General features: G+C 38.8%; 4 protein-coding genes across 8 annotated transcripts in view; 3 read left to right on the plus strand and 1 right to left on the minus strand.

Annotated features, from left to right (window-relative positions):
* otud3 (OTU deubiquitinase 3) overlaps positions 1 to 4,686 on the plus strand; it is an 11,966-nt gene extending 7,280 nt beyond the window's left edge. Inside the window, exons 4-8 of the mRNA XM_023264555.3 lie at positions 921 to 1,033; positions 1,156 to 1,278; positions 1,891 to 2,023; positions 2,239 to 2,426; positions 4,036 to 4,686. Coding sequence (XP_023120323.2) covers positions 921 to 1,033; positions 1,156 to 1,278; positions 1,891 to 2,023; positions 2,239 to 2,426; positions 4,036 to 4,200 — 722 coding nt within the window. The 3' untranslated portion in view covers positions 4,201 to 4,686. The remainder of the gene's footprint in view (positions 1 to 920; positions 1,034 to 1,155; positions 1,279 to 1,890; positions 2,024 to 2,238; positions 2,427 to 4,035) is intronic.
* A 1,808-nt stretch (positions 4,687 to 6,494) lies between these two features.
* bcas2 (BCAS2 pre-mRNA processing factor) lies at positions 6,495 to 15,154 on the minus strand. Its single transcript, XM_023264541.3, has 7 exons — positions 14,976 to 15,154; positions 10,278 to 10,370; positions 10,122 to 10,192; positions 7,686 to 7,847; positions 7,543 to 7,593; positions 7,384 to 7,464; positions 6,495 to 7,279 (listed from the first exon to the last, which is right to left on the minus strand). The coding sequence occupies exons 1-7, from the start codon at positions 15,066 to 15,068 to the stop codon at positions 7,153 to 7,155; spliced, it is 678 nt and encodes a 225-aa protein (XP_023120309.1). The 5' UTR covers positions 15,069 to 15,154; the 3' UTR covers positions 6,495 to 7,152.
* A 2,666-nt stretch (positions 15,155 to 17,820) lies between these two features.
* Positions 17,821 to 43,517, plus strand: trim33 (tripartite motif containing 33). 4 transcript variants are annotated; one of them, XM_023264543.3, is made up of 21 exons: positions 17,821 to 18,428; positions 22,629 to 22,747; positions 24,694 to 24,847; positions 25,263 to 25,395; positions 26,515 to 26,631; positions 26,753 to 26,867; positions 27,178 to 27,324; positions 30,495 to 30,612; positions 30,856 to 31,139; positions 31,836 to 32,030; positions 34,204 to 34,260; positions 34,515 to 34,715; positions 35,609 to 35,741; positions 35,985 to 36,048; positions 36,747 to 36,900; positions 37,797 to 38,227; positions 38,636 to 38,747; positions 38,845 to 38,919; positions 39,549 to 39,701; positions 41,652 to 41,702; positions 42,753 to 43,517. In XM_023264543.3, the coding sequence occupies exons 1-21, from the start codon at positions 17,849 to 17,851 to the stop codon at positions 42,978 to 42,980; spliced, it is 3,621 nt and encodes a 1,206-aa protein (XP_023120311.3). In that variant the 5' UTR covers positions 17,821 to 17,848; the 3' UTR covers positions 42,981 to 43,517. The 4 variants fall into 4 exon arrangements, with proteins under 4 accessions (XP_023120311.3, XP_023120312.3, XP_023120313.2 ...); XM_023264544.3 differs by lacking the exon at positions 41,652 to 41,702; XM_023264545.3 differs by lacking the exon at positions 34,204 to 34,260.
* A 990-nt stretch (positions 43,518 to 44,507) lies between these two features.
* Positions 44,508 to 58,709, plus strand: slc66a1 (solute carrier family 66 member 1). Of its 2 annotated transcripts, none has more exons than XM_055012912.1 (8): positions 44,508 to 44,653; positions 50,249 to 50,442; positions 50,535 to 50,664; positions 51,127 to 51,214; positions 51,655 to 51,809; positions 51,906 to 51,998; positions 55,207 to 55,392; positions 57,827 to 58,709. In XM_055012912.1, exons 2-8 carry the CDS (start codon positions 50,252 to 50,254, stop codon positions 57,911 to 57,913), a joined length of 930 nt encoding a protein of 309 aa, XP_054868887.1. In that variant the 5' UTR covers positions 44,508 to 44,653; positions 50,249 to 50,251; the 3' UTR covers positions 57,914 to 58,709. The 2 variants fall into 2 exon arrangements, with proteins under 2 accessions (XP_054868887.1, XP_023132234.1); XM_023276466.3 differs by lacking the exon at positions 44,508 to 44,653 and adding an exon at positions 49,058 to 49,172.
* Positions 58,710 to 62,658: the final 3,949 nt, after the last annotated feature.

The raw sequence follows: 62,658 nt of genomic DNA on the forward strand, positions 1-62,658 counted from the left end.
GGAATTATGTTGTAAACAAAAAAACGTTAAACAAAACAAAATGTTTTCTATTATAGATTCTTAAAGGAAGCCCTCTTTTGCTTTGATGACATCTTGGCACACTCGTGGCATTCTCTCAATCAGCTTAATGAAGTAGTCAACTGGAATGGTGTTGAATTAACATGTGTGTCTCATCAAGAATCAATTTGTGGAATTAGTTGCCTTCTTAATATGTTTGACTCCATCAGTTGTGTTGTGCCGATGTAGGGTTAGTAGACAGTGGATAGCCCTATTTGACTACTGTTGTAATCCATATTATGGCAAGAACCACTCAACCCAGTAAAGAGAAATGACAGTCCATCATTACTTTAAGTCATGAAAGTCATCCATCCGGAAAATTTTAAAAAACTTTGAATGTATCTTCAGGTGCAGTCGCAAAAACCATCAAACGCTACTACGAAACCATTTTTATAGCAACACACTACTTTCTGCAGTACAATACTGTTCAAATAATGCTCTTGAGGGTTTGGTGCCATGGTGTGTTCCAACACTACTATTACGCAGACAGAGGACATTGTAAGTAATCAAGAAAAGTTGGTACACCTGCAGGATTTGGTAGCACCAACTTTCAAGACTTGATCAACCTCCATTGCTGCAAAACAGCTTTAAGTTGTTTACCCATTTCTTGTTCCCTGAAAAAGGCCTTTTTGTATTATTCTGAAATGTATATTATTTTTCAGTTTTGGGGAACCTTACCTTATTTTTTAACCTCTTGCAGTTACCTTTGTACCATTTCAACCTATTCATTAGACTTGAACTACGTGAATTTCAATAAACACCTGGAAAAATGGGAGCGTTCTGAAACTTTTGACTGTCAGTGTAGTCTATGATTAAACCCTAGAAAGTGATGGTCGTAATCAATTTTGTTTTTTCTTATCCAGTGTCCAACCTTTCTCAACCTGGTACATTTGCTGGAAATGATGCTATTGTGGCTTTTGCTCGCAGTCAACAGGTGAAAGTGGTCATCCATCAGCTGAACACACCACTGTGGGAGGTAGGGACAGAGGCAGAGGCTGTCAAATGACATTATGTAATCTAATATGTTTTACCATGTGATATCCTTACACCCTGTGGTACGCCACAGTTTTTATATGTTTGTATATGTTGTCATTGCAGATAAATGGTGTAGAGAAGCAGGTGTGCAGAGAGCTACACATTGCCTATCGCTATGGAGACCATTACGACAGTGTGAGGCGGATCGGAGACAACTCTGAGAGTCCTGCCCACCTCCGCATAGAGGTATATAATATACAATAGTATCCAATAGAACAGCGTTTAGGAACAGCTCTCGCTCTCATCTGACATTAGCTGAAAACAATTGTAAATTCCAAGCCTGCTTATTTCAATGTCAAGAATGAATCATGTCATGTCCATCCATCCATCCATTATCTATACACCGCTTAATCCTCATTAGGGTCGCGGGGGGTCCTGGAGTCTATCCCAGCTGACTCGGGCGAAGGCAGGGGACACCCTAGACAGGTCGCCAGTCTGTCGCAGGGCTACATATATAGACAAACAAGCACTCTCACATTCACATCTACGGGCAATTTAGAATAATCAATTAACCTCAGCATATTTTTGGACTGTGGGAGGAAGCCGGAGTACCCGGAGAGAACCCACGCATGCACAGGGAGAACATGCAAACTCCATGCAGAAAGATCCTGGGAAAGCCGGGACGCGAACCAGGGATCTTCTCGCTGCAAGGCGAAAGTGCTAACCACTACGCCACTGTGCAGCCCCTCATGTCATGTCTAACTTTTTAATTTTTTAATATATGTTATTAATATTTACTAATGCACCTACTGAGGCATCTTCTAATGATGTGGTTCTGATGTTTCCTCATCATTGCAGAATCTGCAGAATTCACATGGCCAGCAGCGTGAGTTCGGGGACGGGCAGAGGGACAGACAGAAAAACCCTTCTTCTACAGCATCAGAGGAGGACACCGTCATCCTGAGCTCCATCAAGAATCGAGGAATCCAGGGTCAGAGGCTACACTTGACTCATTAACTGCTGGGAGAATTGGACTGCCTGGAGTCAGTGTAATTAATGACTTCACAAGCCTCATGACTTCCAGCTTGTCTATTCAGCTAAATTTTCTATTGATCACATGAACACATCGGTGTGTACGTACGTGGCCTGTCTGCATGGCGTTAACTGATTCTGTTCATATGTTTATTATGTGTATTTGCTGCCTAGGTGATGAAGAGAACCTGCTCCAACTGAGTGCGGCGACAATTAACGCTGAATGGCTCGTTGGTTCTGTGCTGGGCCAGTCCTGCCAGGGCCAGTGTGCCTCAGGATCCTGCTCAGCCTGCAGAGCCGCAACGGCAGACTGCAGTGAGCACAAGCAGCCAGCAGACGGCAGCAACGTTCAAAAACCTAAGGTGCGCTCAAAGGAGAGATTCTCCAAAGCTCCTTTCAGGCATGCACCCTGTTCTGTTTAGTGTGTCCACTTCATGTCTGAATGTGCACGCCGGTCAAATTTCTGTAAAATTCACAGTCTTACTAGGAACTGGACCTAGTAACATTTCTGTATCACTTTCACCACAGCACAACTCTGAACTGAAGTAGAAAAACAAGCGTCAGTGACTTCATTGAATTTTTTGAACTGTAAATTACCCTCGAGAGAACGCGCAGAGTGGATCAGTCCAGGCCAGGATCTGATAGCAAGTCATAATGTTTGTTGGTAGTTTAGTGCATACCTGCATGATCAGACAGCAGCAGTGTTTCCATGTATGCACGTAGCAACAGCAGCAACTTCATGAATTACTTTTAATTCAAAATTATCCTTGACATGAGGGAAGGATGGATCAGGACCACTGAGGTCACACTGGGTACTTTTCTTCACCTCATACAGGTGAACCGTCACATAGTCATAGTTTATCAGCGGCACTTAATTATTTTGTTACTTTGTGATACTGTTCTCCATCCTGAGCTTTCAGTTTCAGTTTAAGAAATCAGAATTAATCTGGGCTGTCAGTTATTTGGACACTTTGATGAGATGCTTTTAATTCACATTTTGTCTGTTATTGCATTATGAAGTGTTATACATCACTTGGTGTATTATCTAATCTCACTTGAATGACTAACATCATGTGCATATCACAGCTCTCTCTAGCAATGTGGGGGTATGTCTGCATGAAACCGCAAGAAACATTGGTAGAAAAGTGACTTATGTCTGAATGACTAGAATGCTGTCTCCTGAACGGATTGATGAAGCCAGCAATGTTCTATGTCCCATGTCTAAAAAGGACTTAACTGACACATAAGTTTTCTTGCTTCTTATCCTGTCCAGAAAAAAACATTGCTATCCAAGTTCATTTTCATTATACAACGTCTCCCTAAAGTCTGGACACAGGAAATCTCATTAACTATAATTTTTTTGCCTCCACAGATTAAATAGGGCTTTGTCGAAAGAAGAAAGAGTTGAACTGGTATTTCTCAGTGGATGTGAAGGATGGACATATCCAAAGATAGCAGATGAATTTAATGCATGTCATCCAAGGAGGATTCCACTTGACTTTTCCACGGTGGCGAAGATGGTTAAAAAGTTTAAAGAAACGGGCAGTGTCATGGAAAAACCCTGTTCTGGACGACCAAATGTAACAGCCAAAACTAAAGAATTGGTCATGGCTAAAATTCCTGGTAGCCCCAAAAAATTACTTCCTTAACCCTAACTCTATCTTTCCATATGTCTATCCTTACCGTCCACTGTGGTACCAGTTCAACTCTTTCTTCTTTCGACAAAGCTATATTTAATCTGTGGAGGCAAAAAATGATAGTTAATAAGATATCCTATGTGTCCTGACTGCAGTGACACCCTGTAGAATTGTCTTTACTCTTAAAATTGACCTACAGTAATTGTGCAGACTGCAGCAATTTAACTTTTTCAATGGATTTGAATAACAGTGTAGGGAAACGAGCTTAATGTCAGGACATGCTGCCGTTAGTGTAATTACTCAAAGCATACATTATTGTTTCCGTTATTCCCAGGTATCCAACAAGCAGAGGAAAGAGCAGCAGCGGCAAGAGAAGAAGAAGCGTCAGGAGGAGAGGCATCGGCAGAAGTTTATCCAGAGTAAAGGGAGCCAGGACCAGAACCAGAACCTGCCAGAGGCCGTTACTTTAGTACCGGCTCTCAACACTCTCAGTATATAGACTGGAGCATGGCCATAAATACCTACTGCTATTCTAGCTACCAGTGGCTGTCCACAAACTTTTGCACATAGTTCAATTTGATTCAGTCACAGTGGATAACTTTTCCTAAAGAAAGCCCTATAGTTTCTTTGCAAACAGTATATCGGTGCCTGCAAACTTGTATGAGTGAGATGTGTGAAAGTTATAAAGGGAGAGTGACAGAGCATGACTATCAGTGTTTTTGTTGAATTTTGATTTACTTCAATCCCTGGTTGGTGTTGGTGTAGAAGCTCCTCTGGTCTACCTACTACGCTACCTAGCCCTCTTTCTATGCTTGGACATCTGGCTTACCATGACAACCATGCAGAGAATCTTGGATTTGGATTGAATTAACTTGTGTTCAGATTATTCTGTTCGTGATCAGAGAATGAGGTAAAGGAAGATTGGCAGATAAATGATTGTTATGCACATGGCATAAGAAATGTGGCAATAAATAATAATAAATGATCATTTCCATTTTTTTGTGTATATCAGATAATATAGATTATTCATGGTGACATATTTAAGTACATTATTCAAGTTAGTAATTTACATTTTCGTCTTGTGACAGGATATTAGTAAATTTATTGTTACTGTTATTTTTACTAATGTCCTCATAGCAAAGTATAACAAATTTAACATTAGCAGACGTAAGGACAGAATACTAAGATTTCAGTGTGTATAAAAAAAAATCCTCTAAATTAGTTTCCTGGGATTTTGTCCATCCTGTCACTATTAAAGTTGAATGATATTTACAGCAACACAAATCATGGATCCCACAAATTGAGGCATTTTACTGCGATTTATAGAAACACACAACTGATTATGAATACAGTGATGCCTTCAAATGGTAGCATCTTAATTTCTGTATATGATGTTACTATAACTGTGTCATTGATTTTGTGGACATCTAAGGGTAATGGATTACCTCACAGTCAGGAAAACTTGCCAGTAAACCAATCAATCAGGTTGGATATTCACAGGGTGAAGTGCTACGCTTTTAATAACTGGAATCATGGTCTTGTTCTGTAATTTTCCATAAACTCTCTATGCTTTACATATTTGCAATCATGCAGCCAGATGTTGTGTATGATATATGATAATTTGTTATGCTAACATCTAGGACTTCAGGTAGTGTAGCGGTGTCAAACTCATTTTAGTTCAGGGCCCACATGTAGCCCAATTTGATCTCAAGTGACCAGTAAAATCAGAGCGTAACTTATAAATAACTACATCTCTGAATTTTTCCCTTTTATTGCAAAAAAGTACATTCTGAAAATGTTCACATTTAATGAACTATCTTTTTTACAAAACATAAACAACCTAAAATTTCTTTGAAAAAATAAGTGAAATTTCAACATTATGCCTCAGTTTATCGTTTACACGTTACAACTTAGAGATCACAGAGTGTCTACAAAAGCACAAAACATTCAGTCACAGGTATCTGAGGTCAACAATATAGTATTTTACTTTATGATCAAACCAACTTGTCAAGATCTAGAAATGATTTTAAATTTACATTCATTTCCATATCTATGTAGTAATCCTGAGGGCCACAGCACACAAACTGAAGTGGAAACTATTAAGGAAGAAGGTTTAGTTATCCCCCTGCCTTGTAAATGTCTAAAATGTATATGAGCCGGTTTTGCCGCATCTTTGACACTCCTGATTTAGTGTAAAAAAAAAAAAAATGAAAGGGGTGGGGGCGGGGGGTGTATAATTGTTAAACCAAGGTAGATGCAGAAAGCCTTATCATTGGAAGTACTACCAGTGTAAACCTGTGTGCTAGCTCTGTCTTATATGCATGATTATTCTTCAGCACATAGCACGATGTTTAATCGTGTTTTGAGAATTTGATGAATGGGATTTCAGAATTGAGCTATATCCGACCAGTCCTTTAGCTGAATGTGCTGCAGGGCCACAGCCAATACTGCCAGCGGTAATGAGAACTCTGTGCAACACATGCACAAAGCTAACTCAAGATATTGGCTGCTGACTCAGAGGCCGTCTGTGTATTATAGTGGAATTGGGACATCAGTTTGAATATACTGCACATTCATGTCATACAAAAACAGAGCTATTGCCTGAAGATGTAGTAAACTGAGCATCAGCAAAATAAGAACTCAACAGAAATAAAAAATTAACGCTACAAACCACTGATTTCAAACTGAGCTTTAAATTTTGAAATTCCATATCTTGATTTAAAAATATGTACAGCAATGATCACTAGCAGAACTACAGCAGGAAGCATCAAAAAATAAATGGACACTAAGAAATGCAAGAAAAGTTTTTATTAAAAGTGTAGCAAATCACAAGGTCGGGTTTACAAAGATCATCGTCCTCAACAGACTTGACAAACTACAATATGTACACTTATTCATACACAGTCCTCTGTTGGAAGGCAACTTTAAAGACTAACTTACAGGTGTGTTCACTACATTTTAAACCAAGACTGTGAAACTTTGAACAAGATACTGAAGCATTTATGGAATGATGTTCAAAGCTAATGCTGGAATAGCAGTGGCAGGAGAGGGACAGAACCTTGAAGAGAGCAGACTGACTCAATAATGTCAAGGACACTGCAAAATCCGTAGAAAGTCGCTAACATAAGTTAGCATAACCAAACAAGCTACCAGTCATCAGACTGGAGTCTACAGCAGTAAACCCCTTGGCCTGACTTAAGTGTAATGAATGTGTTCTATACTGGCGCAAAATCTACATAGTCTGTGAAAAGGTTCACAGAGAAACACTATATTCCACCACTGCCTTTACAGTCGGTATAAAGTCTGGTAAAAATGTGCGTTGATACCTGAGGTTCAAGGGCAACTCCTTCTGTCACTGCATGATATCATTAAATGTTCTCCATACAGGGAAGTTTGCCTTCTTGGGCTGCTTCAGTTTGAGGACCAGTGCTGTGATGTGGAAGCTGCTGCTCTAGAAGTCTTGTCGGATGTTCTCTTTGTTCTCGTCCCCCTGCTGTTGTCTGAGCTGAGTGACTTCGTTTTCCAGCTGGACGATAGCCCGTTCTATCTCATAGTTCTTACTTACCAGAGACACCCAGCTGTTGCAGGACAAATACAGATGTTAAGACACAGGGGAATCTAACTGACACATTAACTATGTACACTGACATAAAACATGTTTAATGCTTTTAAAACAACATACTTAGACTCCAGCTCTCGCAGTTTGGATCCTGCTGCCAGCTGATCATTCTTACGCTGCCAGTTCAAATCTTGAATTTGCTTTCTGTGCGAGAATAAATATACTGGTAAATGTGAGAATAGATTTAATAGCACTTTGATTGCGCAAAGAGTGATTTTTTACCTGAATTTGTGAAGTTCCTTTTGTGCCATCTCAATCATGAAGGCTAAGTTACTGAAGAAGGAAACCAAGATAACATGTTAGCGGCCTTAAGACTAATTATACAGCAAGCTGATATCAGCAAAGAAAAGGCTGCTGTCACATACTCGTTGTAGACTTTCCACGCATTGGTTCCATATTGCGACATGAGCTCCAGGTTTTCAATTCGGACTGCCTGATGCTCCAGCTGGGCCATGGAGTTGTTCACACACTCCTGCCAGGCAGTGATGTCGTTCTTCTGTCCTGATGAGGGCGCTGGCAGCTCATATCTACACAGGAAAAAAACACAACAGATGAAATGTTCAAAATTGGAGCTAAGGAGAGTTTAAAAAAAAAAAAAAAAAAAAAGATGATTTTACTAAAACACCCATACCATAATTTTAGGAAAACAAAAACATCAACCTTCTCAGTTTCAAATTCAGTATAAACGAATGACAGCCACTGCTGGCTTTGTTGTCTCTGCTAGCAGCTTTTTAGCAGCTAAGAAAATCTCTTTGATTCACAGCTACAATGCAAGTTCAACATAGTCAGATTTACTTTATGTTAGGTGTCTCAACAAATCTGAAAACCTCAGTCAGAGATGATGTGTACCATGACAGTGGTACACACAGTGCACAAAACAGACTGATGGCATGCTGCCTACTTCCGTCAAGAGGAATGGGTTGTTATCATGGAGAGCTATGAAGAATACTTAAAAAAAAATAGTTCAGTCAAAAGTGCTGTTACTGCAAATGCAAGAGAGGAATGCCAACAGCAAACTGATAGTCTTATGAGTTTTAGCAGCCACTTATTACTCTATGTTTGTCTGTCAATCTGTCTGTACACAACATTACTCAAAAACAGAGTAACGGATTTGGATGAAATTTCAAGGAAGGTCAGAAATGGCACAAGGTCCAAGTGATTAGATTTTGGCAGTGATGCGGCTTAATGTCTGGATCCACAGATTTGTTAAAGATTTCTGTATCATTGCGAGATAGCGGCACTGCATCACTGCAACTATGACAACAAGTGAACGCTACGTCAACTTCCTGCTGACGATCACATGATTGCGATCCTAAATCGACCGGTGCGGGCTTATCGTGACTTATCCGTCAGAAATCATACAACGACTGAGCAGCCTTGGCGGAGTATTTTTTTCTAGTGTGACAGCTGCACATTAGAGTTCTTAAACTTCAAATTTCCTTTAAAAATGATACGAAGAGTTGGTTCAATCACAAACTTTGAACAGAACCTCCTCCAGAGCCAGCTACCAGCAGCATCAGTTACCATGGTAATCCAGCAGGTTAAAAACAGAGCCACCTTCATGATACTGAAAACTCAGGCTCAACATCGACCCACTGTTCATTTCTCTAGTTTAACTTTTCACCGCTGCTTTTGAATCAACCCTTCCCTTCCTGTCTACAGCCGCAAAGTGGACATGAACGGTCAAGTGATGTGAATTTTAAGGTGTGCTAGTATGTACAGAGGCCATCTATGAAATGGTGTGAAAACAACTGTCTGGTTGGAATTCATTTTAAAATGAAAAGGTTTGTGGAAATGTAGCGTCAGAGACTTTTCCACAGGAAGGGCGGGAGGTAAAATATGGATGAGACTGTCACGACATGCCAAAAATAAGTCTCTAAATATGTCAATCAACACTGGCCAAACAAAATTGAGGCTTCACACTCAGAGAGGCAGATCCTTTAACTCAATAAAAAAAATAACAACAGGACATGAAACCACTTCATGACCTTTTAAGATATCTTTGCTGCAGAGTAGGAGAGGAGATGGAGAAGGATGGAACAACGGTAAAAACCTTCACCTCTCTTTTCTCTTTCCCTCTATGTGGCCTCTGCAGCTACTCTCACAGGACCTGTTCAAGTCAAGGTGAATTGTGGGTGCAAAAGCCAGTTTCTCCGTCCGTCATCTACGCCCAGATGCACCAGTAGATTTACAGCTACGACTGTCATGGTTCTACAGGGTGTCCCTAAAGTCTGGACGTATAGGAAATCTCATGAACTATTTTTTTGCCTCCACAGATTAAATATGGCTTTGTCGAAAGAAGAAAGAGTTGAACTGGTATTTCTCAGTGGATGTGAAGGATGGACATATCCAAAGATAGCAGATAAATTTAATGCATGTCATCCAAGGAGGATTCCACTTGACTTTTCCACAGTGGCAAAGGTGGTTAAAAAGTTTAAAGAAATGGGCAGTGTCATAGACAAACCCCGTTCCGGATGACTAAATGTACCAGCTGAAACTAAAGAATTGGTCATGGCTAAAATTCATGGAAGTCCAAAAAAATTACTTCCCTAAACCTAACCCTAACTCTATCTTTCCATATGCCTATCCTTACCGTCCACTGTAGTACCAGTTCAACTCTTTCTTCTTTCGACAAAGCTATATTTAATCTGTGGAGGCAAAAAATTATACTTAATAACTAACCCCCCCCCCTTCCCTAACCCTATCTTTCGATACGTCCATCCTTCATGTCCAAAGGTGGTGCCCCAGTTTTCTTTAGGCACATGCTTAAAGTCTAGTGTAGTTGTGCTGCAAAGGTATACCTCTTCATACTCAGGAGATCCATGGGCTGCCGAGCTGCCAACCGCTCAAACTCATTCCTCATAATTTCTGTCTGAATGGTGAAAAGAAAAAAAAAAGTGATATTATTTCTGTGTCACTGGTTGAAAATATAGTCAAAGGTCAGATGAGTTCATTACCTCAAAAGTAGAGAAGTCAGGAGTGGGCAGGTAGCTCAGGTAGTTCTTCGTAGGTCGATACCTTCTGGTCTCCTCTTCAACAAGAGCTGCAGCCTAAAGGATAAAAACAGGATTTTTATTTTGCACATCAAAAGCACCTGCATCTACTGGAAAATTCTAATTTTCTCCCTTTGTGTTACAGTTTAAACACTCACTCCTGTGGGCAATTTGTAAGTTGACCTTACAGAGCAGATAAACATCTGGTTATTCAAACACATTTGCTGCTTACTAATTAACTTGATTTTGGCAGGGCAGAGAAGCATCTGAAAGAGCATACTGACCCAACTTGGATAATAATCTTTCACGGAGGCCAGAGATTCTGCTGGTTAAAGACACACTTTCCAGTTTATTGTGTTTAAACGGAAAAAGACACTGACCCTAACATAACTGCACAAGGGTTTTCTAATCATCAATTAGCATTTCTATACCATTAGCTAACACAATGTAGCATTAGAACACAGGAGTGATGGTTGCTGGAAATGTTCCTCTGTACCTCTATGGAGATATTCCGTTAAAAATCATCCATTTCCAGCTAGAATAATCATTTACTACATTAACAATGTCTAGACTGGATTTCTGATTCATTTAATGTTATCGTCATTGAAAAAAAATGCTTTTCTCTCAAAAATAAGGATATTTCTAAGTGACCCCAAACTTTTAAACGGTAGTGTATGTATTTCTTAAAATCAGCAGATGCCTGTGAAGAAATGCAAGGAGGTGAGTAGGTGGCAAAGACATGCTATGTGAGCAGCAAATACTAAAAGTATAAAATTTTAATGAAAACAATAGTCAAAAAGTAGTTATGTAGCATTCTTGACGCCTTGAGATGTCTGTTAAAGGACTCAGGTCTAAGTGAAGTCATTAACCTCTAAATGAGTAAATGTTCTTTGCAGGCAGATGAAGCAGTGACAAGTGATTCCATATTCCAATGGGAGTGTCATAGCAGTACAGCTCAGATACCCTTTCTATTAGTGGGATCTACTATGTCGTCAGCCTCGTCTATGACTTATCACAATATCTGCTCTGCGAATAGTCTGCAGAGCTGCAAAATGAACATTACTAAAAGTAGTTAAATCATTCTGATTTAGGTTGTTTAAGCTGTAACCACATTTTAACATGGACCAAAGCCGTTTCCATAAGTTAAGGAAAAGTGGAAAAACTCTGATGATTATAAGATGAAGTTTTTTAAAATTATGCAAGACAGACATATTTAAGGGATTCATGCTTTTCTCACTCGCCTTTCTCCTCTGTTACAAACTACTCCCATGCTTTGTCCACTATCCACTGTCCAAAAGTACTGGAACAGTGAGGCCAGTTCCTTTTTGCTGTAGGCTGAAAAAATTTGGGTTTGACATCAAATGAAGAGAATGAGACAAGAGATCAACATTTCAGCTTTTATTTCCAGGTATTTACATCTGGATCTGATACACAACTTAGAAGATAGCATTATTGTAATGAAACACCAAACTGTTAGGTGAGCAAAAGTGTTGGAACAGATAAACCTAAAATAGACTAAAGTGAATCAGTAAATAATCCTTTGCTAGCAATAACTGCATCAAGCCTCTGCATATTTCTTTAAATTGGCAGACTAAATGTTTCTGTAGACTTCTGGGTTCATTTTTCTGCTGCCAACGTGTGGTACATCATCAATGAAGATTAATGAGCCTGTCCCAGAAGAAGTCATGCAAGCCCAAGCCATGACATTACCTCCACTGTGTTTCACAGATGAGCTTGTATGTTTGGGATCATGAATAGATCCTTTCTTTCTCCAAACTTTGTCCTTTCCATCACTTTGGTAAAGGTTCATCTTTGTGTCATCAGTCCATAAAACTTTATCCCAGAATTGTTGAGGCTCATCTCTGTACTTTTTGTCAAATTCCAGCCTGGCCTTCCTATTCTTCTTGCTCATGAGTGGCTTTCATCTTCTGGTGCAGCCTCTGTACTTTAGTTCATGAAATCTTCTGCGAATAGTAGATTGTGATACCTTCACTCCTGCCCTCTGGAGGTTGTTGCTGATGTCACTAGCAGTTGTTTTAGGGTCTTTCTTTACAGCTCTCACAATATTTCTGTCATCAACTGCTGCTGTTATCCTTGGTCTACCCATTCAATGTCTGTTACTTGGTACACCAGTGGTTTCTTTCTTCTTCAAGACTTTCCAAATGATTGTACTGGCTATGGCCAATGTTTGTGCAATGGCTCTGGTTGATTTTCCATCTTCTCTCAGCTTCACAATTGCTTGTTTTTCATCCATAGACTGCTCTCTGGTTTTCATGTTGGTTACACCTCTAACTATAGATGCAGTCTGCACAGACAAAACCCAAATCTGAAACTGAATGTAGACATTGAGTGCCATTTATTGTGTGAATAATCAATGTAATAGGACACACCTGGGCAACAACACCCACCTGTCAGTCACATGTTCCAATACTTTTTCTCACATGAAAAATGGGTGGGTTCAAACAAAAGGTGCTCTCTTCTAAGTTGTGTATCAGACTCAGATGTAAATACCTGGATATAAAAGCTGAAATGTTGATCTCTTGTCTCATATTCACCATTTGATGTCAAACCCAAATGTTTTCAGTCTACAGAAAAATAAAGGAATTGGCTTCACTGGCCCAATACTTTTGGAAGGGAGAGTAAATGTTCCCAACCTGTACAACTAGCTTCTAACAGAGCCTCAATACAACACATTCATACATATGGGAAAATAAGACAATGTTCCACTGTAAGGCTGAACAATCCACCAAGCAAAATAGTCATATTGTATCATTGTGGGAGTGAAAATATATTTTACATTGCAGTCACATAGGGTGTGTTGTTTTGTTGCATTGTTATTGTACTGTGGTAATATAGAACAATTTGGAGGGACGTAGGACATTTAACATGACCTTTAAAGAGCAAACTAATAAATCTGACTCCACAAAGTTATTCCTGCCACTAAAAGGGAGCTGAGGTGGAGGATAAGGAAGGGGAAGAAAAGTTATAGGAGGAGAATGAAGAAGCAGCTGCAACAGAACATCACTGGGGTTTGGAGAGGCCTGAAAACCATCTCTGGCCACAAAGAACCCCACCCCCAGTGTGGGGGAGACAAAGAGTTAGCAAATGACTTGAACCTTTTCTTCAATGGATTTGATCAGTCATCTGGGCCTCCCTCTGCTCTGTTGCCCCCACCATCTATACCACCTGTATACTGTCTCACCCACATTCCTCACTCTACTTCCTACAGCACCCAGCTCCAGCACCCCTAATGAACCTTTTCCCCTCACCAACACTTCTGACACCTAGCTCCCCTGTTGAGAAGGTTGTTGCGAACGGCCTGTTGTTGCGAACAGCCTGTTGTTATTCCTGTCCAATTCTGGAAAAACCAAAGAACTGGTGGTGGACTTCCACAGGTTCAAACCCACTCATCCAACACCAGTGAGCATCCAGGGAATGGACACTGAGATGGTGACATCTTAGAAGTATCTGGGTGTTCACCTGAACATTAAACTGGACTGGTCGGACAATACAAACGCCCTCTACAGAAAAGGACAGAGCAGACTCTATCTGCCGAGGAGACTCAGGTTTCTTGGAGCGCAGCACACCAAATGTTCTGCTGTTGGCTGCAACAGTGAACACAAGTGTCTTCATGGCATCGCACATCTGAGTGGATTACACTCTAACTTTTAATGGAAACGTCTACACAACAATAGGAAAATCCTTAGTGTACAGCTAATGTGGCTAACGTTAGTATTAGCTTTGACCGTATCCCCACGGGTCAGAACTCTGTGGGGATAGTTAAGCCGAGGGACATTCAGAAATGGTGGAAATTTCAACACCAATTTGAAACCAGTAAACATTGTTGGGTTATTTCACCCATCTTTGCAGTACTTTGAGCTGAACATTGGAAAGACACATTGTGAAAATATACATTACCGTTCAAATGTTTGGGGTCACATAAAAATGTCCTTATTTTTGAAAGAAAAGCATTTTTTTTTAATGAAGATAACATGAAATGAATCAGAATACAGTCCAGACATTGTTAATGTGGTAAATGACTATTCTAGCTTGAAATGGCTGATTTTTAATGGAATATCTACATAGGGGTACAGAGGAACATTTCCAGCAATCATCATTCCTGTGTTCTAATGCTACATTGTGTTAGCTAATGGTGTTGAAAGGCTAATTGATGATTAGAAAATTCTTGTGCAATTATGTTAGCACATGAAAAAATGTGTGAGCTTCCATGGAAAACGTGAAATTGTCTGGGTGACCCCAAACTTTTGACTGGTAGTGTAGATATTTTGCGTGAAGCTATGTGAAGTGGAGAGACTTTCCACAAGAGTAAACGGTTAACATTTGACGTTGAGTCTCTTTAGTTGCCCTCAAGACACCAAACTTTTGAACGGTAGTGTGAAAATTTTATTAAATTACTTTAGAAAAAACATACATGGGCCTTGTAATCAAAGCTGTGCTCTCACAGAAACGCTTTATTCAGCGCTACGCAATTCCCTAAACAAATGAACAAGCTGAATATAATACAGATAACTGAATAAGAGTAAACTGTAGTTTCTGGCTGCTAAGTGCTCCCTGTGTGCCATTTCCACGCAGCCTGATGAACTAACACGCTGCAGTTAATCAAACTCCCCCTCTGAAACAAACCAAACCCGCTTCACTCACCGCTTCTCTGACACCGGCTGCATCGTAACCTTGGTCGAAATATGGTAAGGCATCGACAAACACTTCACCAGCTACCGAAGCTGTTCCGGCCATTTCAAATCAGTCTATTTACTGTTGAATTTGTTTCTTTATCCCTCGCTCTGCTAACTCTCCGGCTAGCCAAAGCCAAGTCCTTCCTGTGTTAGCATCAGGAGTTTTTATTTGCGACCCCCAGTGGACTGGAGTGTAATTGCAGCTGAAGCCCAGCTGTACAGTATCCGACTGTCCCCTAAATGCTCTTAACTCTTAAACCTTACATCAGGGGTGTCAAATTCATTTTAGTTCAAGGGTCACATTCATCCAAATTTGATCTCAAGTGGGCCGGACCAGTAAAATTATAACAAAACAACCGATAAATAATGACAATTCCAAAATTTTCCCTTTGATTTAGTGCAAAAAAAAGTACATTCTGACAATGTTCACATTTAATGAACTATCTTTTTACCAAACATTATGAACAACCTGAAATTTCTTAAGCAAAATCAGTGAAAGTTCAACAATATTAAGCCTCAGTTTATCATTTGTGTATCACAACTTACAGATCACAGTGTCTACAAAGTCACAAAACATTTAGTCGCAGGAACTGAAAAATATAGTAATTTACAACTTGTCAAGATCTAGAAATTATTTTAAATTCCCATTCGTTTCCACATCTGTGTAGTAATCCTGACACACCACACCACACAAACTAAAGTGGGAACTATTAAGGAAGAAGGTTAAGTTATCCCCCTGCCTTGTAAATGCAGAAAATTTCTACATAAAAAAATGTATAAAAGTTGTGGTAGTACATCAACAATAGAGTTCAAGCAAACCAAACTCAGTCACATTGAAGCTGCTGACTCACATTACATTGCATAATGTTCAATATCTTTAAATACTTTCACAGGAAGTATTCATTTTCACCTCTGTAATTTTTACACTTTGCAAAGTCATTCCGCAGTCTGGATTGAATCTTCTGGTGGGCCGGTTTTGGCCCGAGGACCTTATGTTTGACACCCCTGCCTTAGATGCATGAGTGATTGGACTCTACACTCTTCCATAAGTGAGTCAAAAGTGACCCGCATAAGACTCAATGTGGTTTTATGCCGTTTTTGTAATTTTGGTGAAGAATAATAATTTATATTATTGTTCGTATTATATTTCTGTCCACACAAGAATGATTTCATTTTTGAAATATGTTTATTTTTTATTTTATAAATAAAAAAGAAGAATATTACACAGAACAGCAATAGAAGAATGTCAACATCCATTTTGTTGACATTTTTCCACTCTTTTCCTCCAGCTTTTGCTGATCTCCGTCCCTCCAAGTTTGTGTACTGCATCAGCTCTTGTATGATATTACCAGTGATAAAGAGCTTGGGGTAGGCATACAAATATTACAATTTCTTTAAAAGTATAAAAGGTAACTTAAAGGTTTAAATGGACTGATATGAAAAACATGATTTTTGAGGACTAGCTGGAATATGAAATGATAAAAACTTTTCATTACAAAAATACTGACTGACCTATGCCGTTTTGTTTAGTTGGTAGATAGTCACATTCAGTACACTCAACAGCTGCTTACATGCCAACATCAGTTTCAGTTATCGTGGAATCTATACCGCACTTAAATAAATACAAAACAAACAAACAAAAAGCAATAGAAATACAACAACAAAAAACTAACAAGCAAAAAACTTGGAGCCAGTATGTACAAACTAGCTGTAAGTGATGTAAAAGTGAATATGAATGTCATTTTCTCTGTGTAGAATGACACACATGACCTAATGGTGGAATCTAAAATCTAACTATCTCTCCTTTAAAGGCACATCTAAACATACAAAGAAAAAATTGTGGCAAAGGGGGAACACAAGACTCAGTTTTAAACTCATACACTCTTGAGGACTCATGTTACCCCACACTGCTGTTGGCATGATTGCTAAAGACAAAACACAGTACATCACTTAGGACAAAGTCACTTCACTCCGACCTCTATAAGTTCACCTTCTGGTTTCAGCTGTTTTGGTTACCAGTGTAATCACAATCACAGAAGAATGTGACTCTCTGGATGTAAGTTGTGGGTAATAAGCCTGCCATTGGCTTGTCATTTCTGTTGGCATTTTCCCTACCTTGCACCATCTGAGTGTTACTGATTTCTTTGCTCCAGGTAACAACCTCAACCTCTGGGCAGCAAAGAACCACAATGAAAATTAAGCTGAAACTGGACGTTTTGCTGAGGTCTGGATTATGGAGTAAAGTAGCCTGCTAGGTTTGTTTGTTTTGTTTTGTTTTGCGGTGGATTATCCATTTTATTCAGTATATTTAAACAGACAAAAATATGTAACTTAATACACAAGATGTATTTGCTGACAAAACAATTTTAAAAATTCAGATAGATAGATAGATAGATAGATAGATAGATAGATAGATAGATAGATAGATAGATAGATAGATAGATAGATAGATAGATAGATAGATAGATATAGTTTTCCTATTAAATCATACACTACTGTGTTTACACATTCCGTTCTAGCTTTGTAAATATCGATATATATTGTGCTATATTTATTTTTATTATTACTGTTTTTTCCCTCTTATTCTTTCTATATTTTTTTTTATCCTTTCTCCTCATTCCTACGGTGACACCAACAGCCAAAACCAAATTCCTTGTATGTTGAGGACGTACTTGGCCATTAAAGTTGATTCTAAATGTGATCGTAGATGGCGCATTCTCATTAAGTGAATAAATAAACAAGCAAATAAACACGGGTCTTAGAGTACGTCATGACGTAATCATACGTAGTCCTGGTTCGAGAAGTTACGCAGAACGTGCAGTGGCTATAAGAGGAAGGAAGATGGCGGATAACAAAGGCGAGGAGGATATGGAACCGTCTGCAAATTCAGACTCAGTGCCTTCTGCGCAAGATAACGAGCAGCCAGAGACGAAAGCCGAACATGCGGTAATAGTTATAGGAGGAAATTCAAAGGAAGATGAAGTATCCGAGTCCCGCGATAACGGTACCGAGGCACCTACACCCACCAGTGAAGGAGGGGACGGTAGCAGCGGCGCGGCGGCTGCTGCTGCGGTTGGGGAAGCCAACAGTAGCGCTAGCAACGCCGTTAGCCCGACTGGAACCAGCAGCACTACTGCAGAGCCAGCGGCACCTGAAACCCCAGCGATCGGGGAGACTCCAGCTGGCGGACTGACCACCGAAATGTCTCCACCTCCTACGGCTCCAGCCGCCACGCCGGTATCCACTCCCATTAATTTACTGGATACGTGCGCAGTGTGTAAACAAAGTCTTCAGAGCCGAGACTGTGAACCAAAACTTCTGCCTTGTCTGCACTCCTTTTGCCTAAAATGTATCCCGCAACCAGACAGACAGATTAGCGTACAGGTGCCTGGACCACACGGGCAAACTGACACACATATAGGTGAGTCTTTTTCACAAGTAAGTAGATCTACCTGTGAGCAGGCCTCTGCTCTGTCATCTGTTGTTTGAATTGAATTGCTGTCTGTCAGAAGTTTTGGCTTCAACAGTTGGAAAGGTAAATGTCAATGATTTGGCAGAGAGATTGAGGTACACCACGTAACAGGTGGATGGTTCATCTGACACTTCACACCTTAAAACACAGATGCTTACCTTCCAGGGAGTTGAATTTCAGGCAGTTCCGTTAAACAGAGGAACTTGGTTTGCTGGCCTATTTGTGGCTAGATACGATCCCATTTCCCTGAAGAACATGGGCCAACAGTTTATCACTTCTTCCAGCATAATAGGCAGCAGTGAGCAACATGAAGCAAAATTAACGGTTTAGTTTTAAATGGAAAAAGAAAGGTTAGGAAATAATATAAATGCTGAATCAGTGGTGCTTACAGTACTTATGATCTTCCATACATGCTGTAGTCAGTAGCAAAGGACCATTTCCTCAGGGTTCCTTCCCCTTCAGAAATATAGTCATAGTATTTGGACTCCAGTTCCTTTTCAGAAGATACCTGCAAGATTACAAGAACATGAGTGGATGCTGATCAAGCACTGAGGCTACTAGTCACACTGGTAATGCACCACTGTATATTCGGTAACAACTACTAATAAAGATATTCCGTAGTGAAAGGAAATACTGGTGTAAAAAATAGTTATGTACTAAAATATTCTTACTGGAGTACCAGAATTCCAAATGTTATGTTAACATGTGAACAGTGTGCTAAATTTGTATTTAAGTGCATCAAAATACAACTGCACTATATCCGAAAAGCATTTTTTTCTCATCTATAAAATGTATGTCCTTATTTTGAAATGATCAGATCCTTTTTTGTAATTATGATGTTCAGATCTTCTAATCACTATTTTTTTCTTATAACTTCAAGACAGTCACTAAGTGTGCAATACAAAAATCACAAGTACGAAAGATGGTCTTTATTTTTTTCTTTGTTGGGTGAATGCAATGCAGTATCATTTTTGCTGCAGTGTAAGTGCACTGACAAATGTGTCCTGTCTATATATTTCCTGCTTTGCTGCCTTTAAAAGATGTATGTGCACGTCATTTCCTCCTTTTGTAGACTCATGATGTTGACATATTTTTGCAAAGCTTGATTGCCAGGTAGCTGGCAAAAGCCCCAGTCAACAGCAGTTCAGGTGGTGGAGCAGAAGCTTTATTCTGAGAGCAGTTTTTGGCTAAAGCAAAATCAAAATAGAGCAGTTTAAAATACAAATGCTCCTTAGGAGAATTTTCTTTATCATTTTCAACTCTTCTATCAGAAAAAAATCTCCACATTACCCATTTCCAAAAGGTAGACTTCTGGAAATTTCATCTAAATCTGTACTGCCATCAGTTGACATTTTGTAGAGTAGTTTGACTGATACCACCCTGGATGGTGTCTGAACTGATTTCATATTTATTTCAATCTCTACGCATGAATAGTTTTCATTGTATAGTATTGTGAAGCCAGAAAATTTAACCAACTCTAACCCAACATTCATGTAAAACTCCTGTGTGCTCTGACAGTCTACACAAATTAGGCATCACATTTCCAATTTAATGATGGGTCATACAAGACCGTCTCATGATGACATCTTATATTACTCTTCATTCTCCTTTTAGCTATGTCTGCACAGTTTTACCTACTTACAGTACCTGCCAGCAAGCCTCATATAATTTTATTAGTCTCGGTCTCTATGGTGACTTTTAATATCACATGGTCTAAATTCTGTTTTCAGGAATTACATTAGTATTGCTTTTAGGAGCAATTCAGTGTCACATGGTATGAATCATATTTGCAGGGCTGCCTGTTACCCCAAAGGATTGTTTCTAGGTTCAGACAGGTACATATTGTCGAATAAGTGGTTTTAAAATTGGTGTTTATTAGTATATTGAGTTTGTAAAAGCAATATGACTAATAGCTGCCAGGCTCAGTTATACCCAGGCTGAAGTTTTGGAAGGTGGCATCTTAAAGCACTTCTCCTTGGTTAATGTAATAATGAACTACACAGCAATTTTCCAGTGCATTTTCCTCAGTTATAAAACAGCTTATGTCTCAGAAAATGATTTATTGACCATGACCACCTTTACAGTTGAATCTTGCAAAAGGTTTGTTAGTAACCAGATTTAGAACATTGATTAACATGACCTCAACTAAAGGATTACAAAATAATGTCATCCCTGCCTTGGTCAAAACACTTAGTCAGGGTACTGATTAATAGTATTAACCTCTGTGCTTTAACTTGTCAAAGGAAGGCTGGCTAATGACAATTGACCAGATTTTGTGATAACTGCCAAATTGTTTACATGATAGAAAATTGCATTGCAGGTAAATCACACTTCAGAGAACTCCCCAAACACACAGATGGATCTGACTGTCTAGTCTGTCTAATGCCAGTTTGCTTTCAGTATGTTTCTTTTGAAGTGGGCAACAGACAGGATTCAGTGTTTTGTTTTGTTTTTTTTTTTAAAATTGATTCCAGTGTCAATTTTGAGTTGAATCATGAAACCAAAAACCACATTCATATTGACAGATTCACAGTCCGATCACTTAAATTTATCTCTGAAAGAAATTAGAAAATATAAAAGCCAGGTGAGTCTTCTGTAATCGCTAGTAGCTGCTATGTACTGATACAGGCCTTGGAATATCACATGACTTGTCAGAATACTTAATCTGATCCACAAGTTAAATGTGCAATAACCTTCACAATACTGCTTGATAACTACACATCAGTTTTTCTCATATCATTTCTTTCTGCTTTTTTTTTGTGAAAATACATTTTTGCATCATTACGGTACACTTTTTGTGCTGCTGTACCAAAATCAGATTCAAATCTAAATAAACTGTGGCACAATACTTTAAAGCCAAATCTCAGAATCTACATTTTGGTTAGCATGTTGCTGTATATAAGCCAAAATCACTGCGATTGCGAAGCAGAATTGAGATGTAACATCTGTCACTTCTGCAAGATAAGTTTGATCTTTTCTTTGCGTAATCATTATCTATCATCTGTACTAATGGCTTCTACCATATACATAACAACTAGGTTATTAATGGGTGAAACACTAGCCTAATTTCATCTAATGATTTTGTGATTCTGATTAAACTATGCTGTTATAGTTTTGTTTCCATTTCCTATTTTCTGTAGGAGAGGTGATGTGTTTCTGATGAATCTGAGGAAACACAACCCCAGTCCTGTTTCAATTAAAGTTTTAATTGTGTTTGTGCGTATTTTTATATACAGATGTGCGGTAGAGCATGGACTGCTCCATTTCAAAGTGACAGCTGTGTGATACATTTGTTTTTGTGCATGTGTGTATGTCTGTGTGCACTTTGGGGTTGTGTGGGTTCCTCAACACAATCCCAGTCCAGCTGCTTTCACAACCAATCACACAGCGACCCATGCAGCTGGAGCTCACACAAACCGGCTGTGTGCTGCTCAAGTCAGTGTAGACCGGCTCAAACCAGCTTATGCCGGTTTTTACCTCAGCTGGCTGGTGGGGGGGATTTATGGGTTGATGAGGTGGAGGAGGGGCAGCAAATTATGCTGACTTAATTTAAAACATTTATGTGAAGTTTAATCTTGTGACAAATCTAAGACTTCAGAAAATAAGTGGCAAAATTAATGCGCTGAGCTAATTATTTGTTGGCATCTATGAATATAGCAATAATTCTGCTAATTCTATTAACGAAGCCAAATAAAGTGATTAAATAGAACAGTCCTTGTTGTTTGACCATGTGATTTAATATTGTAATAAAAATGCCAAGGATGATGAAATTGAATCTTTTGGAGACAAGCGCTAAATCAATTAGGCCCCATGAATAGGCATGGATGTCCTACTGTGCCAAGAATTTTTAATAACAACAGGAATTTACCTAAAGGAAATGATGGAAATATGAAGAATGTCTGCTGAAGGCCTCTTATTAATCCTCTTAGGTTTGGAACAGGACTATTCTTAGTTGAGAGTTAAGTGGCTCTATAAGTCAGGTACTAGCTTACCTGTGGGCTTGTCATTGACTGCTTCTAGGACGTTGTTTCCATTTGATTGATTAGTCATCAATAAATTGTCAATATGGACTGAATTTGTTGGTCAGTGTTGGACCTTTTGACTTTGTTTGACCTGTGTCTTCCCTCATCTCCTCCTTTGTGTCTGTAGTAAATGTTATGCGGTGTTCCGTTTGCCACCAGGACTACAAACAAAGTGACATTGTTGACAACTACTTTGTCAAAGATACAACAGAGGCCAACAGCACGTCTGATGAAAACGCTGCACAGGTAAATAAAAATGACTGGTTTGTAGCCATGATGCTTTGTAGATAAGTGTATCCACACTGATGCTTGTAGGCTTTCTTCTGCTGTATGGTGGAGGTATGCAAGCCAGCATGCTTTTCCTGCCATTCTGACCCACAGTCCTCTGCACAAATGCCTCACGTATGTCCCATTGTCTTGTGCGAGCAAAAAAAGGCTTGAAAAGCCGACAAGTGATGGCTCATTTCACACCAGTTGCAATATTATGACGAAGTAGTATTTCCCAGTTGTATGTATACCGCATGAAGCAAGGCGTATTCGGTAACAGTTGTTGTATTATGCATTTAAAAAGAAGTATGAGATGTGTAACACAGCCATGATTCACAAAACTTGTATCTAACTATGCACCAGATCCATTTAATTTGAACAAATAAATATTAAAAATCAATTGTACATTTACCATTCTATGATATTGAACAAAGTAAGCCAAGTAATAGTGGTAGATGTGGCTAATTTGACAGCATTGTGGGAATAGCCTTTCTTTTGATGACTTTCGTGGTTTATATCTCACACAGGCACGTGCAAGGGCCTGTATTGTTTTAAAACAATTTCCAAAGCTATACAGTTTAACTGATTAATATTGCTTTCCAGTCATTCTTGGTATGTAGGCCTGCTGTCCTTACATGGTATACTTGCCATGTTCAACCTGTGCAACAGGTTTGTCTGGCACTTTACAGAAGTATAACGTGTGAAGCCTCAATTTTTTTTCAACTCTGCCCCCATATGGAACCAAGTCATGACATCTCTGTACCACTGGCTCAGTTACTTAGTTTAATCTTTTATTTAGCATTTTTTTCATCAGTTTTTGTGAAAAAATTAGTCCCTGGAAGTCAGTTTTTTCCGTACTATCAGACAAACTGACATTCAAAGGAGCCCTTTCTACTTGAACATGGAAATGCTGTGATTCCAAAGAAGGTTAGCAATTATTGTGACCGTAGAAAAACGTACCCTCTCTCCTGTGGCGCTATTCAATTCAATAAAATTTTATGTATATAGCGGCAACTACAGGTCAAATTGTCTCAAGACACTTTACAGAACCCATATGCCTTAACCCCCAGAGCAGCCCTAAGGCGACAATGGCAAGAAAAAAACTCCCTTTTAACAGGAAGAAACCTTGAGTAGAACCCGGCTCTTTATGTGGGGGGACCCATCCGCCTGCTGGCTGGCGGGTTGAGAGGGACAGAAGAGGTAGAGAGGTAGAGTTAAAGGGGGAGGGGAAGAAGGAGGGGGAGGGATGGGAGAAGAGAGGGGTGGGGAACAAGGAACATATAACACACAATTGGATACATGCATGGTAAGCTAGATGATACATACAAATTATAAGCTTACATTGAAACTGATTCATAAGTTACGGTGTAAGGCTCTGGCATTAAATATACTACATATATAGCTGGTAGTAAGATACAAACAGTGCATAGATGAGCATATCAAGTATAGCAAGGATGATTCAGAGGTATGACCTGAAAATTGAATCTGATCCAAGACTGAATTTTTAGTTATTAGCATTGTTGCAAATGTCTGTTGGATTTTGAATGAGGCTTCCCTATTTATGGAATACAGCCCAGAAGACTAGTTTCACTTCAGCTTTCTGTCACCTGCCATTACAAACAAGAAGTGATGATGATAATGATGATAGGAATGATAATAATAATTATAATAATAATAATATTTTTAGATTTTAGTTTACTTTGCTCCCTAGGACCAGATTTTGATCATACAGGCTTTGATATATAAGGATGTGTTTTATTAGCAATATATGCAACCATTAAAAAAGTAAAAATTAAAGCACTATGTCAGTATCAAGGCAATATCTTTTGAGGATATGACCACCAGTGCTGATTCTGGCAAGACTAAATCCATTTCTGATTCTGTGTAGAGTTCTTTTAGCTACTTACTGATGTTGTCTTTCTCAGGTGTGCACAAGTTGTGAGGACAACGCAGGAACCATAGGCTTTTGTGTGGAGTGTGGAGAATGGTTGTGTAAGACCTGTGTGGAGGCCCATCAGAGAGTCAAAATTACCAAGGACCATAAAATTCACACTAAGGAGGATGCTGATGCCGCCTCCGGTAAGATGACGGACCCTCACAGATGAAGCATTGACAACTGCTTCGAGAAGCTAAAACTGCAAAGAGCTGAGTGAGACTAACCGTAGTTATAACACAGTGAATGCTGATTGGCTCCTACTGATTGGCTGTTGCCATGGTAATGGTGCTGCAGATCTTGTTGCTTAGATGATACCTCTAGCTGGAGAGACTATACATCCTAAACCTCAATGCAGATTTTTCTTAGGCTCTTTCTGTGTTGTTTTCCGTCTGTTTTCAGTCTTAAATAGGCTTTGACATAACTGCTATGGCTTCTGTTAGGGTTTATTGTATATCTTTCTTTTGCTCTGCATTTTCATTGTGGTTTCTTAGGGGAAATTATCTTCTTGTCTTTCTCCTGCCTGTCCTGAGTGGTGTCTCCTCTTCTATGTATCTACAGAGTCTGTTGGGACATCAGGACAGAGGCCGGTTTTCTGTCCCATCCACAAGCAGGAGCCACTGAAGCTTTTCTGTGAGACTTGTGACACTTTGACCTGTAGGGACTGCCAGCTATTGGAACACAAGGAACACAGGTAACTCAGCAAGCACACATTTATTTTATTACTAATAGACTGTTAACCTGTTCTCTTTTAGCTTTTGTAACTAGTTATGTACTAGTTGAAAGATGTGTTTGGACTTGGATACAGTTATTAGACTAATATGTCTAGATGAAGAAATGGTGAGTAGATGATGCATTTTTTGGCCATTTTGACCTTTTAAAGAAATGATTAGATTTCGTGTTCTTGTCTTTCTGAAACAAGTTGATATGCAACACAGCCATCATCAGTCTGGCTTGGAAGGCCACAGCTCACAAGACCATGTTAATTTTCAATTCATTCATTCATTCATTCATTCATTTATTCATTCATTCATTTCTTGAGCCCCCCTTCCCTCCATACTTTTCTCCTCGTCACTGAAGAGATTTTGGGCGCAGAAATTTTCCTTACTTTAAGCCCTGTGTTATAGGCTACTAACTATATTTGCATTTACTTGAATTTATTTCTCACAGCAAGCAATAAGGCTTTGACTGGATGCCTATCTCGCAGGCAGCCATGGGTTTCACTTTGTTTCGATATGTTCTGAAAATTATTCTGAAACATGCTTGTGGGTCAGGATTTGTAGTACTAACACTGGTGATGTAAATCAGCCAAATTTAAGTTGTCAGCTGGTTTATCATTGGACTCGGTGTTTCCGCAAGGAACTCTTCAGTCCATGAAGTCATTGATATCAATTTGTTATCCTTGTCAGGCTGGTGTTTCATTGTATTTATATAATCAGGGACTTATTTTGCAAGGTGAATGGAAGTTTTTTCGTGGTTGTAAAAAAACAAAAAGAATAGTGCTCCATCCTACCATCAAGCAAACAAATGAACATGTTGCTCACAGACTCTCATAAATTTTGTGCGTGATGCTTGTGTCCTGTTGAATAAAATGTGATCATTTCCAACTGATATGGCAACTTCATCGCAATTTTTTTTTTTTGCCATCTTTAAAATTAACTTTATTTTCAATAGCAGCTTCATTCATTTTTGCCCAGTCATCCGTCTCTGTCTCCACTTCACCCCACATTTTTTGCTTTTGTTAAGCAGCAAGCTAGTAAATCCAGTCATTCAGGAAATTGTTGGTGACTGGGTGTTGTCTATCGTTTCTTAGGTACCAGTTTCTGGAAGAGGCTTTCCAGAACCATAAAGGCATCATTGAAACCAATATGGCCAAGCTGCAAGAAAAGAAGAACTATGTCCATTACTCTGTCTCTCAGGTGCAAAGCAGGTGCGAGTTTTTACATGACCAGATTCCTCCCCCTTGCTGCCCATTCACATAGTATCTGAATGTATATACTGGTGGCTAGTATTTCTAAATGAAGTGTTCTCTCTCTTTTTTTGAAATCCAGGTTAAAAGAGCTAAATGAGACGCATAAGAAGGTGGAGCATGAGATTAAAATTGCTGTATTTACTCTTATAAATGAAATCAACAAAAAGGGAAAGTCTTTGTTGCAGCAGTTGGAGGTAAGAGAACATGATTACTCTGGCAATGAACATCATAATGTGTTGCTGTGAAAGATAATAGCTTTGATGGAATGGATGTGAAACCGTCATTGCATACATTTATAATAACTCAGTCTGTTCCCAGGGGAATGATTCTGTTTTAATCTAATCAAATCTAAAGATCTAATCCATCTCCATGCATATGCTAATATCTTTTTAATAGCTTTTTCACAGCTACAATTGGCTTAGTTGAAACACATTCATTCAGTTAGGGTGTTCAGACTGTTTGAGTAGCAGTTCCTTAACCTGAATAATCTCACTTTTTACCTAGAATGTGACCAAAGAGCGCAGTTTGAGGCTTGTGGCTCAGCATAAGGATACTACCCAGCTGGCCCAACAGATCCACCATGTGCTCAACTTCTGCCACTGGGCCATCTCTACTGGCAGCAGTACAGCGCTGCTGTACAGCAAGAGGCTGGTATGTTTATCAACATCCCCAAATTCACTTCAGTTCACTACATTTTTTATTTACATAGCGCCAAATTATAACATAGGTCATTTAATGTCATCCTATATAGTAAGGTCAAGACCGTACAGTATTACAGAGAGAAGCCCAATAATTCCTCCCTGAGCAAGCATTTGGTGACAGTGGGGAGAAGAAACTCTTTAACTGGAAGAAACCTTCAACAGAATTAGATTCAGGAAGGGCTGTTATCTGTTGCAATGTCTTGAGTGAATCAAGAAGTGAGCGACAAAAGATAAGGATTGAGAAACAGTAAACAATAAACACAGGGCAGATAGGTAAAGCAAGTCACCACAGATCAGAAACTTGCAACTCTGGAGCCGGAGATAACAGCAGAAAGATATAGGGAGCATGGACAAAACACAAACTACAGGATAGAAGAGACACAAAGTTAGTAACATTCAATATAGGCATATAAATGCATGGAAAGGTCTACAGAAGAAAGTAGAGGTACTCAGTACATCGTGGGAAGGCAGCCTGACCTTATAGCAGCATATGAAAGAGATGTTTCAGGGTCACCTGAGCCAGCTCTAACTACAGCCTTTTAAATAATAAAGTTTTATAGCCGAATCCTTAAAGAAAAGACTAGTCTCTAAAACATGAACCTTGGAGCTGGTTCCACAGAAGAGGAGTCTGAAAGCTGTGGCCTTTGTCTCCTGTTCTACTTTTGGATACACTAAGAATCACAGAAAACGCTGCCTTCCGAGAGCAATTTGTTCTGTTGGGATTAGGGCTGAAACAATTCCTTGAGTAATTTGATTATGGTCTGTATTTATGTAGCGCTTTACTATACCTGTAACGATACCCAAAGTGCTTTACATTATACATCACATTCACCCATTCACACACACATTCACACACTGATGGCGGAAGCTGCCATGCAAGGCGCTAACCACGACCCATCAGGAGCAGTTAGGGGTTCGGTGTCTTGCTCAGGGACACCTGGACATGTGCGCTCCAGGTGAGGATCGAACCGGCAACCCTCCAGTTACAAGACGGCCACTCTACCCACTGAGCCATGCCGCTCCTACATCCTAAAATTCCTTGAGACAAAATTGTCTGAATCGAGGCTTCGTTTAATCCACGACATACTAGACCCCAGGTCGCTAGCTGGCGGTCCGAGTCTGGATCCAGACTTCATCCTATACGGACCCAGACCTATAATCAGTAAAATATAAGGGGATTTAAAATTTGACGAGAGGCTTCTATGTTAACAGGCACAGCTTTTCTAGTGTTCACGGCATTTAGCAGATCAGAGGACTGAACTACAAAGGCAGTTTGACGTAGTCAGGCTTCTTTTGTGTAAGACAGCTCGACAAAAACTGAAACCTCAGTCAAAAGTAACAGGTATGAAGGTGGTTTTCAACTTTCTTTGTTAACTCAGACTTTCTGCTTCAAACTCGTCCACACAAACAGGAACGTTTAACGATCATTTGACTCGTTTTTCACAAAATGAACCGATCCTATGCAACTGCTTCAGTCAACAGATTGTTTTAATGGAGAACAACAATTAACATAAGAATTTCTGATGGTAAAAAAACGCTGCAACTGGAAATTTTGTAAGACAGGAATGCTGGTAGAAAACTGTTAATCGTGTGCTATTATATTTATTTTACCGATCAATGCAGCTGATTATTTCTAACAGACAGCTGCACAATTAAACTATCAAACTTCATATATTCAAACAGGACATTGTATTGAAGTGCATGTAGGTCTGACACCGTCTCATAATGAAGAAAATCACTTTAATTTGTGGCCAAATCAAAGTGAAACTAATGTTACCGATTGAATTTTCTCTGTAATAAATATTAATAAACTGATCAGTTTTCTTATTTGTGTTCTGTCAGCTGCAGTACCAGCAGTTAAAATGGGCCAAACATAAAAACATATTTATATGATTTCTAAATCACAAACTAAATACATGTCTGGTTCCCATGGCTTTCGTTTTAGTAGAATACCCCTGTACTCTACTGTATATATGTACAATACACCGCAGATGTTCTAAATTGAAATGGAGACAGGGCAATCCCCCACCCTGAAATATTGCAGCACTAGACAGCAGCAAACTGAAACAGTGAGAAGTCATAAATAACAATAAAAAATCACTTTCACTATGGGATGTAGGCAAAGATGAATAAATTAAATGTATGAAACATTTATCTGCACCTTTTTCCCTGTTTATGGTCATAGGCATAGTGTGTTAAGAAATTTGCAGGTGTGGGAACTAAGAAAAATGGGAGAGCCTACAATTTGATTTTTGGTGCCAAAGGGTGCAATGAAGGTTTTGGGTGCACCTAAATTATGTGGGTTTTTTTGCTTCTACATGGAAAACTTGGGCACATTAGTGCAACCAATGTATAAAGTGACTATGGAGTCTTTAATCCAGAACCAGTTTTTGAAAATCATTTTGAGACAGGCTGTTCCTGAATTGGACAATACTGAGACAAGTTAGTTATTTAATGTATGAGTTCAAGGAAATAACCTTGTCCAAAAAACACATGATTCTTTGCAGTAGTTCTGGAAGCCAATGATCAATGGTTCCAAGCAGTTTGGCCGTTGAGGAAGCCAAAGCTTACAGCGCGCCTTGAACAAAACCGAATTTATGTCACAGACAGTATGACAGTTTTTTGTCATAAACATTGAGTTTAGCAGTGAGAGTATCCCAACATTTTTTGTACATTAGAAAAATCAAATAAAATTTTGTATTAAATCATTGCTTTTAGAAACATTTGGGTTATCTCTGCTTCTGGCAATACTCGGGACACAGAGGTCATAAACATATCTGAACTGTAAAAAACTATCTGATGTAGGGTGTTTTGTATTTTTCTGGCCTGCAAGTCTGCATAAAGGTTTAGGAATGCAACATCATGCTTAGAGTATTCTGCTGGCCAAGCCTCTTTTTCTAGATATATTCGTGCGGTTGTAGAACTGGCTTTCCCCCCACTTTATGTGGATAGGATTTTTTTCTCCACCAAGGGACAGCAAATGAAAATTTAGACAACTTACTTGTGCAGTTGTGCAGTAACAGTCCCAAAAGGCATGTTGACAAATGGACTATTTGTTGCTCTAATAGAGCTAAGCTCACTAACTAAAAAACATCATTCTCTCTGTGCGCATGCGTGTAGATTCTGTTCCAGCTTCGCCAGCTCTTCAAGGCTAGACTTGAGCCAGCACCCCAGGCAAATGGAGTTGTGCGCTTCTTCTGTGACCCCACCTTTTGGGCCAAGAATGTAGTGAATCTAGGTGAGATAAGTTTATTACCTTATTATCCCTCATCAGTTTATATTTTCTGTATTATATATTGACTTTTAGTCTCTTATTTATTCTTTCTGATTGAGATTAAATCATGGAAGATCAGATTTTTTTTGTCTTTGCATTTTTATTTCTACAAAAAGCTATCCCTGGTGTATAAACACAATAAATGAATATTGCACAGCTGCCTACAGCACATGCACTTCATGGGCATCCATTTTCTTCCTATTATAGGCAATTTGGTAATTGAGAAACCACCTCCACCTGCACAGCCACCCAATGTGATGGTAGGAGGACCGCCCATTTCCCCGGGACAAGGTCACCCAAGCAAACACCCAGGACAAATCAATCTTGCCCAGCTCCGGTTGCAGCACATGCAGCAGGCAGCTTATGCACAGCAAAAGCAACAGCAGCAACAACAGCAACACCAGCAGCAGATCCAGCAACAGATGCGCATCGCCTCACAAATGTCCCAGCAGCATGCAAGACAGGCTGGACCACCAATGGTGCAGCAGCAGGTACAGAAAACATTCACCAAACAAGGTATTGCTGCAGAATAGAATGTTAAATCTGTGCTCCAGTTGATTAATCTAGTCTAGTGAGCTAAAATATTTAAGATTTATTATTATTACACAAGTTACATTTTCATTCATTCATTCATTCATTCATTCATTCAGTCAGATTCTCTCTTTATCACTTTGATGAGACCTAAAACACCATATCTGTGTTTTGCATTTTCCATGTCATTTACTCCAAATTAATTAGTTAACGCAACATTATGCAGCAATTTTACCAAAAATAACAGCTTTAAAGTCCTTTTCGTCATAAACTGACTTGTAATCAGGAGAATATCACCTCAGTTATATATGTTTCCAAGCGAGGTGCCCTACTGTGTTGTTTAAAAATACATGAAAGAAATCTCTGATGCTGAGACCTGAGACGCTGCAGGTCTTGCAATACGCAGGTAGAAGCCCTGAAGTATCTAGTATAACATTTCCGAGGAGAAACTGAAAAATCATCTGGGGTTAAAGGACAGTCGGATATCCCATACATGCTACAACACCTACACATGACAATAACTTAACACAAATTATTTAATAACTGTTTAATGCATGTAATTGCATGACTCTGAAGAATGTCTGCTATTTAGAGAAATTTGCCCTGGTGTGAGTTTTGTGTATTTTCACACAGTGTTGTCTGTCGATTGTGTTTAGCCTCCAAGACTCATCAGTATGCAGCAGCTACCAAGAGGGCCTGGGGGTATGAACGGTGGGCCAGGACCCCCCATGTACCCCTCCTCCCACCACATGCGTCTACCTGGTCCACCACAGGGCCGAATGCCCAGCACTCAGCCACGACATAATGGACAGCAGTATCCACCCATGATGCAGCCTCAGTTACAGAGACAGGTCGGTGCAAACACACTGGTGTCACTACATGGAATTATAATGACAGGTTTACTTTTGATCATTTACGTTATGTTTCGACTGATGTACGAAATGTGATTCAAAACACCATTTCTCGTCTAATGTCAGTTACTGTATAGATACACAAGGCAAGGCTGAAGAAGCCAAACAGCCTTCCTAAGAAAACAGTTTAGAGTATTTACAGTATATTTTTCATAAAACTTCTTCTGTCTAATTCCTATTATAATTTGGGACATTAAAGTGAGATTTCATTTGTCCTTTTTGTACCTACAGCTGTAATATGTTCAAATTTAGGAGCGGAACCCTAAATTTTTCCATGTAGTGTTTCCAAGAAATCTAAAAAGAAAAATCTAACTTTGATTTTTTTTCAGCATTGACAGGCCAAAAGCACACACAGCCTGTAAACAGGTTGCTGTACATTTTGAGTCCAAAGTCCCTTCAGTCCCTTTCCCTTCATTTTTTAGCTGTGGGCTTTAGCTCTATTTATGACAAATGCCAGAAATGATCTGGTGATGTTCGTTGCAGTTGCCCTGATTGTGACATGACCACCTACTTGCTTGATCAGGCACTGATGGCAATACCTGAAAGTACCTGGAACTTGGATAAAGTATCTTCTCCTGAGCAAGGCCAAAATTTTGTTCCAAGAACTCATCCCTGTCGTGGATAGTTACCATTGGATTCAAGATTGGAGCCTGCAACAATAGCTATACTTTAACACTATGCAGGGGAAACAGGCTATGAGATGTTGTGTGTCCACTAGTTTTTGTGGATGACTTTGACAGATTTCCTTTTAACAAGGTGGGGACAATGCTGCCATTATTCTCATGAATATGCAAACTGCTGTGTCGGAGGTAAAGATTTTACACAATTCAAATTCAAATGCAAAATTGTGGTTTGAATTTGCAGGTTTAGCATACTGTATGTAATCTTAAAGATTTAAAAGAAACTCCACTTTATCAGTATAGAGCCCTTTTCAGACATGCACTCCTTTCTGTTAATCTGATGACATCTCTCCATGCCTGCTTCATTTCTGAATGAGCACACTGCTCAGAAATTGTGACAGCAATCCTACTAGGTCGGATGTAGTTACATTTAGGTATTGCTGTCAGTGCAACACAAGTCGGATCTCTATGCAGTCACAATAATGGACAAGCATGCAAAGGCGTTGTACTTTGTGTTTTGTGAGATGATTTTAGGGAAACTTTTCCCACAATCCAAAAGATCACAGAGCAGATAATGCACATTTTGATGCCAAAATCACAAAACACTTTTGTCGTTCACTTTGCACTACAATTTCACATCTATTATAAACGAAAATTAAGGTAGACATTAGAAGGTCAAATTAATGAGGCTCACCGATAGTAAATGTAATCCAGGATTGAAAAAATTAGTTTGTTGCTTCCAACTGTTTTTCGGAGTCTTCCCAATGAGTTTGTTGAATACCTGCAGCATCAGACAGCAGCAGGATCCATATGAGCATCTCTGTACCGAGTGACCTTTTACACAACTTCTAACTTAATTAATCACTTGTTATCATCAATTATCCCAACATGTATACAGGATTTATTCAGACCTCACAGCAAAGCACTGCATACTTGCTATTTTCACTGATTAACTTTGTATTACTTTAGATGTACTGCAATATCCAATCTTGTGTGAATATCAAATACTCTGTGTGTACCTTGATTCTGTCCTTCACCTTTGTGGGGATGTCTGTATGAAGCTGAGGAATATTACAGCAAAAGTGACCCATGTCTAAATGACAATACTTTCACTTAACCTATTGATGAAGCAGCAATGTTACATTTTCTATGTCTAAAAAGGCTTAATTAGTGTATATTACAACATGCACTCACAAGTATTTGCCAGTGAAGTTTTCATTTTAACAGTACTATTAAAAAATATATTATGGGTACACAAATGGCAAATGAAATTTAAATATAGGAACATTCACATGCTTTAGCCAAGATGTAGGGAGCAGACTGAAACTGTTTTTAAAGACGGCCTGCCTCTCCAGTGTATCGATACATATGAAGCTGACTGTCTGCTCAAGTATCATGTACAGTACAATATGAAAATGTGTCTTTGCTGCTTGCATGTAGCACTAGATAAGAGAAACCTCCACTATATCCAGCCCCTTTTTCTTTGTGTCCAGATGTCTGTAGAATCTGAGATGAGCCACCAAAGGTTTCGTTTCTTACTACAATCAGGGGTTTGGCACCTTTTTCCTATTTTGTTGTTTATGTGTCTTGTGCAGCATGTGTGGTTAATTAAATGCATGACAATGCAACCTTGTTGTTCCCACAACAAAGATTTTCTGTTTCTTGAACCTCAGTGCGTGACCTCCTTTTATTGTTTCTGTTATCTCCTCGTTCCTTCCCTTTCTTTGTCTTCCTTGCTGACATTGCCCTTTCTTTTCGTTCTTTCTAAGATCTTAATTTGCTTTATCTCTCTTCTGCTGTGTAGCATTCCAACCCAGGGCATGCGGGCCCTTTCCCAGTGGCATCCCTGCATAATGCTAACCCCACGAGTCCCACAAGTGCCAGTATGGCCGGCGCACATGCTCACCGCGGCCCTGCCAGCCCCATCATAGGTCCAATCGAGCTCATCCCCTCTGTCACCAACCCTGAGAACCTGCCCTGCCTACCTGAGATCCCACCCATTCAGGTGCGCACCTTTTAAACATGTTTGTGTTGCAATTTTGTCTTCAAATTAAAGCATTGTACAATGGTCAAAAAGCTATTCAACAAAACATTTTTAATGTAACATTAGCTCTGTAAACAACCACATAATTAGCAATGTGATGGGCAGCTTAATATTTTCAGATCAAGAAGAATGAGTAAGAATATCTATTAAAAAAAAAAAAAAAAAAAAAAAAAAAAATATATATATATATATATATATATATATATATATATATATATATATATAGAGAGAGAGAGAGAGAGAGAGACCGAGAGAGAGACCGAGAGAGAGACCGACCTATTTTTGAATTCAATAAATCCCAGATCGGTTCGGATACGACTGAAATCAGGACTCTGTCTTGGCCAGTCCATCAGTTCTAGTACTCCAGATTCCTTTTACTTGGTCCAGTTGTCTCTGCACAGCTTTGACGTATGTTTCTCTTCTTACATTTCATACTGCAGTGCATTGTCAACAACATACAATATTATCAGCTTAAATTAGTCATTTTGCTTTTTTTTTTTTTTTAAGATAAAGAGTTATTTAAACAATTGGACTATTTGGTAAAATAATTGAAAGATTAATTGACAGAAAAAAGTCACACCCTACTAAGCTGGCAATGATGTAAAGTGTCAGTGGAATGAGAGTTTCTGAAAAGCTTTGTCAGTGTTCATTCCAGTAGCAGGTGCACAATACAAGAAAACACTTAAAAAGCCTACCTTTCATCTTAGATGGTTATTAGCGCTGAACTCAACTAAAGATGTTAAATGTCTCTGTAGCTTAAATAGTCTTCTAAATGAAAGAAATTCTTTTACAAAAATCTGTTGATCTCTTCAGTAACCTGGTTCTCTGATTCTGTGGTTTTCTGGGATTGGTAGTTGGAGGATGCAGGGTCCAGCAACCTTGGACACCTTCTTTCTCGTTACATCACAGCCAGCACACAGCATCAGCTGGGTTCAGTGGATATGAACCCCTCACCTGGACTATCAACACACTCCCCTGGATCTTCAGGTACCAACAGAGCTTCCTTCTAAAGTGCCATATCATGCTTATTTCTTGCATTCTGCAACTAAAATTATTGCATGTAAAAGCCATGAGTTCATTTTCCACAAAGTTGGTGTACAGTGATGATGATCCTTTACCAAATGTTAGAACTTCTTCCTCATTGAATGCATGTACATGTTTAGCAACTTTCACTTGTACAATAAGAAGTGATCGCTCCTGTTTTATGACCTGTTTCATTTCTGTCTGAAGGTCTGTCCAGTGCCCACACACCAGCACGACCTTCTAGCACATCGAGCACAGGCAGCAGAGGCAGGTAAGAAAGTATGCAAGCTATTTTAAAAGGTAAAAAATATCGACACACCAGAGCACCTAATTTAACAAAGAATAGATCTGCAAATAGTTCTAGTCTATGAATAATCTGTGAAGGTAACCGTGCTGGTCGTGCTCTGATAGCCAAGTGGTAAGGAAATGTATCACATGCGCGCACATGCCCCAAGCAGCAAGTTAATGGTTCGTTTCACAGCCAGAGGAACCTTTACTGCATGTCTTTCCCCTGCTCTCAGCCCTCATATTTTCTGTCAGTCTCAGCTGACTATCAGTTTAAAGAACAAATGTTTATTCTTTTTAAGTCATACTGCTGATTGCATCAGTCCATTTAAAATGTCAGCTGCCATGCTTGTAAATCTTGTCTGTTTATTGAAATTTGGAAATAAACAGGAAAATATTTTGTGCTGTCAAATTTTGAGCAGAATAATTGTGTATAGGGAACAGTTTGTATAGAAAGGACTTTTGGGAATCTAAGCTTTACCAATGATTTGAGTAACAGGTAGTGATTGCATGTATATGCTTGACTAAGGGACTGATACAGAACAGCTAAGATCCTTGTGTGGTCTCAGTTAATCAAACCGATCAAGTCATATTAAGTAGGTAATTGGATTTTAAGTTGATAAAGAGTTGAAGCAGTTGTGTCACAGATTTTTTTCCATGTATGTCTTTGTGTGTGTATCTCAGCTGCAGCTCTGCAGGTAGGGCAGGGCCAGGAGGTGGCGCTGTAGCAGAGCCGGTGAGGGTGAAGCAAGAGCCTGGCACAGAAGACAGCTATAGCTGTCCAGCTTCTTCTCTGAAGACGGAGAGGAGCAAAGATGCTGGGAGGAGTGCCTGCATGGTATGAATACTGTTTTTCAATCAGCTGTTTAAAACAAGCCAAAGGAATATGAGAATGTGAAATATGATACTGCAATACTTGTTGAAAGCTTGTCATTTATGTTGCATTGAGCTTGTTGCTTGCCTACATCATGATATGGCTATCCCTATCACAAGGATCTCTTTCCAGTAGCCAAAACCCTTAAAGGCAAGTCTGGCTACTTGTTAGCCATCTTGGCAATGCCCAAAGAGGCAGTTATTTCAGGTTAACAAAACCCAAACCCCTATCTAAATGATATAACAGAGAGCCATCAGTGTAGTGTTAATGGTCAGTGGGACACAGAAACTACATGTATAGAAACACCGGTCAAATCAGATATTTTTTTTTTCCCTCTAAAAAATTCAGAAGCTTTTTCCACCATGGTTTATAGTTCTAATATTCATGTGCATAGTTTTATAATACCAACTGCTGATGTGACATGATCTCCTTCTCTGGCCCATCCCACCAGAACATTTGAACAAATACCTTGCTAATTATGGATACAGTAAAGTCAAAGAGGAACCATACAAAAGTACACTTGCCTGCATCTTCGCTATGATAACAAGTAAATATACCATGTTTATTTGCCACAGTTAAAACTGTCATGAACCTCAACCATGAACAGTCAGTGCAGCAGAATGATTGGTTTAATATGTTTTCCATTTTGGTGCTTATGAATCTGGAAGGAGAGGTAAGATGTGTATCGTACAACAGCCATATTTTGTGTTACAGAATTTTCCCATAGAATTCTATGCAGGATTCTTTAAGTGATTTGTATAGTGTCTCTGCAGTAGCTAACTGAGATTATTATAGAAATGAACTCAACATTAATATGTTGTGTTTTAAAATGGTCCGATGTTTTTGTATGTTTTTCGTAGATGAGCAGTCCAGAGAACAGTCCCCTTCCTGTATTGGGAGTTGTATCTGCAGGCCAAGACGCTATCAAGGCACTAGGGGAGCGCATCAAAACAGAACCTCAGTCTGAGACACCTTGTTCTGGACTGAATGGCTCCAGTGCAGCAGCATCTTCTTCCACAACCACTATGACCTCCACTACCTCATCATCCACTGAAAACAGCAGCAGCAGCAAGGATGGCCCTCCCCTCACTAATGGAAACTTAGACAAAGGGACAGAGACCAAAGGGAGCGGTGTATCTGCTGGAACAGAGAGTCTTGGTGGAAAAGATGATGACCCCAATGAAGACTGGTGCGCTGTTTGCATCAACGGTGGTGACCTGCTGTGCTGTGACCGCTGTCCCAAAGTGTTCCACATGAAATGTCATGTACCCACCATAAAAATCTTTCCAAAGTAAGTGATAAGTCTAGATTCCATTTTGTTAACCTTTTCAGCAACAAGGCTGTTGCATACGGCCATGGCAATCTTCTATTGTCACACACCTCTAGATTTATTAAATTGTAATGATTCTTAGTGAGGTAGCCTGTATTAGGGGAGTAACATTTACGGACACTAAAACATAGAAGTGCTTTCATGTAGAACCCTAACGTTAAAAAGTGGGCAGAATGTTTCAGGAGGGCGTAGAGACAACAGCAACACCTAAACATGTTTTACACATTGACAAAGTAGATACTGATTTGTATTAAGAGCTCCAAACTGGCAAGCAAATAAGTTAGTCTAACCTGAATAAAATGTCTAAATGCCTTACTTTATATTATTCTGAATGTTCCAAATGTTCTCTGTGTGGCTTTGACATTTCAGAGGTGACTTTCTCTGCACATTTTGCCGGAGTCTAACCAACCCTGAAGTAGAGTATTGCGATGACAGCAGGAAAGTAAAAGGAGAGCAGGCCCTGAATCCTGAGGACCAAAGGGTCAGTACAGCCACCACATCCCTGGAGAACTTCTTCATGATTAGTACAAGACATTAAATTCTGTTGTGGCTGTCTTTCTTTCTTCCTCTCTCTGCAGAGATGCGAACGCCTCCTGCTGTACATCTTCTGTCATGAGCTCAGCGTGGGTTTTCGGGAACCTGTTCCTAGCTCTGTAAGTAGCTCTACATGACAGACACAGTTCAGACATGTGATGGTCCGTCGACATTGTGAAACAATTTAACCAGTTTGACAGTGAACTCTTTGCTGCTACCATCAAAACTTCCCTTCCTTCTATTTCTCATGTCGTGGCAACATTTCATCATTTATTTTTTTCTTTATTAGTCCACACCCACTCCTTGTTGTTGTTCTTCCCAGTCAGATTGTACACAGTAGCACATTTTGAAGTTAAAATTATGAAGAAAACAATAGATGCCTGGTTACCCCACTGTGCAACAATCCCAAGCTCTATTCACCCTTTTGTGAGTTGGAATTGCACTGAAAAACCTGGTAGCATGTAATTTTTGGGCTCACATTTTTTCCATGTTTTATTTTATTGCATATTGTATTATTTCTGTGTGTGTTTAGTAGTTGATGAGTTAGTTCTTTGTAGGCACGTTATTATATGAACTTATTAAAGTCCTTTAAGACAGACTTGTGATGAAGAATATCCTTTCATAGATATGTAGCTATCTTGAATAATAGTGTATTACAGTATTGCTATATATCATGTATATACATATACTTAAAAAAAAAAAAAATCATGAAATTGTTATTTGACCTACTTTTTTTATTTACACATAGGTGCCCAACTACTATAAGATTATCAAGCAGCCCATGGACCTGAAAAGGGTGAAGAAGAAGCTGCAGTTACGGAGCTCCCAGTATTACCAGTCAACCCTGGAGTTTGTGTCTGATATGCGCCTGGTCTTCAAAAACTGTGCAAAGTACAATGAGGTGAGCAGCATGACTCTGGAGCCTGCTTTGGCGAATGGCATCTGCTTGTGTGTGTGTGTGTGTGTGTGTGTGTGTGTGTGTGCGTGCGTGCATGCAGACACTGGTTAGACTGATAAGGTTTGGAGTTTTAATCGCCACAACTGTTCAAAAACTTACTGGAGTAATTTGACCATTTTCATACCCGATACAAAGCAAACCGTTGTATTAGTCTAACCTGATAGCCTGATATCAGAAAAGGAAGTGGTGCTTCAGGATTGTAGTGTGTTTAGAGTTTTGCATACTTACTAACACTGGCTGCTGGGTGATGGAGCGTAAAGAGGTCATTGTGCTCTCTTCACACTGGCTGCAGGACCACTGTCTGAACACCATTAACACTGTTGCATCTCAATGATAAACCACATGTTTGTTTGTGACGGATGGCTGTGACCACATTTTTATAAAATTAACATAGCCTTTTCACATATTATTCTTGGGGGCAATAATGTGTTTTGCAGTATAATGGATGTCTTTATTTTTGTTGCCTCTTAACGTTCAGATGTTATTGTGGGTTAAGATTCTTATGATATCTACCCTCTGCCTATACTGGAACGTAGTTACATGCAGTTGTGCTTGATATGTTATGTAGATAGATTTATTGCAGTATCGACTGATATTTTATATGCTCCAACACCACAAGAAAGCGTCTGTTTTATCAAGGAGGGATAGATTTCTGGAACTCGGACTTTGCCAAGACATCAGTTCATTTGGCAAACAATGCAAACAACTGTAAAGTCCTGGAGTCTTCCAGGAAAACCTCACTATACATAAATTATAATGTTTGTTTTTTATATTAAAGACCTGGGTTGGTTTTTAAACCTGTAAAATGTTTCTAATCCAAACGTAATATATAAATAATAATCGATTTTCTTCTACTTGTCTTATTTAAACATTTGCCAAAAATAAAGGATTCTGTTTCTGTAAACAATAAACTCTGCATTGATCAGTACAAATTATATAAAGCCATCAGTGACTCAGCTGCAACCAAAAGTCATGCCACAAAAATTCAGGGACTTTTTTCCCCACTGAACTGCAGGCTGTGTTTACACAGAGCACATAGGACATAGCTATTGAGACAAATTAGAAATATAAGTAGTAAAATATCTATAGTATGTTGAGTGACCATTTTTCCCTGTATTGGTAACGCCTGTGGGCACATGGACAAATGTTGCATATGTTGATTCCAGTTTTTAAATATTGTAAAATACATCAAAGTGATTAAACAATTATATTTATGCAATAAAATGTTGTCATACTGCACAAAATACATTTTTGAGTTCTCTCTTATTCTAGCCATCTTTGAGGCTTTATATTTGAGTGAAAAATGAGCCTACAGTGAGGAAAAAATGTGATTGGAGCAAAAAAATATCTAGAAACTGCTTGGAGTTCAGGCATGTGGAACAGCCAAATATACATAACATGCTGTTATATGCTATATACACAACAGCAAATAATTTTCTGTATGCTAGCATCATACATTCCTAATAAAATAGAGAATATAGCACAGCAGCTTAAAAACAATGTCCTGTTTGAGGCCTTTAGCAATCATATTAGCATATACAGATAATACTTCATCATAAACAGGCTAGGACCTGAAAAATGAAGTGTAATATACGTACCAGCAAAGACATGGTGATAAAACAGATCTGACACACATAAGTGAACTAGATAGATTCATGAATGAGGGCTAAACTCCAATGATTACATGCACCCTGTAGTTTCTTCTTGTCTGTGTGACTTTACTTGCTGTTAAGTTCTGCGGTAACGACATGGTGATAAACACCTTGTAGTTGAGCACAGTAGGCCGTAAACAGATTTCTGATCTGTTATTATCTAACATGCCTGTGCTGTGAACTCTTTTTTCCCCCTCCTCCTGCTTCACTGTCTTTGTTGTAATGTTATTGCCCCTTTTAGATGTCTCGAATAATCCAGGTTTATGATGAGGAGAAACAGATTAATACGCAGGTAAGCCGTTTCAAATAGAGCAAAGATGTCCTGTCTCCTCCCACTGAGGCTCCAAGAAATGTGTTTACTCTTTATCTTAACGTAGATAATGCATGAGCATCAAACCTGGGCAGTCATACGGTTTTAAACCAAAAGTATTATGCACTGAAAGGGTGAAAGTGGATTAGAGTTTTTACCAACATTCTTTCATCTTAATGAAAGTTACTATGAAGGTTACAACAGATTAGAGGGTGTCTGAATGTCCTGAAAAAAACTCTCTGTGTCTTATTTGGTTGAAGTTTCTTCAGAAGTCTTCAAACCAGTTCACTTGTGTTAGGGGGTGACCACAGAGTGCATTTAGTGTTTTAAAAGGAGCTGTGAAAACTTTAATGAATGCTGGGGCTCTCAAGTTAATTTTTTTTACAAATATATTTTCACTTATAAATGCATGCTATTTCTGTTTCACCTGTGTTTTCACTTTCATATCTATTAACTTAATATGATAAGGAGTATGTGAGTGTAAGATGAGAATGAATGCTTGTGTCATAGCATACTGGTCCACGGCAAGCTGAAAGTGTACTGGTGTGATAAAGTTGGAGTTTCTGGTGTGTGTGATGGATGCTGGATAGGCATTTAGGCTTTTCTTTTCGTGAAACGGTGACAGAATTTAACTGTGTGTAAGTGGTATTTAAAATGTTCGAAGGGTTTACCAGCCTTTAAAAATGCAGATACTGTATTTCAGCCCTTCTGGTTCATTCATTAACTGCTGAATTCTGTGGAGGTCTTTGAAATCCACCCTATTGAAATTTTGACACTAAACAGAGTTGTGGAAATGCTTCATGGAGCCACAGTGGGACATGGCAGCAGGACATCCCTGCTCTGCATAGCAAGGTTGAGCTGGGGCCTCCCTGCCACCAGGAGTTTTAACCAGATCTAATTTGTCTCCTCATTCTCCTCTTCCTTCTCCCTGCTTCAACCCATTCATCCTTCCTGCTCAATGATACTTTCACACCACCTCCCTCCATATCTTTCTTCACACCTTTCTTCTCTTACCCCTCTCCCTTCTGACAGGTGGGATCTGAGATGGCGATATCGGGCAAGGCAGTGAGCCTGTACTTTGAAGAGAAGTTGCAGGAGATGTTCCCTGGCCAAAGCTTCCCTGAAACCCCTGAAACAGAGTCCCTGGATGAGAAGGAGAAGGAGGAAGAGGAGGAGGACACAGATGACTCAGAGGAGGATTTCATACAGCCCAGACGCAAACGGTTGAAAACGGATGAGAAAGTGGTCCACATCAAATGAGAACCAACCACAAAAGAAACAAGAGAAGAGCAAAACTGTCTTCCTCACGTTGTGCATTTCTTTGTTTTTGGAGGCAGCAAAGCAAGAAGGATGAGGTTTTCGGTACAAACTGCTTGGTTTTTCTCATCCTTGCCTTTGAGATAATTACTATCAGCTACACAAGATGTCTGCTTTTCCGAGAACTCTTGAGGACAGAAAACGACGAGAGCTGCGTTCCTTCCTTATTTCATGGACATTCAACTCGCCTGTACATAACTTTGAAGTAGGACTTGTTTTACACTAGTTAACGGTTGATCATTTCTTTTCTATCATCCATTTTCATTTGTAGATTTGTTGTGACAATTGCTTTATAAAACAAATCCCCTGTTCTGTTTAATGTAATATATCTATACTTTGACATGAAGCCTACCAAGTATTTGTATGACTTTGTGGAAACATTGTGTAAATAAGAGAATCTAGCCTACTGAAGGTATTCCTTCGGTATAGATGTTTGGGTGCGTCATCAATAAAAACCAGTTGTTGAAATACATCAAAGAAGTGTGATGTGTGGACTATTGGAAGCACAGCAGGAAATGTGTACACGTTTCTAACGGCATCACCAACGGCTCTGTTCTCCTCAAATGTGTCAATATGAGTCTGCATCCACTATGCCAGAGGAGCGTATTGTGAAGTGAGACTGAGTTAGTGAAAACTCTGGCTTTAGGCTCTACATACCTCATTGTCACAAACCACTCAGCCTGTTAGATCACCACGGCAAATGATGCTGCACAGCTAACCTGTTCCAGAGCAGGTTCAGTATCAGCACTTGTTTTCTGATCATGTTCACTCTGAGCCATACAGACTCTCAGCTGAGGGATCACGTTATATCTGCAAACCGGCCAAGCTGTGCATCAGTAATGCCACTTAATGAAGCCGTGTAATCACACGACGTAAACTGGACGCATCATGTTGCCACGGGAGCCTACATGCATTCTGTTGGTGCTGAAAAAAGGCTGTAATTATGTTTTTATGTTTGCTCCTGATATGCTGGCAAGTCTGTTTTCCACTGCTAGTACTGTAGCTAATAGAAATTGGATTCTGTAATTGATTAGTCTACTTGGATTTATTGCAGAGAATATTCAATATATAACACTTACTTTGCTTTGATTTGACTAAAAACTAAAGTGATTTCCTCCTATACATTATTTACAGTAGCTGTCAGCCTTGTGGCGCTTTAGCGGACACGCTACTACACATAAATAAGACCTGAGTTACATTAGACAGTTCTATTAAGCCATCGTACACATTCCAGGTGTAAAACATAGTAAATAGAAGGCATTAAACAAAGCAAAGCACAATTTCCTTCTTTCAAAGAGAACACAGAAAGAGCTGAACTGCTGCATTTTTCCTGGAGGAAGTCTGTGTTTGGTCTGTAACATATGCAGCTTCTGCATTTCTCTCACTTCTTGATGTTGTAATCACTTGAACAGATCAGAGTCCTGCAGCAGTCTGCCGGGAGCACGTGCTGTGAGTGGAGCAAACGTGAAATCCAACCAACACTCGCTGACATCAGTGAGGAGAGCTGCTGAGTCGTCAGTTTCACAGACTGTCAGCTGACACTTTAGGTGCATCAACTCAAATGTCGATTCCTCTGTCTTTCTTTTCATTCAAAGTCTGACATCTCGTCTTTTCAGGTAGGAGATTCTCTTGAAGACTGTCCTTAGATACAGCATGTATGCAGTGTTGAAAAATGTCCTGAAATGAAGATAAACATCTTTTTTAAAAGTCTGGCTTTGTTGTAATGTTTAGCTGTCTCATAATTAACAATAATCAGTAGCTCTTTCATTATTGCGATTTAGATGTTTTACCTTTATGTTTTTTATGACAAAATCAGGCCTCAGCATGGAGGATAACACATTTCTGGAGAGATGTTCTGACACCATTTAAGTGGCTCTTTGCTGTAGGAGTTGTGTTGTTTTGTCTTTCTCCTTAAGAACCCCAAAGGTGTTCTATTGGTTTCAAGTCAGGTGACATACTTGGTCAGGTCATACTTGTCACTTTCTTCATCTTTAGAAATTATTGTGTGATTTTGGCATTTTGCTCTTCAGTAACAAAAAAAGCGTATTAAATACAGGGCCACCAGTAGGATGTCAGTGTCCCTTTCAGTATTGAGATTCAAATATTTATTTTTTCAATCCTCGATATGTCCACCTTTATTTGTAATGTCAGAATCAGCCCTCGTCTGCATGGAGGACACCAAATTTCTTGAGAAACGTTCTGTCATTTACAAGACAGACATGCTGGTCCAGCTCATAGTTTTCACGTGATTTTGTCAGTGTGCATTAAATCATTATTATGGTGAATATTCCTCTACTGCTAAGCTTCTCCAGACTGGGTGTCATCTTGTCGGCCAGTATTTTGGTATTCATAACATAGTGCTACATACAAATATCATCTCTCCAACACCTTTGGCACAGATGCTGCTTCGTATCATCACACTCACATCGGGGTTCTTCGCTGTCAGGAATATGCATTCTTTTAATTGTTTTGTTCTGTTTTGTTTTCTGGATGTCATTTGAATAGATTCACATGCACTGTTCTTCACATTGTCTAAGCTGCCACAGAGACTCATTTTTTTATTGATAACCCCTGTAGCACTTACCTGTCTGGTTTTCAGAGCTTGATTGTAATAATATTCCGCTATGACGTCAGTTTAGGTAGGAGGACAGCCACTGTTGCTCTGAATAGTTGTACAAGGTCTCATTCTGTTCCTCCTAATTACTGCTGCAACTTTGTTTGCCCTGATTCATATCATCACTTATCCTCCTGGGTCCTTTTCCACCTTTGCGACGTCCCAGACAATCCTATTTTTTAGTCACTGGCAATCCTTTTATGGGTCAATATATAATTGTGGAACTTTTTGTAACATAGCTGACAGGTATCATAGTTGACATTTTTGCTGTTTTCAGGCCTAAAATCAACATGACCACCTATAACCAAACACCACATGACATTTGTAGAGTATACACAATTGAGTAAAATTGATATTGAAAGTTATTTATAAAGATATTGTCGTAAACCTGTTGACATGCGAAAAATCCACACTTGACTCACACACTACTTTATATTAAATAAGTCAGAAAGCCTTCCTTTCCTCAGGAGGAAATGACATCATGTGGAGCAGGTCATGTGATCTGGAATCAACACACTTCCTCGAGAGGTGTTTTTGTAATGGGTAACTTAGTTGAAAGTGATTTCTAGGACACAGATACAGTTAGTTATTTTCCATATAAAATTTGATATATTGCCAAAAAGAAATATCTGTCATGATTATCTAAACTTAATAAAAAGAACACAATCAAAACAATTTTTGAATAAGCTCATTTTATTATTGTTTAGCTAATTAGAAGGTGGTTGTTTTGGACGGTTATTTAGCTGACGTTTCAGTGATATCCAGTCTTTTTTTTTTAATTAATAAGTGATATAAACATACAAATACGATTTTATATCATAAAAAATAATTATGGAATTTGTAAAGACATGATCATAATTAACATAAAACACTTTTTAAAAACTTTTAATAAAAATGTATGCAAGATATATCCCATGGACTTCATAAGTCTCTGAATCATATATTGACCATTGTATGTGATGCCATGATGTAGACATGCAGATAGACAGGACCTATAGGTCCGAAATTGACAAATTCTGATATTCACAGGCAATTTTTAAACAATGTTCATGTAATTAGGTTGATTAGAAATCACACAATTTGTTTGAATTGTTCATACGATGGAGCACTCTACTGTTCAGCCAAGAAATAATGCAATTATTGAGAGACTGAGAGAAGATTTTGAATCATTTAAATAATTTGCACAGGATTACTCACTTCTGTTATATAATGTAGGTGTACAGTTTTTCACGGCGGCATACTAAAATGCAAAGTTAGCTTGAAGAATGTCGGAGGCCGCAGGACTAATGATGGCTAATGACTGAATTACGTTGTGGGGCCAATCATCCAGTTTAACAAGGCTTGTTGATATGTGATGAGAGTATGTGAAATGTGTGAGCACAGCTACGTCCTCCCACTTCTACAGATACTGTGTGTAACATTAACATGAAAGCATACCACCAGCTTGTTCCACAGCTTTAATAAATATTTGACGATTGAACAGTCTGACCAGAGAATATAGTTAGGTAAAGTTGGCAAGATATTCACAGATTCGGACTTCCGGCCTCAATAACTCATGGGATATACGTTGTAAAAACATAAACAATGCCTCTTTCAAATCGTTGTAAGCTAGACAATGTGCTACAAGGCCAGTTTTATCAAAAGTCGCTGTCTTTCAAGCTGCAGAAATAACATTGATGTCTATGAGCAGCCGGCTGTGCAACGAGTGAACAGGGACCGTCTGCAAATAGTAAAACCGCTGCAACAGCGAAGAGAGACACTACACAAATATTCAATAACTTAACTTTTATACACTATAGCGTCACCAAATTTACTGGAGCCATCAATTGTGTCTTGCTGGTCATACTACAAGTCTTGATTTGATACTAAATACAAAATCTGAATGTTAAGGAATTTTCATTATTTAATTATTATTTTATTAGTCATAAAATTCAATAACTTCACTCTTATATACTGTAGTGTCACCAAATTTACTGCAGCCATCAATTGTCTTCTGTTGAAGTTGTTGTATAGCCCCACATACATCAAGAGAAGAGCCATCAAAGCTAATTTACTCATAATCCTTAAACTTCACACACAAGCATGCACACTAAATAGTGTGCACAACTTGACATGGCAATAAACAACCCAAATCATTAAAATTCAGTTACTTTTGGTGATTAATGTTGCACAATCTACCCAAACAATGGATGAGCACTTTTATCTGTTACAACAAAAAATATTTGAGATATATAACAACAATTTCATTACTAATAAAAAATTCCTTAAAATTCAGATTTTGTATTTAGCATCAAACCAAGAGTTGTAGTATGACAATCAGGAGCCAACTGATGGCTCCAGTGAATTTGGTGGCACTACAGTGCATAAGAGTGAAGTTATTGAATTTTATGACTAATAAAATAATAATTAAATAATAAAAATTGCTCAAAATTCAGATTTTTGTATTTAGTGTCAAACCAAGAGTTGTAGTATGACCAGCAGGAGATAATTGAAGGCTCCAGTGATTTTGGTGATACTACAATTCATAAGAGTGAAGTTATTGAATTTTATGCCTAATAAAATAATAATAAAATAATGAAAATTCCTTAAAATTCAGATTTTGTATTTAGCATCAAACCAAGAGTTGTAGTATGATCAGCAGGAGACAATTGATGGCTCCAGCAAATTTGGTGACACTACAGTATATAAGAGTGAAGTTATTGAATTTTATGCCTAATAAAATAATAATAAAATAATGAAAATTCCTTAAAATTCTGATTTTGTATTTAGCATCAAACCAAGAGTTGTAGTATGACCAGCAAGACACAATTGATGGCTCCAGTAAATTTGGTGACGCTACAGTGTATAAAAGTTAAGTTAATGAATATTTGTGTAGTGCCTCTCTTCGCTGTTGCAGCGGTTTTGCTATTTGCAGACGGTCTCTGTTCACTCGTCGCACAGCCGGCTGCTCATAGACATCAATGTTATTTCTGCAGCTTGAAAGACAGCGACTTTTGATAAAACTGGCCTTGTAGCACATTGTCTAGCTTACAACGATTTGAAAGAGGCATTGTTTATGTTTTTACAACGTATATCCCATGAGTTATTGAGGCCGGAAGTCCGAATCTGTGAATATCTTGCCAACTTTACCTAACTAGAGAATATCCTGTCGCAATGTAAATCATGCTGATTTCTTTCTCATCCCTCAAAATGGTAACTCATTAATTTCTCAAATGGAAATGAATTTCAGAGATCAGTGCTAAATTTAAAATCAATGGATGTCAATATTTATTGTAGGCAGCTGGGAACGATGTAATCGATGGATTTATTATTTCATTCATATATAAAACATTCATTACATTAAGCTCTTATTGTGAAAGTCCTTTGAGCCTGCTTTGGCGCTAGCGAGTCACGTGACGAGTCTTATTAAAACAGACCAATCAGCTCACAGCCAGTTGTTTATCTGCTGCTTCCGCGTTTTCCCAGAACAGCGAGCCTGTTGTTCTTCCAGGGACTCTGTCGGCATGTTGGCGTCCACACAGGCAAGATAAATTTAATGTTTTATTTATTCCCGTTGTGGTACACCTCGTTATGTTGGGTTTGAAGACGTTTTTGAAATTAAGCCACATTCGAGATCCTGCCATCAATTGAGTAGTTGCCGTTGCTAGTTAGCTAAGGAGCTAAAAATGATTTGGCTTAAGTCTGGTTTCCTTTTCAGTGTCATTTGTGTGAAAAATGGTTTCCGAGCATTGCAGTTACATTTTATTTACGAAACACTGACTCGGTGATGTATGAGATAAGCTCCAACGATCAGCTGCACACTATGTTCACTCTAACAGCTGTTTAACATGTTGATGATTCATGTCTTTTCGCAACTTAACACATACAGACACTGCTTGCACAATAGAAAGCCTTGAAAACAAAGGATGATAGCTTTTTTGTGGCCATTACACTGCACACACAAAACACATAATGGCAAAGCAATTGAAACCGAACAGAAACAGAAACCGTTTAGAAAGCCTCCTTCAACGACTATCTGCCCATCTATTTATGGAAAATGCCTCAATTACTAATCGGTTAATGTGCCTGTACCTGTTGTTGGTCAGGTATCGATCTCTGTCTCTAACAAACCCATAATCCACATTGATTTAGCTGTCATCGCAACAGGATCATATGAGTGTCAACAGAGGAATATCTGTGGCTGAATAACTTTCAAAGCAGCTCTTCATCAACCTTTGTGTGTCACTGCTTAGGGCAGTTACTAACACTTTTTTTCTGCTAGTGATCGACAACTTCATATCGTGTGTAATTATTTAACATTTTTAACTCCTGCTAATGGTTTACATTGTCTAAAAGAAAAGTTTATGGTGTCGAGATCTCAGCGCGCATGTTTTCTAACGTTCTGTCATTTTAACCTCAGTTTTGGCCACAGTTTTCATGGACAGGACTGTAACTGGAACATCAGATTATCTCTGTGGTTGAGCTCTTTATGCCATTTTTAGATTGTATCTTAGTTAATACACTGTGTAGACGTTGCTTATAGCCTGGTGACATAGTCAGAACAGAAGTTATTGTTTTAATTAGGTGGATATTTACAGAGGCTTCTCTCCCCTGACAGAATATGTGGACAGACGGAGTCCTCACCCGTAGCCCCTTTGGATGGGCCACCCAAGGAAACTTCACTTCATTGTGTCCTAATGGGTCCAAATGGGTTTGGGAAGGGCTTGGGGAGTGTGCCCAGGATGCGAGAGATATGGCCAGCATCTACCTCGGCCTCTTGTCCATCCTCTGTTTCATGGTGTCTTCACTTCCGTAAGTGTTTGTGTTCCTGTCTGGACTGCATGGAGGATTTGCCTTTTTATTTAAATGTAGTATATATTTCAGTTTGCTCTTTCTGATTGCAGACAGTACTATAGCTCATGTAAAACAGGGAATATGGACAGTGCCCTCTCTATCTGGTTTCTGCTGCTGTGGCTGGGAGGTGACTCCTGCAATCTGGTGGGCTCCTTTTTGGCAGACCAGCTTCCGCTTCAGGTGACTTGTAGGGATATAGTGATTGCCTCAGTGTAATTTTGTTCTCATACCAAGAATATTATCTGGCAATCTGTAAATATTCATGTAGATCAATCCATTGAACTCAAAAATATCAATGAGAAATGCTCTTTGAACAGATATGATGTCTTAAGATTTGCGTTTCTTCCATGCAACCTATCAAAACTATTTGTTTGTCATATTTTAGAGCTGTTACCAGGTAATTATTGTTTTTTAATCAGTGACTTAGAAAAATATCATCAATGTCTAAATATTAGTATCTATTCACACTGTTAATTAGCATCTTTCTGTTAATTGATGAGTTGTTGCAGCATTACAATGGACTGCACAGGAAGATACAAATAACAATTGTTTTGGCTTGAATTATACAAACAGCTTTTTAAAATTAGTTCCATGAGGAGTTGTTTTGTGTGTGACTTGTAATTGTTTCTTCCCAACATCCAGACATATACAGCCATTTATTATGTTCTGGCTGACTTGGTGATGCTGGCCATGTACACATACTACAAGATAAACAACAGAGTGGCTGAACGTGAGTGTGTAGTCTTTTTGTTTGCTTGTTTGTTTTAATTACAGTCTCAATATAAGAGCCAAACTCCTACCTTTTGCTGTGCGTGTTTCAAGGCCTTTTTTGCATTCTGCTGCTCTATTTGGTTTAAGATACACACCTTTGTTTGCATAGTATTTTACCCCCTGTTGTCGTCATAGCCAGTTGTTACCAAGGCAGTGTATATTGCTAAGATGTGTTTTATCTGACATAGTTATTGAATGATCAAGTGCTTCATATTAGAGCTGATAAACAGTGATCCAACAGTAGTCCAGGCAGACAAACAGGGTAAACTCTGGATCCTGTAAGGATGCCTCACATTGCTGTGGCGTTTGCTTCCTCACTAAGGACCTTTGTAACCTTCGTCTGATGGAATGCAGTTTTCACAGAACTAATGGTAAACCCGGGTGCTGTTTCTTCACCAGGTAGGAGGGTTTTGAATGTGGTGGGTTTAGTCTGCATCCTCGGCTTCACCGCAAGCCTCACTCACCTCCCGGGAGTAGGCATCCAGCAGGAAATGACTTCATCTGGGTTTAGAAGTCGCTCCTTGCTCTCAACCTCTGATGTCAGCTCAATCCAGGTGAGTTGTATTTATTTCTTCAAATATTGATCTGAAGGAAATGAACTCCTTGTATCTGGTTATTGTAATGTTCCGTTTTCCCTGCTGTCACTTTAGGCTTTCACCCCGAAAGAGATCATAGGTTTCTCCATCGGTTCAATCTCATCAGTGCTCTACCTCTGTTCCAGACTTCCACAGATGTACACTAATGTAAGTACAACAAATGTGTAGTTTATTTAGCAGTACATATTCCTTACTGCTGGCGGTGGACATCACCTGATACTAATTCACATGCTACTGCTAATAATAAATGGTTAATACTGATGATAAGAGAAAGTATACTCATCCTGAAATTACATTAGTGTCGCTGTCTAATGCAGACTTCCTATTTTTTAATTGTTTCACTTCATTTTGTAATTGCACTTGTTTTGTTGTTTAAATAGTTTGGGTAAGTCCATATTTATTACAATAAATAAGAAACAATAAATAGTTATCTGTTGTAGAGAGGTTGGGAAAAGTCCTGGGAGATGTTCAAAGAATAAAGATGGGGAAATAATAAATCATATAAGAGTTAAGTAATAATAACCTCCCATGCTGGATTTTTTCTTTTACTTTTTTTTACCAGAATATTAATACATCCTAATGGTCAGTGAGAACAGAAACTGTGCTCTACATGGGGTTTGGAAATTAACTTGAAGTAAGAAATTTAATCTTGGCGGATTAAAACTGAAGCCAGTGCAATTTATGTCCCAAAGGGATTATAAATGATTGTTTTCATTTTGTCTGAGTTTGCACAAGATGAAGCAAGAAATGCATACAAAAGTGAAAGAAGCTAGATTCAGTGTACCTGAAAACTTAGCAGGTGAAAATGGAAGTGAATGAGATCGAGCATGGAAGCTGCTTTTGCTTCTGTAGTCTTGACATATCACAGAAGTATAAAGTGAAAGACAGTATGAATACACACCTGTGGACTATGATATGAATATCAAATATGTACACTACCGTTCAAAAGTTTGAAAATGTCCTTATTTTTGTAAGAAAAGCAGTTTTTTTCAATGAATATAACATTAAATGAATCAGAAATACAGTCTTGACATCCTTAATGTGGTAAATAACTATTCTAGCTGGAAACGGCTGATTTTTAATGGAATATCTACATAGAGGTACAGAGGAACATTTCCAGCAACCATCACTCCTGTGTTCTAATGCTACATTGTGTTAGCTAATGGTGTTGAAAGGCTAACTGATGATTAGAAAACCCTTATGCAATTATGTTAGCATATTAATAAAAGTGTGAGTTTTCATGGAAAACATGAAATTGCCTGGGTGACCCCAAACTTTTGAATGGTAGTGTATATTTTATTTAATTTAGTTTTATTATTTTTTTAAAGCTGTATTACTCAACTCAAGGTCAGCTTTGTTGTCATTCCACAATATATGTATACACAGTTAAACAGGATGATGTTTCTCCCATCCATTCACAGTACAGAAATAAGTGTTAATACTATGAAAAGAATACATTTAATGGGTAACCCAGATAGCTCAACTGGTATCAACTGAGCAGGTGACCCATAAACGGGGGCTAGATTCTCCGATGCAGTGGCTTGGGTTCGATTCCAGCTCTCGCCCCTTTGCTGCAGGTCTTCTCCCCTACTTTCCTGTCTGCCTGTCAAATAACGTCAGAAGAATAAATTTAAAAAGACTAAACTAAAAAAACACAAGCACACATCAGACACAATTATACTCACTACTGGAGTGACAAATAGGTGAAATTAGTGTGACTGCAGTAATCAGTTATTATACATAGTATAATGTACATGAGCCCTGAATGATCAGTTATTATGCTAATTATACATAGTATAGTGTAAGTGACAATACATGGTATAGAATATAATTCTACATAGTGTAGCAGTAAGTCCACAGCTTTGGCTTTGTAGTAGGATTGCAAACATCTGCCAAAGTTTACTTGTAGTTGTAGTTACAGTGATGCTATGCTGCTATCTCGCAATACAGAAATCTTTAACAAATCCGTGGACCCAGACTATAAACTGCATCACTGCCAAAATCTAATCAGGTGGTCCTTCTGTCATTTCTGACCTTTCCTGAAAATTTAATTGAAATCCGTTAGTCTGTTTTTGAGTAATGTTGCGAACAGACAAATAGACAGACAGATAAACGTACGTCGATCGTCACATAACTCCGCTGCTTTCCTTGACGGAAAAATAATAAATAATACAGTGCAAGTGGTCATTAACATGGTAGGTACGTAATCACATATAGAACAGTGTAACAAGGTCTGTAGTAGTTCTAGATAATGTCATGTTTATATATAATGTGCGTTTATTACCTCACTGTAATTGTATTACTGCTAAGTTGAACATGAGAGTATTTGCTCTTATGTAAATAAATTCTATTAAAACTACAGGCCCACTAGTAGGAACCTAGTCAACAAAAGTCAGAACACCCGTTCACACATGTCCATCTTAATTTTTTTATGACAGAATCAACCCCCCTTTGCATGCAGGACACCAAATTACTGGAAGAATGTTCTGTCATCCACATTACAGACATACTCGTCCAGGTTGTAGTTGTCACTTTTTTCTTCTTTAGAAACTGATTTTGGCAGCGTGCTTTGGATCGTTCTCATGCTACAATATTCCTCTTCTGCCAAACTTCTACAGACTGGGAGTCATTTTGTCAGCCAGTATTTTGGTTTATTTCCAGGCGTTCCTTGTGCCATCTATAAATGTCCCCCCAACATCTTTTGCACTCATGAAACCCCATATCCTAACACTCCCACCTCTCTGCTTCACTGTCAGGACTATGCGTTTACCATGGCTGTCCCAGACAGGTTAATGCTAAACATGCTGAACTCCTTCTGAACTGGGCAGTTTTTTTTCTTCTCATCTGAACAAAGCTGGATTGTGCAGATGGTTCAGTGTTTGTGGCGTCATTTTAGCTCTGCACCACTATAGCTCTGATTAGTGGAACTGTAGCTTGTTCTGTACCTCTAGATTACTGCTGCTGATTTTAGTAGGTCAATGAGCTTTCTATATCCTTTACCACATTTCTAAAGTCTCACAATAACATTTTTCAGGCGATTCTTTTCCATGTGGAGACACACTGCAGCTCATAGGTTCACAACTCGAGAAAGTTCTGGTGTTCACAGCTTATTATATTCCCATGTTCATTTGTTTGTGATTTGCTCATTAGCTATAACACTCGTCAATTTAGAAACAATGCTGTTATGGAGAGGTATACAGTTTTGAATCTTTTAACATTTAAGTGATAATACACAAGAATGTATTCATTCCTGCTGTAAACTGTCTGTGGTGTCTGTGTAAAATGTCATGCATTTCTTTTGAAACCTTTATTGTCCTCACCACTTCCCCACCCGTTGTCTTGTTTCTCCCCACAGTTCAAGAGGAAGTCAACAGAGGGAGTGTCTTACTTCTTGTTCGCGTTGGTTATCCTGGGAAACACTACATATGGCCTGAGTGTCCTACTGAAAAACCCTGACCAGGGCCAGGGCGAGAGCAGCTACCTAGTCCATCACCTGCCCTGGCTCATTGGCAGCCTCGGCACCCTCTCCTTAGACCTCATTGTATCCTTTACCATGGCGGCTACTGCTGGGCCTCTGGGGCTCTCCTTAATCCCATGTACATGCTACATTGTAGGCAATGCTGAGCTGGCAGAGTGAATAGTTCAATAGAAAGGTTGGAGTCTTGTGACTCTGTGTGTGGAAACATAATATACAGTATCAAAGGTCTGGCACTGGCAGGGAAATTGGTCTGCTGCCAGCAGAGCAGCAAGACTGTAAAAGCTGCACTACTGGCCCCTGGAGGCCACTAAGTTGCTTTACATTGCACAGCATTCATAGACCAAAGTATCAGATGGCCTGGTTTATAATTAATATGAGGACACTGCAGAAACTCTCCACACCTGATGCTGTGTTTTGTGCACCTTGTCACCTCTGAACCCCAAAACCTGCTGACAAATTGGAAAGGTATGTTATCTTTTAAAAAAAATCACCTGAATTCCATCATTTGTCAGAGCCAGAAACTGTAAAAGTACATTTAATGAAGCCTTGAGACCCAACCATCGAAAATATCACCAAGCCAACAGACAAATATTGGTAGTATTTTTTTCCACTGTGTGCTGAATCTGACTGTCTCTATACCACATCAGACTCTGTCGTTGTGTTTCATCATTCTGTACCTGGCGACATGGCACATTTTACACATTTTGACTCATTTAGCTTTTCTTCCTGTCATTGTTAAGACCTGACTATAAAAGCCAAAGAGATATTTAACATATTGAGTTCAGTTTAGGGCTAATAAACGAGTCACCAGATCTCTGCATAGGTAGGCTTTGGAAGTGTTTCTGATACTATGCACCTGCTACAGGAACGAACATGAATAAAGTTTGAAGCTAAGAGACATTCAATAATTAAGGTAGAGTATATTAAATAATTCCACTTTGCAGCTAATAGATCCCCAGTTCGCATCCCAGATTTCCTGGCATCTTTCTACATGGAGTTTGCATGTTCTCCCTGTACATGTGTGGGTTGTCTCCGGGTTCTCCGGCTTCCTCACACAGTCCAAAAACATGCTGAGGTTAATTAGTGATTCTAAACTGTCCGTAGATGTGAATGTGATTTTGATCATTTGTCTCTGTATATAGTCCTGTGATAGACTGGTAACCTGTCCAGGTGTCTCCTACCTTCACCCTAAGTCAGCTGGGATAGACTCCAGCCCCCCACGACCCTAATGACGATTAAGTGGTGTATAGATGATGTGAGCTTTAGAGATGCTGTAGCATTGGTCAGTCTGGTTATTTCCAGTGTTTAGCCTAAACTGAAATGAAACGTAAGATTAATTAAACCTATGCATTCTTCATCCGTCTACTACATTCACAAATTACTGCAAACTCAAGGTGCAATTATAGCGATTATATTCAACATTTTTTAGGGTTAATGTAATTTCATTTTCTGTATAGCAGTTAATTGATTTCATAAATGCAACACACTATAGTTTTTTTATACATAGCATAAAGGTTAAAAAAAACTATATATGTAGTGTTATCTTCATTTTAAATGTCAAAAGGGTTCCATGGTTCCTGGTGTTTCCTTTTCTGTGGAAATGTACAAATGGCTCTTTGAGTGTTTGAGGTTCCTGACCCTTGCATTAGAACACAGGAGTGATGGTTGCTGGAAATGAGTCTCTGTACATCTATGTAGATATTCCATAAACAATCTGCCTTTTCCCAGCTACAATAGTCATTTATAACATTAGCAATGTCTCGACTGTATTTCTGATTCATTTAATGTTATCTTCACTGAAAAAAAAAATGCTTTTTTTGGAAAAAAAAAAAAAGGACATTTCTGAGTGACCCCAAACTTTTGAACGGTGGTGTACATGTACAAACATACACAGAACGTCTCATTTAATGACACCAACTGAAGGTGCTAATGCTGGAATATTACAGCCAGGCTGCAAGGTTTTGAGAGTTTCAGTTTTGGCAGTTTGACGAAATGCTGTTGTTTTTTTTTTGTTTGTTTGTTTGTTTGTTTTAAAGGAATATTCATCATGTGAGCACAACACAAACTAAAAGTGTTAAAATTAGAATTTGATGCAAGACCTCAACAAGGGTAAGATTAGGCAATAATACAGAATATGCCTTAACTGATAATGCGCCTATAGGGCCAATAACTAGTAACAATGTCACACAGTTACATTTTTAGTGCTTGGCCCTGAGCCCAATTAGTTGTTTAAGTAATCTTAGTTTCTCATGGAGAATTCTTTGGCAGCTGTTCAGCAAAAAATGCATTTTTATGTCAGACATTAGTGTGCTAGTAAATCTCTTAGTTTGTGGTCAAATAATCAGCTCAGAAGAACCAAGTGTCTCATGTTCTTCAGAGATGTGTATTTTTCTGGTTGAAATCCTCTGACGTTAGCTGGATTTGCAATAAAAAGACTTTTTTTTTTTTTTTTTTTTTTTAAAGAATCTCCTTAGATTTCTTTAACACTGTGATTCAGATTTCAGTGCAGTTTCTAATTTATCGCAAAGCTCGGCCACACGTGGACGTCAGCTCTGAGGAGACGACGCCTCTGATCAGGGCCTGATCGACACATTGAGAGTGTACTGGAGGGACCTCAGCTTACACTCTCCTACTGTGCAATCTTCAAAATCACTTTTCCAACATGACTTCAGGATCAATACAAACCGTACTCTTTAATTTTGTAGTTTTATTTATTATGCATGAATATTCTTTGTTTACAGTGGGATTTTTTAATCTGCAAAGTACAGTGACAACTGATTTTTATTGTTTAAAGTTTTAAAGGGACAGTTCAGGGTTTCAAATGTTGGGCATAGAATGAAACTCCCGTCACCCTGAACGCTCAGTTTAATGTCAGACCATATGTAGATATCAGAAACGTGCTGGTGGGAGTCACTGTACTACACACAGGATTTTGCTGGTGCTTTTAATTTGCCAATTACTTTAACAGTTGGCCTCTGACTCTGAGTTTGCCTCTGACTCGTGTTTACAGTGTTTCAGAACACTTCCTGTAACTTGCATCTTTTGTTTCCGGGCAGTGATGTGTCTGACTGGAAAAGAAGGAATTCATACTGATTCAGTTTCAGCCAGAAATATAACCTAACAAAAAAAGTCTTTCAAGCATTTTTTACTTGTAATCTTAAAGTTTTATTTTCCCCTCTATTCTCATATTCTATACCAGTTTTGATTACACTTCTGATAAAAGTCTTGTCAGATGTTAACTTTCTTCCTCCATTCATGCATTTTCATCTTCTCTGTTTTGCACATTTTACCACAAATGTTGTTTTGTACTTTGACAAATGTTAAATGTATTTAATGTCTGTGCACAGTAAAGAATAAACAAATAAATAATGAAGTCTTAATTGTGTCATTGAGGCTTATCCCACTTCTTTCACACTGGTGTTCCAGTTTTCTTCTTGCTGTGATTTTTGAGTTTTATAATAACTGCTCCTGAGAATGAAAAGCTCTCTCAGGGCCCTCCCTCCCCTACAGTTTCCTCTCTGCACCTCCCACTTTTTTTTGGCCCACCAGAGGTCAAGGTCTGCTCTTGGCCTTAATGTTGAGCTTTGGCCATTTGCCTTCTCTGACCTCAACCTCCAGCGACTGTTTGGCCTGCTTCTGGGAGGCCTTGACAGCCGTGTTGTTTTTCTTCATTAGCAGACTCACGCTGGCCTCTCGGCAGCACCCTCCTCCCTCATAACACTCACCCATTTCCCCTCACTATTAAACATAATGCAACTGAAAACAGTAAGGGCCCACCCACCGAGGAAGTAAGGTCAAAACAAAAAATACCGCAGTTTCAGTAAGTGTGTATTTGGGGGTGCTGCAGTGTGAGGTTGTGAAACAGTGGCAGAGACCGTTAAGCAGCTTGGGGAGTTTGCAGGAAGAGCCAGTGATAGGACGCATCCATCCATCACCAGGGACGAACAAGAGGCTGTTTATAAACTCTATATACTGGGAATTTCTTAATGAGATGATTCTACCAGCAGCAGAGGGGAGGGGATCCTTTGTGACTAACCAAAAAGGCCTCATTTGGGAAAATCATCGGAAAAAGTTAGATTTTTTTTAAAGGATCCAGTGTTGTGATGCACAAAGACACATTTTACCTTTAAATGCTGGTATTTCTCCCTTTGAATCTTTCTGTCGGTGGGACATTTTTTTCCCCCACAGGAAAACAAGATCTTTGGTCAGGTTTCTCCATGTTTAGCTAAAACACACATCTCACATGAAAGGTTGTGTTTGCTCTGTGTGTGAGAATGTGTGTGTGTGTGTGTGTGAGACAGAGAATAGAGGCTCGGGCTGCTGTCAGCATTGCAAAAAGTAAAAGCCGGACAAAGCACAGCAGGACTGCCACCATCAGCGGTGAGTCCACAACCTCTGAGTAACACAGCTGAAACCCAATGCAGTTTTATCTGCAGTGGTTCAACAACTAGTGCATAACAGTGGAAGTTTGTGACTGTGTTTTCTTTGCTTGACCATGGCAGTAATTCAAGATTTCATACTATTTTGAAACAGCTAATAGGAATTTACTTTGGCGAGTTCACATAAAAGTGGTGTCAAAACTATAAAAACCAATAAAATAAATGAAAACAGCGGTCCTCCAGGATACTATCATTCACAACACGTCTTTTTACCCTGTAAAACTCACTGTTGCAGAAATACATCAGCTAAATTTAAAAAAAAAAAAATTCTATGATATATATGTATTATTTTTGTTATTTTTTTCTGTATTTGCTTTTTATATATATATATATATATATATATATATATATATATATATATATATATATATATATATATATATATATATATATATTCTTTTTTGGGTTTCTTGCTCATTTTCTTCTCGATTTGGGTTTGCATATTGTTATTTAGATTTTTTTTTAGTTTTACTTTATTTTTTGATTATTTTTTTCTATATTTGTTTTTCTTCTTTTTTGTTTTTTTGCTCATTTTAATCTAGATTTAGGTGTATATATTGTCGTTATTATTATTTATATTTTTTAGTTTTATTTTGGGCTAATTCTTCCTCTGCATTTGAGTATGTATATATATATATATATATATATATATATATATATATATATATATATATATATATATATATATATATATATGTGTGTGTGTGTGTGTGTATGTATGTATGTATATTAGGTTTTTTTTGTTAATTCTATTTATTTTTCTTGCAATTTTTTTTCTATATTTGTGTCTTGCAGGGTTAACTCCTAAAAAAAAATAAACCATGTTTGCAACCCCAGCCTTGATCGGTTCATTCCTGCAAAGCATAGTCACATGCACAGGCTGTGATGTTTAAACAAGTAACAGTGTGTGCTATTCTGATGATGATAAGTTCTTATGAGGAATTCATTGCGTTTTGTTCAATCAGTGTACATTATCCATCTATAAAACTAGAACAGAGAAGAAGAACAAATAATGCAACGTTAAATTCCAGCCTCTTAGTGACCTCCACAGAACAGAGGAAATGCTGTAAGTACACACAACTTACATTTGACAATTTACATTCCTCTTCATGATAGCCAAATACCTCTTGTATATGCTCAGATGTAAGCTATAGACTTTACTGACACAATCCACTTGAAAGTGAGCGTCAGTTTGCAGAGAGGATCAGTAAACAGGCCGTTATCGAGCTGCAGCTACCAGCCAGCAGCTGTCTGATAAAGACAGGAGCCGAGCACATGGAGAGGACACCCCCAACGATTTATGATGCTCTGAATTTATCTCTGGCTTACACTATGAGTGATTCAGGACTAATGAGTTTAGGGGTTTGAACATGCCTTCAGTTTGTTATTTTTGGTCCGGACCACTGTTTGTGTTGCATAGACATGCCATTACTATACTGCATCCTTCCTTTACTTTTCACATTTTCTGGCATCTTGATCCAGTTAGTTAGTGCAAAGCCAAATCTTTGAGAGAACTGAACAAACTTTGCTTCATGCGAACGTGCCCTAAAGTCTTCAGTTCCTTGTTCCTCTTCTTGTTTTGGGGTCGAGCCCTCATACTGAGGCCCGTCCTCAACAATGTGTCCTACAGTGTGACACCTCCAAAAGATCCATGGTGACATTTGCACGCTCTCAAATATTGTCCCCATCATTCTCCTTCCATTCCTCTGAGGTCAGACACAGTGGAAGAGATGGATTGTTATTATCATGGTTTGTTTTGCCGCATATGTTAGGATGTGACTGTAACCACCTCTTCTCTCACAGTGGATTCATGTCAGGATCTATCAACATTTTATCATAAAGACTTTTTTAAACAGTAACCATATAAAGATTAAGAATTAATTTCTGAGTCCAAAACCCACAAGCTAAAAGTTCTGCCTCTCAAGTGAGATAGTTTTGACTGTAGAATTTCACTTAATTTAGAAACTTTGGAACCAAGCAGACATCTTATAATTTTGAAAGGTCCACATTTGCTTCAACTTTAGATTTTGCTTTTGATAGAAACGTTATTGGTGCTAGCCTGACCTCAAAGAGCCCCAAAATCTTTGGAGTAGGACTGAGGGCAGGTGGTGTGATAAGCTTCATACTGGACCTTCACTCACCAACCTTGGATTTGTGCCCCCATATGGGACAATTTACTTAAGTTTTATTTTCATCCAGTGCTTGGTTCGAAATTGGCAGCAAAACTACTTGGTTAGGTTTATGAATATATCATAGTTTGAATTAAAATACTCTCTTTCATAACATGATTTAAGCTCCTCCTCCACTTTCTGAGTCACCATGGTGACACATCTTGCCCCATCTAAGATTGATTGGTTCGCTTAAAAGGAGTGACTGTAAAGCCATAAAATAAATGGTAAAGACATGTTGATTAGAAATGTATTTGTGGCCAGTAGCTCAACTGGTTTAGTGTACGACCCATGAATCTGGGTTATAGTCCCCGATGCAGTGGCCATGGTTCAAGTCTGACCCCCACCCACTTGCTACATGTCTTTCTCCTGCTCTTCTCCCCACATTTCCTGTCTCTCTATCTCCACAGTCCTCTACAATAAAGACAAAAAAGGCCAAAGAAATAAAAGGAATGTGTTTGTGATACATCACAAGCTCTTTGGGGGCAAATATGTAGCATAACCCTTTTTTTTTTTTCAATTTTACCCATCCATTATCTATATAGCGCTCAATCCTCATTAGAGTCACAGAGGCCTGGAGTCTATCCCAGCTGACTTAGGGTGAAGGCAGAGGACACCCTGGACAGGTCACCAGTCTATCACAGGACTACACATAGAGACAAACAATCACACTCACATTCACACTTTCGGACAATTAAAAGTTATCAGTTAATCTCAGCATT

Source organism: Amphiprion ocellaris, chromosome 8 (assembly GCF_022539595.1).
Source record: "Amphiprion ocellaris isolate individual 3 ecotype Okinawa chromosome 8, ASM2253959v1, whole genome shotgun sequence".
Taxonomy (NCBI): Eukaryota; Metazoa; Chordata; class Actinopteri; family Pomacentridae; genus Amphiprion; species Amphiprion ocellaris.

Coding starts and splice junctions, on each gene's coding strand:
- slc66a1 (XM_023276466.3), top strand. Junction 51,810..51,905: donor CTGATGTCAGCTCAATCCAG/GTGAGTTGTATT, acceptor CTGTCACTTTAG/GCTTTCACCCCGAAAGAGAT. Junction 55,393..57,826: donor CCCTCTCCTTAGACCTCATT/GTATCCTTTACC, acceptor ACTGTGATTCAG/ATTTCAGTGCAGTTTCTAAT.
- trim33 (XM_023264543.3), top strand. CDS start 17,849: ATGGCGGATAACAAAGGCGAGGAGGATATGGAACCGTCTGCAAATTCA. Junction 31,140..31,835: donor CACCAATGGTGCAGCAGCAG/GTACAGAAAACA, acceptor GATTGTGTTTAG/CCTCCAAGACTCATCAGTAT. Junction 34,716..35,608: donor CTGAGATCCCACCCATTCAG/GTGCGCACCTTT, acceptor TGGGATTGGTAG/TTGGAGGATGCAGGGTCCAG.
- bcas2 (XM_023264541.3), bottom strand. CDS start 15,068: ATGGCCGGAACAGCTTCGGTAGCTGGTGAAGTGTTTGTCGATGCCTTA. Junction 7,848..10,121: donor GATCTCCTGAGTATGAAGAG/GTATACCTTTGC, acceptor TTTCCTGTGTAG/ATATGAGCTGCCAGCGCCCT. Junction 7,465..7,542: donor AAGGAACTTCACAAATTCAG/GTAAAAAATCAC, acceptor ATTCTCGCACAG/AAAGCAAATTCAAGATTTGA.